This window comes from Opisthocomus hoazin, chromosome 2, assembly GCF_030867145.1.
Source record: "Opisthocomus hoazin isolate bOpiHoa1 chromosome 2, bOpiHoa1.hap1, whole genome shotgun sequence".
In the NCBI taxonomy this organism is placed as follows: Eukaryota; Metazoa; Chordata; class Aves; order Opisthocomiformes; family Opisthocomidae; genus Opisthocomus; species Opisthocomus hoazin.
In genome coordinates, this window is record NC_134415.1 from 120,042,819 (window position 1) to 120,114,907 (window position 72,089).

Here is a 72,089-nt window from a genome sequence, read left to right on the forward strand (position 1 = left end):
TATCCAGATGAAAAAAGATATGTACTCATGAGATGAGCTAAGTTATGAACGCAATTAAAAGACTCTGTCCTTCAGAAGAGTCCATAGAGACAGCACAAACATAGCTCCCGAAAGCAGCCCGTGGACTATCCCAAAGAGCCGGTGGAGACACAAGAACTTGAGCTAAAAAAGGAGAATGATGTCACAGCACCCACTTTATTTCTTCTTCTACACAAATGTGACTGCTTTTTTTCTCGTTACCACTGATGTCTCAAGTGTCAAACACCAGGAACTGAGTCTTCATAAACAGTTCTGCTGAAAGATGAAATATGTGTGGTCAGTTTTGTCTATGAAAAGTTCTTTTGATCTGCAACTAAAGCATGAAACAGGAATCTGCAGCTGCAAGCACGACAGCAGAAAGGGAAGATCCAGATTTTATAGATTTATTTATTTAAATCAAATCATCTACTTTAGAATTGCAGTGAGTTCTGTCAGATGTGCGATTCACACCACATGAGTGAAGGCTGAAGTGCTGATTCTTCCTTGGAGTTATTCTGCAGCCTGCTGTCACTTGTGCCACTTCAGGACACTAGCTTCTCCCAGTAGTCGTACTCCAGCAGTGAGGTAAATCCAACCAGATTCATCCCTTTCAGGGTAAAATGAAAATCGAAGGGACTTCCTTTGTTAAATATTCAGTTATTGCTCATCTTTAGCTATAGTACATAGAATGCAATAAAAACATTTAATAACAAAGCCTGTGGAAGCTCCACCTCAGGATACCACCTAACACAATGAGCACTAATTATTTAGTTTAAACACTCAGATAGCTGGAGATCTGCCTGTAAAACTCATCTCCAAAACTGGCAGAATCTCAGTCTTAATCATCTAAGCATTTTGGTATCATAAGGGGTTATACTTTTTCAGGTTTTTACACCCAAGGCTGTCCTGGTTTAGACATCTAACTCCAAGAAATAGACAACAGTCATTAAAACAGCATGTGGGATGGCCTCAGTTCTGTGCGGGGCAGCTGAGAGACAGCTCAGCCTCTTCAGCATTTCCGTCTGACTATTGCTGGTGGCTTTCCACTCTGATAGTTGATCTCCGAGATCTCACTCTTTGATGTTCAAGTCTTTCTATCAATTGTGCAGGCAGACTGGACAGATCATTTTTGTCTTCTGATTTTTGTAGCCTGGGACATATCTGAACGTAAAGCTTTGCAACACCGAAAGTTTGTCCATGCAGCTAAGAGCAGCACCCTAATATGCACTTCAGCCATGAGTGATCAGTCTACGAGGCATCTAGTGTGAGGTCAAACAGAAATATACCCTTCTATGCCAGAGGATTGGCACGGGCTCTTCTCCTGTGACTAGCCATGCATTCCTAATGACACATGGCCTCCACGGAGAGCACAGCTCCCATCAGCACAGTGTCTAGTAGGTGTGAAGGGCAGTTTTTCAAACTGTCTCTTACCTGGTGTGCTTTCTGTGCAATGGCTGGAAAAGTAAGGTTAATTCACAGCTGAAAGTACTTAAAGAATGATTAGACGTATCGGTAACTTCATCAAGTTTCTTACCACCACTCAACAATCAGTTAGTGGTTCTCGAATGAGAACAGAAGCCTGCCCTGTAACCATTTCTAATCCACCTCTGAGCATTCATTTAAGGTCCCTTGTTTGCCTTTGCCCTGGTTGTGGAGTGCCCAGGCAGCTGGTCACAGATCAAAGGCAATTTAAAGAACCATCAGCTCCAAGTCAGGCAGGTCTCTGGCTGTAGCAGCATCCTTGGCATCAGCACACACCATCTCACTGAATGTGCCAAGTCAGAAATGGAAGCGTGATTGAGCTAGTGCCAGGACATGTACACACCTCACCTTGTTAGTCCACAAGTTCGATGCTCAAATACCTCTCGAGATATAGCTCTGATGGCTTCTCTGTTGGGTTGTATTAATTTTTTCTTCATGACTGGCATGCAGACCATGGGATGTGTGTGGCTATCAGGACAAATCATTCACTCGTTGACCTTGCCTTGATGACCTTTTCTTGACACTAAATAAATATGAAATAGGCAGACATTCACCTATATACATATATTATATTCCTAGCATTTCAAGGAAACATTACATTACTGCATACACACTGCTAAACTTTCTTTATTCTAATGAATAAGGAAAACAATATTCCACAATGTGGCCTACTTAGCGGGAAGGTCTATGCTCAGCCAGTGTAGTTGAATTATACTTGACTAGTAAAAGTGTAAAGCACCAAACTAAACAAAAGTTTTTTCTAAATAATGGCACCACAATTAACACAAGTGTTTCTCCACTCCTCTGCAATGTAGCTGCTTGTGAAGTCCACTTATAAGAATGACATCTGATGACTTGCAGGCCAAACACCAAACAGCTACTCCAATGTTTTACATGAATTAGAGGATAATTATTTTTGAAATTTTTATTAACAGACCTAGAATCTGCAGTAGGTTGTGCTTCCACTGAGTCAGTTATATCTGAGGCATTAAAATGGTGGATAAAGAAGCAGTTTATATTTTCTTTCCACTTTGCTACTGCACAGAGCTGGAGAGAGCTGAGTCCCACTGTTCCTACAAAGTGATATTATCCTTACAGCTACTTGTGTCAGCCAAGCCATATGGACCATGCATTTGAAGACCGACCCCTGTTCGGGTTATATTTTCACAAAATTATAAAAATAACAGGATCATTTCCTTTTGTTTATCTATTCCCTTGTTCAAATAAAAGAAGTTGAAATAATATGAAACATGTCGAGTTTTGCTATCAGTTGGACTAACTTACATAGGCATAGAACTATTCTAAGTATTTAGAGCCTTTAATTAGTATGTTTTCATAAACGGACATTTCTAATCTCTTTGGACTTTCAAGCAGATGTTTCTGAATTAAAATCATTTCATTTCAAAAGACATCACTGGGCTTATTACAATATTTAAATAATACAGTCCTTTTGATCACAGCATTGTGACATACCTCAGACATCCTCATTGTTTGTCCTATTTCTACACAGCACCAACGCAAGACGATATTGTGTTGGCACTGTATCAACTGGTTATGCTGGGCACTGCTCTATGTTATGCAGTGTTTACTAAAACCAACCCTATAAACAATTTAAAGCTATTATTACTACTACACAGGAGACCTTTAAATTAATTTGTGCTGACAGAAAAACCACAAACTCTGACCTGCTTCAACAGTTTTCCTGAGAAAGTAAGAGCAATTTTTTCCAATATCACACACAGAAGAAAAGATTCTACATTTTATAGTCCCTGTTCTAGAAAAGACATTTTCTTGGGGACTGGAGCATCTCTCTTACGAGGAAAGGCTGAGGGAGCTGGGCTTGTTTAGCATGGAGCAGGCTGAGAGGGGACCTTAGAAATGCTTATCAATATCTTAAGGGAGGGTTTCAGAGGATGGGGCCAGACTCTTTTCAGTGGTGCCCAGTGACTGGACAAGGGGCAATGGGCACAAACTGAAGCATAGGAAGTTCTGTCTGAACATGAGGAAGAACTTCTTCACTTTGAGGGTGACGGAGCCCTGGAACAGGCTGCCCAGGGAGGCTGTGGAGTCTCCTTCTCTGGAGATATTCAAAACCCACCCGGACAAGGTCCTGTGCAGCCTGTTGTAGGTGTCCCTGCTTTAGCAGGGGTTGGACTAGACGATCCACAGAGGTCCCTTCCAACCCCTACCATTCTGTGATTCTGAGATTGTGTAGTTTGACTGAAGAAAATATCCAGCCAGAATAGCAAGTGTGACCAGCAAGAAGGTACCAGATACATTTCAAAGGGACTGGCCAGTTCACTTTGGCTCACATCTACCCTATGCATAACATGTAGCACACTACTATAGATGTGAGAGTCCTCATCACTGCTGCAATACAATATTTGATAGAAACATTGGCATAACTGGGCTAAAAAGGAAGTGCCATTCCTGAACTGCCATTTGGATGTCTCCATTTTGCAGGGGAAGAAAATCTGTTTTCCAAGGAAGAGGAGAAGAAACTTTTTTAAAAGAAAAATGTTTTATGTTTATTAGCTACTGTCTCTTGATATGAGTCAAAATTCTTATGTGGTAACAAATTCATGAAAGGATAATTTTCACCTGAAATAAGTTTAACCCTGTCCCAAGTAATCTGAACCTTAATTCAATAAACACTTATGTGTTTGTTCAACTTCAGAGGAAATTAGATGTGTGTCAGTAACCTGCTGAAAAAGGTTGCTGTCCTGAATCTCTAGATACTTTTTTTTTCTTGTCTTGTTTAGCAGCACTGCCAAAGCTTTAGGTTTCAGATCTCAAGGACAGAATAGGCAGAATATGCACACAGTAAAGTTAGTCAAAGGGGGGTATTTCACTGCAATAGTCCAGACATCAGCTTGCAAATTGAGCAATGTCTTCTCAAATGTGAAGGCACCAGTGGTATCTGGCCTCTGTCACATGTATTTCTGTTTGTCAACGTATTATACACAAAATGTAAAATTAACCCTTCAAGGCAAACAGGACGTTACACTTTCAATTTCTCCCTGCCTTTTAAAAATGTAAAATTAAGGTCTGACCATACTCATTTTTCCTGCCTTTTCTAAACTTTAGAATATCATAAACAGACCATTTTACTGGAAAATAAGTTGTTTGTTTATTTAACAAACAAAAAACTTCCTTTACTCAAAATCTTAATTTCTTCAGTCTTTGATAACAATACATTTTAAGCAGTCTGATTACTATCATTTACTTTGAAAACCTCTCAGCCTCCAGTTATTCCTCAAGCCCTCATTTCATTGCCTCTCCATTCATTTATCAAGTTTTCTAGACAACAGAAGACCCGAATTTCTTACCAGTGAAAAGGTTGTAGAAAAAAACCCGAACATATTTTGTGCAACACATTTGGCAAAAAACCCCACGGATAACTCTGCAGGGTGAGTTTTTTTGGTGGTTACCGTCAGAGGCTGATTATCATTACCAAAGAGTTCAGCAGTCATGGTAAATAGATAAGAAATTATTTCATTTCTTCCTTGAAATCTTACTGAATCCCAAACTAACATCAAACTCCGGATGAATTCATAGGGAGTAATGGAAAGCAATTTAGTAATTTATGAACAGAGCGCAGATCCATCCTTGAAGTGTATGTACAAACACATGGCCATGCCCCAGTGCAAATTTCAAACAAACAGTGCTTTTCATAAGAAACAGTCAGTTTGCTCATTTCTAGAGAACTGGCAGTCACTTTGACTCGCTGAAAGATCCAAAAAACGTAATTTAAGTACTGTGTTTAAAGTTAATCTAGCTAACATAAAACAGGGATAAACTTTCTTAGACTAAAATTGTAAATTAGATGCAAATTGACAATAGGAGTGGAACTTTAATGAAGCACGGTATTCCCCACTGCTGAGGAAGTTAATTTGATGGTTAATGCCATTCATTTACACACGGGTTCATTTGCTGACTTCCTCCAGCGCAATGGCACTAGCTACCCTGTTGGTAGTTAGCAATCAGGAAGGAGTTTTAAAAAAAAAAAAACTCATCTAACAGAATTAGGAACAAATGAAAAAAAGGAAATCAATGGGACTGACACTTCTGAATCTCCCTCAGTGAGCAGTGGAAAGTTTTAAGCAGAAAGACGGAAGTTTGAGGAAGTATTTCTCTAAGGCAGATGGAAGTGAAACTATGATGTTCCTAAGGCTACACAGTGGCCTGTCTAGTGCCATGCCACATGGGCTCATGGGGTCTATTTGTGAAGTACACATTGGAGTAAGTCTAGCACTATTTGGATGAGTTAAGGAACAAAGAGGAGTCTGACTTTTACAGTCACAAATTCCCAGGCTTTTTCCAAGCCAGCCCAACCATGACGTGCCCATTACCATTTTCTTCCAACCATTCTATATAAGCCCTTACAACGCATTCAGCAAAGCTGTGACCAAGCCCTTAGCTCTCTCTTGGCAGGGATCAACCCAATAGCACAGCAAAAAAATTACTGAGTCAACAATTGTCCTGGGTTTGGCCAGGACAGGGTTAATTTTCACCGGAATCCAGGAAGGGGCACAGCCGGGGGGTGGGGGCTGACCCCACCTGGCCAGACAGAGCCCGGTATTCCATACCATGTGACGTCACGCTGGGTTCCGGTGGGGGGGGGCGGCGCGGCGGGAACGCTCTCGTGGCTTGGGGGGGCGCGGCCCTGGTCCTGTTCGGGAGAGCGGCTGTCTGGGTCGTGCGGTTCGTTGTGTTTTCTCCTTATCTGTACCGTTGTTGTTGCTGTTCCCTCTGTTGCTGTTCTGTTAAACTGCCCTTATCCTGACCCACCGGTTTCTGCCTGTTTCTTTCCATTCTCCTCCGCACGCCGGCGGGGGGAGGGGCGGCCGCGTGGCGCTTTTGTTACCGGCGGCAGCCGAAACCAAGACATTAATTTTTATCCACCCCTTATTCCATACCATCTACGTCATGCCCAGGTCCCCCATTGTCCAGTTGATCACCACCACTTCTCCTGTCTCCAGATATCATTCCCTTAGTCTATGGATCATCACTCTAAAGTGTCCATTGAGTTCATTTAATCCATGACTTCAGGCTCCATCTGTCGTTATGGTCTTCCGTGGCAGGAGAGGTGATGTGTGGTGATGGGCGGTCACTTGCTGCATCCGGAGCTCATGGCTGATGTATCTGGTGCGGCCCGTGCCCACAGTCTGCAGGACATGTTGATCTTGATGAAGTTGCTGGATGCCAGTTGTTGAAAACCAGGTCCAGTTCCATCATCGCTGTGCTCTGCTAGGTTTTCATCGAAAAAGTCCATCCTTCTTTAATCTGGACAATTCTTACTATGCTACTACTGGTACAAAATATAACAATTATAACAGTGATAACAGACAGTGACAGGGTTATTTAACAATTGACTTTATACAATTTATTTATCGCCCAAAATTAAATCCCCATGAGGTACACATCGAACTTCCCCATCCTTCCGCATTACCCACCAGGTACACCCAGGTCCTTGAGCAAAAGCAATCCCCCGGACAGGCTTGCCTTTGCCCGAGGCAGGACTAACCCAAACCGTCTTCCCTAACATGTTCCGCATGTGCACTACAGGGACTTTATCCCCTTCCACGGGGCGCTGAGGTTTTGACTGGGCAGGACCAGCCCGGTTGGTGGACCCTCTGGTGTTAACCAACTAGGTGGCCTTTGCTAAATGGGTATCCCAACTTTTGAAAGTCCCACCCCCCATTGCCCTCAAAGTGGTTTTTAGCAGCCCATTGTAACGTTCAATCTTTCCCGAGGCTGGTGCATGGTAGGGGATGTGATACACCCACTCAATACCGTGTTCTTTGGCCCAGGTGTCTATGAGGCTGTTGCGAAAGTGAGTCCCATTGTCCGACTCGATTCTTTCGGGAGTGCCATGTCGCCACAGGACTTGTTTTTCCAGGCCCAGGATGGTATTCCGGGCGGTGGCATGGGGCACAGGGTAGGTTTCCAGCCATCCGGTGGTGGCCTCCACCATTGTGAGCACATAGCGTTTGCCTTGGCGGGTTTGTGGCAGTGTGATGTAGTCAATCTGCCAAGCCTCCCCATATTTATATTTTAGCCATCGTCCTCCATACCACTGAGGCTTTACCCGCTTGGCTTGCTTGATTGCAGCGCATGTTTCACATTCATGGATAACCTGTGCAATGGTATCCATGGTCAAGTCCACCCCTCGGTCACGAGCCCATCGGTATGTCGCGTCTCTTCCTTGGTGGCCCGAGGTGTCATGGGCCCACCGAGCTATAAACAGTTCACCCTTATGTTGCCAGTCCAGATCCACCTGAGCCACTTCAATCTTAGCAGCCTGATCTACCTGGTGGTTGTTTTGATGTTCTTCAGTGGCCCGACTCTTAGGGACGTGGGCGTCCACATGACGGACTTTTACAGCCAACTGCTCCAGCCGGGCAGCAATATCTTGCCACAATGGGGCAGCCCAGATAGGTTTGCCTCTGCGCTGCCAGTTGTTCTTCTTCCTTTGCTGCAGCCACCCCCACAAGGCATTGGTCACCATCCAAGAGTCGGTGTAAAGATAGAGCACTGGCCACTTCTCTCGACTGGCAATGTCTAAAGCCAGCTGGATGGCTTTCACCTCTGCAAACTGGCTGGACTCACCTTCTCCCTCGGCAGTTTCCGCGACTTGTCGTGTAGGGCTCCATACAGCAGCCTTCCACCTCCACTGCTTCCCCACAATGCGACAGGACCCATCCGTGAACAGGGCATACTGTTTCTTATCTTCTGGCAGCTGGTTATACAGTGGGGCCTCTTCAGCACGTGTCACCTCCTCCTCTGGCGATGCTCAAAAATCTTTGCCTTCTGGTCAGTCCACGATTACCTCCAGAATTCCTGGGCGACTGGGGTTTCCCATTCGGGCGCGCTGGGTGATCAGAGCGACCCACTTACTCCACGTAGCATCGGTGGCATGATGCGTAGAGGGGACTCTTTCTTTGAACATCCAGCCCAGGACCGGCAATCGTGGTGCTAGGAGGAGGTGTGCTTCAGTGCCAACCACTTCTGAAGCAGCTCGAACGCCTTCATATGCTGCCAGAATCTCTTTTTCAGTGGGAGTATAGCGGGCCTCGGATCCTTTGTATCCCCGGCTCCAGAACCCCAGGGGTCGACCTCGAGTCTCCCCTGGTGCTTTCTGCCAGAGACTCCAGGTTGGGCCATTCTCCCCGGCTGCGGTGTAGAGCACGTTTTTAACATCTTGCCCTGACCGGACTGGAACAAGGGTTACGGCATGAACTATCTCCCGTTTAATTTGTTCAAATGCCTGTCGTTGCTCAGGGCCCCATTCAAAATCGTTCTTCTTCCGGGTCACGTGGTACAGAGAACTTACAATCTGGCTGTAATTTGGGATGTGCATCCTCCAAAAACCCACAACACCCAGGAAGGCCTGTGCTTCCTTTTTGCTGGTGGGTGGAGACATAGCTGCAATTTTGTTGATGACATCCATTGGGATTTGAAGGCGCCCATCCTGCCATTTTATTCCCAAAAACTGGATCTCTTGCGCAGGTCCCTTTACTTTGCTTCGCTTAATGGCGAAACCGGCTTTCAGAAGGTTCTGAACTATTTTCTCCCCTTTCTCAAAAACCTCCTCCGCTGTGTCGCCCCATATAATGACGTCGTCGATGTACTGCAGATGGTCTGGAGCTTCACCTTTTTCCAGTGCAGTCTGGATTAGTCCATGACAAATGGTGGGACTGTGTTTCCACCCCTGGGGCAGTCGATTCCAGGTGTACTGGATGCCCCTCCAGGTGAAAGCAAACTGTGGCCTGCACTCTGCTGCCAAAGGGATGGAGAAGAATGCATTAGTGATGTCATTTGTAGCATACCACTTGGCTGCCTTTGACTCCAGCTGATATTGAAGTTCTAGCATGTCTGGCACGGCAGCACTCAGCGGTGCTGTGACTTCATTCAGGCCACGGTAGTCTATTGTCAGTCTCCACTCCCCAGTAGATTTTTCTCACTGGTCATATGGGACTATTAAAGGGTGAGTGAGTTTTGGTGATCACTCCTTGACTCTCCAGCTGGCAGATCAGCTGATGAATGGGGACAAGGGAGTCTCGGTTAGTACGATACTGTCGCCGGTGCACCGTTGTGGTCGCAATTGGCACCTGTTGTTCTTCAACCCTCAGCAACCCCACAACGGAAGGATCCTCCGAGAGACCAGGCAAAATGGACAGCTGTTTAATTTCTTCCGTCTCCACAGCAGCTATGCTAAAAGCCCACCGATACCCCTTTGGGTCCTTGAAATAGCCTCTCCTAAGATAGTCTATCCCAAGGATGCACGGAGCCTCGGGGCCAGTTACAATGGGGTGCTTCTGCCACTCCTGCCCAGTGAGGCTCACTTCAGCCTCCAGTACACTCAGCTCTTGGGACCCCCCTGTCACTCCCGAAATGCAAATGGACTCTGACCCTTTGAACTCTGATGGCATTAAAGTACACTGTGCACCAGTGTCCACTAGAGCTTGATACTTTTGCGGATCTGACGTGCCAGGCCACCGAATCCACACCGTCCAATAAACACGGTTGTCCCTTTCCTCCACCTGGCTGGAGGCAGGGCCCCTCTAATCCTCGTCAGAGAATTTGCTGCTCACCTCCTGTAAAAATGACTTGGAGGTCCCCTCCAGAGGATCGGAATCAAGGTCAAACTGTCTACCTGGTCTGGAGAGCTGGCTTCTGGAAACTGGAGTGGCATTTTTCCTAACAGAATCCCCTTTTGTGATTGTTTTACCTCGCAACTCACGGACTCGTGCCTCTAGACTTGAGGTGGGTTTTCCATCCCACTTCCTCATGTCCTCTCCGTGGTCACGCAGGTAAAACCACAGGGTGCCCCGGGCTGTAGCCTCTGTATTCCCTCTCCTGAGCAGAGAAACGCCTGCCCCTAATAGCTGAGACACTGGCCCGTACAGGTGGGGAGTAGGACATGTTCTCTTTGATTTGCCGCACCTCCCGGGCCAGTTTCTCCACAGCTGAGACAAGGGAGGAAGAGAGACTTTCCTCATATTGCCGGAGTCTGACAGCCACCTCATCCACTGTTGGTGCCTCCTTACCCTTCCAGTTTACAACTGCCAGTGAGTTGGCATATGAGGAGGGTGCGCTCCGCACAAACTTCCTCCACATAGATGTTGTACACTGGACTTCATCTGGGTCTGTGGGTAACTGGTCATCATCTGGTTCATTATAAACCAGCTCCCGCACAGCTAATTCCCTCAAGTACTGAATACCCTTTTCCATATTGGTCCACTTGCCAGGATAACATACAAAATCGTCACTGAAGGGGTATCTCTCCCTCACCCCTGAGAGAAGTCTCCTCCAGAGGCTGAGGACTTGTTCCTTTTTCCCAATGGCCTTGTCAATGCCCCCGTCCCTGGCCAGGGATCCCAGCTGCTTGGCTTCCTTGCCCTCTAATTCCAAGCTGCTGGCCCCATTATCCCAGCACCGCAGCAGCCAGGTGACGATATGCTCGCCAGGGTGGCGGCTGAAATCTTTCCGCATGTCTCGCAGCTCGCCCAGGGACAGGGACCAGGTGATGATCTCTGTCTCTATCTCCTGCAATGACCCTGGCTCATCGTCATCCCTCCCGGAGCGATCTGCTCTCTTTGCATCTTTCTATTAGTTTTACGGGGGCGACTGCTACCGGCACAGGTTGGTCATTGGGCTCAGCCGCGCTGCCTGCAGCTGGAGCTGGGGCTGGAGCAGCTGCTGTGCCCTCCGGGGAAACCGAGGCAGACCCTGCAGCTGTGGCAGCGGCAGTGCCAGTCTGGGGGGCTGTGACTGCCTGCTGGGCTGGAGGGGCTGCAGGGCCGGCTGGGGGGGCAGCGCCAGTCGCAGTGCCCGCCACTTCGCTTCCCCCCCTTTCCCCTTTAAGGCACTGAACAGTGTTGAACATGGCTCGGTAGGCATGGGCCAGACCCCAGCACATTGTGGTGATCTGTGTCTCTCTGGAGTTCCCAGGGTGGCAGCACACTCTTTGCAGATATTTTACCGGATTGTCCGGATTCTGTATTTGTTCAGGGGTGAGTTTAAAACACACCGCAGGTGCCCACTGCTCTAGACATCTGCCCATGCTGTCCCACACACCCAGCCACTCACAGCTATCCGGCCCCGGGGCAGGTCTCTGCACGATGTTCTTAACGACTTGTTTAGCCCTAAACAAAACCTGCAACCCATTCAGGAGGCATAACAAAAGGAGAGTGCTGCCCTGAGCATCCCAGGGGTACTCGAAATTCTCAAAAGCAGTTAGGACCAGCCTGAGGGAGAGAGGGGGGGAAGGTATCCCCTTCGGCTTTCCCTACAGACTGGGTCTGATTATTAACAAAATCTAAGACATAGGATCCGAGGTACGGAAATGCCCGCAGTGCCGCATGCAAATACAAGCCTAATTTCATGCACAGTGATGTTATCATAAGTCGATATCGTACAGTACAGCAAAATCATCATCTTAATCCTTTTTCCAGTGATGATGAACAGCATGGCAGTAAACACATACTGCAAATAAGGGTTCAAAAACCACAGCCATCTGAACAAAGTCAGCAACATTTTTACCGGCGACTATTTAACTAACACAGAAAAATGCCTATAACAAAATTTAACAAAATCTAAGAAAGCAGTTTTAACACCCGCTGCTCAGCCCTGCCGTTATCCCTGCCCCACGCTTGGGCGCCAAATTAATGTCTTGGTTTCGGCTGCTGCCGGCAACAAAAGCGCCACGCGGCTGCCCCTCCCCCTGCCGGCGTGCGGAGGAGAATGTAAAAGAAAACAGGCAGAAACCGGTGGGTCGGGATAAGGGCAGTTTAACAGAACAGCAAACAGAGGGAACAGCAACAACAACGGTACAGATAAGGAGAAAACACAACGAACCGCACGACCCAGACAGCCGCTCTCCCGAACAGGACCAGCGCCGCGCCCCCCCAGGCCGCGAGAGCGTTCCCGCCGCGCCGCTCCCCCCCACCGGAACCCAGCAGGACGTCACATGGTATGGAATACCGGGCTCTGTCTGGCCAGGTAGGGTCAGCCCCCACCCCCCGGCTGTGCCCCTTCCTGGAGTCCGGTGAAAATTAACCCTGTCCTGGCCAAACCCAGGACAACAATGTAAATGGATTTCTCACTATATTAACTGCCTGACCATTGACTGTGCCCTACTCTATGCTAGTTCAATCATCTTCAGGCAATGAAGCTCCAATTTGCTTAGGTGCTCAGTTTCCCTAACAAAAAAAAAAGCATAGAGTTTATTAATATCTCTGTGAATTACATTGGATTTTGGACTGTTTTCCATGCTATACTATTTATTTTGCACAGGGTGAAGAGGAATCTGCTGGGATGGAGTTTCAGCATTTTAACAGCAGCAGCTGAGAAGAGTTTAGTTTTTTTTACAGATGGTAAAATACATGTTTTCTATTTTTTTTCCTTAACAAAACAAAGGCAAGTTTGAGAGAAAGGAAAAACGAAAAATGAGAAAGAGAAAGACTTTTATTAGAGTCTTATGAAAACAGTTTTCCATGCATATTTTGTTTCAAAATATATTAACTGTAGTCTACCAAGATCAGATCAAACTACAGCATAAAGACAGTGCATTTGTTTTCCCTGTACTCGGCAGGATTAGTCATATTTGTTGTTTCATCAGACATTGTTAACATAATAAATTGCACATGTTACACTAATGGGCCTTTGCCAACATTCCTAAATTAGTCTTCAAAGAAATGTCTAAATGATCTTCCACTATAAAGGGAAGAAAATGCTGAATGTACAATGCATTAAAAATAACAGAGTGGCATAATAAATGTCTGCATACACATTCGTTTTTGGTAGCCCAGTCTGCCCAGGGGCCTTTCATTGCCAGGGCACTGTAGAGCCAAACCAGACCAATGGTTATGTATTTGCCCAGGAAGTCCTTGTTTTAAGTAATCTCACCACTTTGATCAGCTGCAAAAGTGCCAATCTAAACTCAACAGTGGCAGAACAAACTTTAGAGAACAAAAGCTTGCCAGATGGACAGGTGCTGAGAAATATTGGACTGCTGCTGTAATGTTTAACCCCCTTACACGGTGATGAAAGAAACACTGCATGTGTCACTAAAGGCGATGATAATAAAACCTAATGAAAGTAATAATGAATACTCACTGTATGTCCACAACAGGCTTTGTTCCAGCTCAGACCAAACGAGCTACCATTTCAAATTATTCCTGAACACAGGTGCTTTTTGAGGTAAGAAGGAATAGCAGTTTATGCTTTTTCTAGGTTCACACAATTTAATATTAAAGCTGGTTTATAAGTGAGAAGAAACTCAAGGCTCCTATTCATGTTTGCCAGTAGATTTAGCTTGGGTGACTGAAAGAGTTACTATACCTGTCACCCCTTCACTCTTCCTGAAGAGTTACTGTCCTGTAGCAAGGACAGCTGAACAGAGCAGGAATTTGGTACAAAACTACCAGAACTCACAGCCTAGTTTACAGTCGAAACCAGTGACAGTCTCTGAATGTGAGACTCTCACATTCACAACTTGAATATGCTGTGCTCAGCACTACTTGCTTCACAAGCACCTGTCTCTTGGAAGAAGAACGTGAAGATCAGTTGCAAGAATCACCTATAGCTCTTGCCTAACCAGACACATGCACGAATATTGACTACTGTCTCCATTTGACAAGACATTAATGCAAGCTGTATTTCAAAAGGCATGTCTACAGTGTTGAATGTTAGCCTTGGTCTCAAGACCAAACAGTGCAGTCTAACCTGCCTCTATACTGCATATGCTTAGCTCTTTCTAGACTGGATATAGAGAGTGCGATTTTATAGCATTAGACATAGCTGTAAACTCTAAGATGCAGAACGGGAACACACAGAAACATTTAAGGAGGCACAGCTTGCTGGAATAATGTTGGAACACTGCATCAGCCAGCCTCTATGTCTTGTCCACACATACCATTTGGAGACAACTCACCCCACCTCACAGCATGGATGGAAGATCCAACACAGAGTCAAGGTACATGCTAGAAGTAAGCCAGGGTGGACAATTAGTGAGACAAGATTATGCTTTTTCTCATCATTTAGTAGTGTTGCTGCAGCGTTTGTACCATTTTAAATACACTTCTTTAGTACAAGATCTCTAAATTAGTATAACTGAATACAAACAAAACAGTGACAAAATAAATGCCCAAGATATACTTTTGATGAAAAAACCCATACAAAGTAAAAACAGATACAAAGTAAAAACCCGTATAAGCAAGGAGTTTACTAATGAAAATGCACTTAGGTGTATACTAAAAATAATTTGCTGCATGTGATCTTAACCTCGCATAAGTAAGAAAACAGATTTTTGCATTCCATACACCAGAACAACTGGATCTTTTCAAGCTATTCTGGGAGCTCTGAGGTTGGGAACTCAAACCACTGAAGTGGTGAAATCCTTCAACTAATTTCAAGTGTTTTTATAATTTTAGATCAGAAGAGAAAATAATTAGCACACAACCCTCCCATGTTGTATGAGGTTTAAGGACATGGGCACAGACTATCCTCCTCACTCAGCGCTCCTTGTAACCTTTTCTGGGAGGAAGGAGGTGGGAGCAAAGAGTCTCAGTCAGCAAAACATCTACACGACGAAGACACAGGTTAGTCTTGGGACCAGCCAATGTAGGATCTGTTGATTATTTCTTGTATTGCTGCATCATGGGAAGCACATTAAAAGAAGAGTCAAAACCAGCGTCTGAATTTTGTAAATTCAGGATAAGAGGTTTTATTTTGTGTTCAATTCCTACAGTAGAAGTCAGAGCAAATGAACTAGAAGTCTGTTTATCACATCAATGGAAATATATTACATTTGTGGGTAATATTTTTACAAAAAATACTTCTGTGATTTAGATGTATGAGTGTCACAGATAGGAGTCATCCCAATAGGAGTAGAAGTCATTGCACAAAAAAGCAGCTGAGCAGGAGTCATTTCACCTAAGTCTTGTCGTTAAAAGTCAGATTGGGCTCTTAATCATCCAAGTACCCTTTATCACCAGTGGTGATGTTGAGGTGGGGAGAGAGAAATCCTCCCAGAGAATCTGTTCAGAAATAGACATCTAAGAGAAATGGGGTGAACAAAAATCAGGAGATGATTGTCTCTAACTTGATTATGTCTTCAACAAGCCAAGGTGGCCAGCTGAGCCCACATATCTGACTCCTAGGTTCTTAAACAAATAAGAGAAACCTGTCTTTTTTTGATACTTTCACTGAAGCTAAAAATTTCACTGATACTTTGAGCATAACTGGGAACTCTTAGACTACACTACTGAATTAAAAAGGGCCGGGAAATATTCCTAGGCTTTAGTCATTGAACATCTTTACCATGGGGCGGTTATTTATTTTCATCCCTGGCACGATTTTGGCCCCTGCCAGCATTTTCCCAGATAATTCCCAAACACAGTCGAAGTGTCAGGAATTGCCAGGAAGCATTCCTGTAAAATTGGTTTGGATGCAGACACCCTGTCATGGAAGATAAAGAGCATTCAAGAGTACAGATGCAGACTGTGATATTCCAGATGGCTTCAGTGCCAGGGAGCAGCCCAAGGCACATTTAAATTAGTGATTGCCTAAGAGTAACAGGGGGAAAGCACTGAAAAGTACTAGGATTGCCTATAAATGGACACATGCTGGAGTATTACATCCAGTTCTTGTTTCTTCATTTCACAAAAGAAGTAAAAAATTGGATACGATGTGGAAGAAAGCCACACAAATTATCGGAAACCTTGGAAAAGGGCCTTGCAGTAAGAGATTAAAGGGGTTTGGTCTGTTGAGTTTAATAAAAACATCTAGCAATGATTTCAGCGATTACAATGGGTGAGTATCACCACAGGGAGAAAACACTGAGCAGCAACAGCAGCACTCTCATCTCAGAAAGAAAGGCATAATGAGAGGTGATAGCTGGAAGTGAAAGCCAGACAAATCCAGGCAAGAATCAAAACACACATTTTTAAGACTGAGGGTGATAACCATTGGACTGCATTGCCAAAGGAAGTGATGGATTCTCCAACTACCGATGGCTTCACATCTAGACTGGACGTCTTTCTAGAAGATAACTCTTAGCCAAACACAAATTACTGGACTTGACACAACTCTAACTGGGTTAAATTAAATGGCTTGTGTCTTTCATGAAGTCAGACTAAATAATCTAAGGGCCTTTTCTGGCGTTAAAAAATCTATGGATCTATAAAGTGCAACTGCATAACTGTGAATTCTAGTCCAAGAATAACACATTTTGATAAAATAAGATTTCCATAGTCCAGTGCTACGTTAGCAAACACAATTCCAAGACATCAGACTATAGTCATAAAATAGAAAATGAATAAAGCATGACGACATGGTAGTATTAATAACAATACCGATTCTCCATGTGTTTACAGGGTCAGTCAATAGAAAAGTCAGCAAAGTCAGTGGAATTTTAGCGCTATAAAATTAGTAAGAGAAAATATGTTCAGTTTTCCAGAATGAACGTCATGGAAGTAAATTGAAAAATCACATCTATTCTGTTAACACTTGAGGAAGGAAAGGGGCATTTTTTGGCTATGCATATGCAACTCAATTAAGGAGTGACAGGGCGCCAGCCCGGGCACTGAAATTCAATCATCTGCACTGTTTAATAGTTAGGGCAGTTCTTGGCATAGTTTTGGCTCCGGCCAACCAACGCTTTGCGAAACAACTCCTTGTAACTTTCAGGAGTCAGTACGGGCCAAGGACACTCCTAGCAAGGAGTTTGGATGTATCCATGCCTCTTCTGAGGGAGAAGAGAATATGGGAACATGAACACTGCCCCACTATCCCGTTTAGCTTGCGATGCAGGAAACAGGTCCTGGTATTAAATCCTTAGCAACACAGATACACCCAGTGTCAGCTGCTCTGCAGGAAAATGGCTGAGTTCTCTATTCCCTCCCTATCTCTGCTACAAAATTATCTACACTGTGTATATTTTAATTTCACATATTAATTATACTGTTATGTTTAAAGAAAATCAGCACTTTCAAAACTGTTCAATTGTCCTTAAAATCAAAACGGCAGCTTCCAAAAAGGACAATTGTAAACAGGGTCATAGCATTAACTTTTTGAAGTGACCTATCAAGGTCAGATTCAATTAAAAAAACAGAAGTGACTAAAATCAGGCACAGCCAACACTTAAATTTTAGGTCTTTTGACCTGAGTGGAATCTGAAACCAAAATTAGACGCCTATTAGGCACACTGAGTTAGGCACTGTAGAAAAGTCACTCAAAAACCCCACATATTGAGAACGGAGAAATTATACTGTTTTGAGCATAGAAGAGCATCAGAACACCAATCCCTCCCTAGAATTTAAATAAAAGGATGTAAAGTGAGTGCTTCCATCTGCTCATAGCTTGGGATCTGCTCCTCAAGGCATAATCTGCTAATTATTTTGCTTCCCAAAATAACCACTCAAGACTCTTTCATTCATATTACAGCAAAAGGAAACAGCCTTAATTTAATACAGTAATGAAGTAGCTAGATTTCTTGCCTGATAAAGGAGAATATCCTGATCTGGAGACAATTTTGGCTCAGGTTAGGAACTAGGAGAGTCCCTTAACCACAAAGCTACTGGTTACAGCATACAGCTGTCCTGCTGAAGTAGTCTTACTTCCCAGTAGGAATACAAGTTTCATGAGGTTGGGAAGTGACCTTACAGGAGCAAATATCAGGGCAAGGATAGCAGTCTAGGGATGGATGCCCAATGCTCTGGTCCCATCTCAGCTTTGAGGCTACACGTAAACGTTGAATTCAATGGGCTAAAGCCCGGGTAGACTGGAGTGAATAAAACCATGAAGACAATGAAAAGGAGACATCAAGCTCAGTCCGGGTAAAGAAAATGCTTAATAAAGGTAAAGGAATGATGAATCTGGTGTATCCCTTTCCTTAATGCTGTTCTGATTTTAAACGGTCTGTTGTACTGTGCTGTTGATAGCCTTGTGTCAGCCGTCTGAGATTCAGCCAACTCAGCTGCATGATCAGTAAAGAGACAATGCTACCACACACAGGGTTATTTGGATTAGTGCATACCATACACAAGTAAATCATCTGCCAGATGGCATTGGAAGAAAGCTGCAACTCTCTCACTTTCATTTCCACGGCAGCAAACAATGTTCCGTGTTTAAAATAAAGTCTTCCAGATGAGTAAAAGATAAACTTTGTGGTGCTTTTTCTTGGTCCTCTCTTTGACTTCAGCTTTTTTCCTTTAAAAAAACTCAACACAAAACCAAAAAAAATCCCCACCTACTCTGATTGGTTACATTAATGAAAAATCCCAGTTTAGACCACCACAGTACAAAGCTGTCCCTCTAGGCAGCATCAAAATTCCATGCTATTTACCGAATAAAAGACAAAAACGAAATACAATATTTTCACTCATCAACTTCTGTCAACAGAACCCTTAAAAATGAACACCTACCACTTTAAGCCATTTCCTGTCATTTTATGGGTTTTCCACAGTGAAGAACTGTGCTGCTTTGTTGAAACATGGCTGTTCTCACATTTTCTGAAATTTTAAACTTAAAAAAAAGAAATAGCAAATATCTAGAATTAAAGAATAAACCCCCTCAGAAATAGAAACAAAATAAGTCATCAAAGCTGTTTAATTATTCTGAGTTTCCAGGTTGCCTCTCTTGCATCTACAGACGACAGCTCATTATCTCTTATTCTGTTCTATTGACCAGGATCCCAGCCTTAGCTGTGCTTCTGAAATACAATTAGTTCATAATATCATCTGGCTACCATATAAAATATGAAATTATGATTTTTTTAAAGTCACCGCTTATAGCAAAATTTTATGGAAAAATGCCTCCGTAAAGTAGGCTTACATTGTTTTTCAGTATCTGCCGAGATGCATCTGAGACACATTTAGGCCTCTGAAGATTGGCAGGAGGGCAGACTGAATATAAAGAAAATGATGCTCCGATCTCTTCCTCCTTCCTCTTCCAAGTAATTTCAAAGCCAGGTGAAGTCTCAAGCAACCAGAACTACCAGTGATTTCAACTGGACCTGTGGTATCTCAGCCCTTCAGAATACCCCTTCAAATGGGTCATACTGAAGCGCATTTCAATCTACTATGTTCTACCCATGGGCTATATCTATAGTGCTGTATATGCAGGCCTTTGGGGCAGGCTGAAGTCTAAAATACCTGTCTATATACACTGGAGAAGGTGTTCCTGTCTGTGAACGAGTATAGAAAATGATACCAAACATTCTTGTTGCAGTGCATGTAGATTCTAGGCCTCCAGGTGTGTCACTTGTCCTTCTACAGATGCCATTCATGACCTCTTTCTTGAAGAATCTAGAAAGACCCTGACACTGCTTGTCTCAAGGGCAGATGGGGTTTGGAGAGTAGATGGCCAGGCAGTGACTTAGGAGGGGCCCATGACACTGACCTACTGTTGGGGAAGGTTGCAACAGGACTTGGATAAACTCAAATAATACCATTAACCACCAAACTGGAGTCCAGGTGGCAAACTGATAAGCGTCCCCACAACTGCAGAGATGGGCTGACAATTTTGGGGGGAAACTCAAAACACATTTATGGAGAATATTCAAGATATTTAATACATACATGGCACAACCACCCCATCCTTAATTTGTGAAGTATTTTTTGGAAAATGCCTCACATACACAGATGTGCACAAAGCTTCATCCATCAAGCCTGAAAGTATCATCATCCAACTGCCGGTAAGAGTCCTACTGCCCACACCAAAAGCCAGGAGATCAAGATCTGCAAAAATATTGAGGTGCCTGACTGATTCTGTGATTCTGTGACTCCCAAAGCTTTTAGTGGGACCAGGATTTCAGACTGCTTGCTTTGGCCATGAAGCAGATGGCAAGACATGCTCAGTACCTTGCTAAGGTGAATATTACAGATTTCAAGCGTGTGATGCCCTCATCACAGAATCACAGAATCACAGAATGGTAGGGGTTGGAAGGGACCTCTGTGGGTCATCTAGTCCAACCCTCCTGCCGAAGCAGGGTCACCTACAGCAGGCTTCAGAGGACCTTGTCCAGGCGGGTCTTGAATATCTCCAGAGAAGGAGACTCCACAGCCTCCCTGGGCAGCCTGTTCCAGTGCTCCGTCACCCTCAGAGGGAAGAAGCTCTTCCTCATGTTCAGACGGAACTTCCTATGCTTCGGTTTGTGCCCATTGCCCCATGTCCTATCTCACTGGGCACCACTGAAAAGAGCTTGGCCCCATCTTCCTGACACCCACCCTGAAGATATTTGTAAATATATCTTAGGTCCCCTCGCAGCCTTCTCTTCTTCAGGCTGCACAAGCCCAACTCCCTCAACCTCTCCTCGTAGGGCAGATGTTCCAGTCCCCTCACCATCCTTGTAGCCCTCCGCTGGACTCTCTCCAGTAGCTCTTCATCTTTCTTGAAGTGGGGAGCCCAGAACTGGACACAGTGCTCCAGATGAGGCCTCACTAGGGCAGTGTAGAGGGGAAGGAGAACCTCCCTCGACCTGCTGGCCACACTCTTCTTGATGCATCCCAGGATGCCATTAGCTTTCTTGGCAGCCAGGGCACACTGCTGGCTCATGGTTAACCTGTCGTCCACCAGGACACCCAGGTCCCTCTCCGCAGAGCTGCTCTCCAGCAGGTCCGCCCCAAGACTGTACTGATGCATGGGGTTGTTCCTCCCCAGGTACAGGACCCTGCATTTGCCTTTGTTGAACCATGAACCTCATGAATCTTTCATGGCAAACAAGCTATCGATTCCTTCCCTACCTAGATCAATTCAGTTTCTTTCACGTTACCTGCAAGGAAGTGATCATTCTTAAATGTAGAAAGAAAGGGCTATCAAACTTGTTAGGTGGTCACTGTGCCAGCCTTCCCCCCAAAAAAGAATTTAGGAAAGAACTCCTTTATCCATGTTACATTGGACATTTGGAATCAATTAAATATTCAAATTAATTTCTCTGATCTGAATCCAATTGCGACAGGTGTGAGGCTGCTAGTGGTAGCTAAAGCAGTAAGTAAAAAGTCTCAAGGGAGGTCGTAATATTCTGTTATGAGAAATAGCAGCACCATTCTGCGGCAGATCAAAAATAATAATTGAACTGTAGAGGCCTCCTGGATTGTTTTGCAAGTCAATTAGCCGGTAAGTGATTAGTTTGGAAAAAGTTATGTGAAAAAGGGAACAGGCTTCCCATTTTAAAATTATTTGTATGACTCTTGCAAGTTGTTTATTTTCTTTATAGCCTTAGGTGGAATGAAATTAAGTGTTCTTGAAGTAGCAATTATCCACATTTTTCAGCAAAAGCATAATCACACAGCACATTCACAGGGCTCAGGCTTTGAAGCCTGTGAAGCATACACTCAGTAAGAAGCTTAGGCAAACCAGGCAACCACTGAAGAAAGAGAGGAGAGTTTAAATACTTCTGTTTCTACTGCATCATGGAAAAACAGATCATTTATCTCATTAAGATGGAGAATTTTTACTGGAGAACCCCTGCTGGGTTTATAAGCTTGCCTGCTGCTTTGGCTGTAGTAACTGAAAGAGCAGCGTTGTCCCTTTGCCTGGGGATAGACGCTGGCCTTTGTGGCAAGGTAAGGAAGGTAAACTGGTGACAGAGTATTTTTTTCAAAAATGTACATAATTCTTCCTTGACTTAAACAGATGTGGCATATAAAACAAATAAATGCAACTGCAATTGATTTCACTTGCAGAAACCTCAGCTATAACAGCTACATGTGTGCAGGGAGGACTGGCTTATAGCTAGGGCCTGGGACTGAGAACTGAAAGAAAGAAAGAAAGAAAGAAATTTTAAAAAAAGGAAATGATTTCTTTCTTAAACTCTTGGCTTATCCATGAGGGAAGCCGGTTACAGGGCCACTTCCAAAAACATGAATAAATTATACTGAAGCAGTTAAAAAATATTCTCCTTAAGACACTTGAAGCCCATTTCTCTCGAACGACATGGAGACGTTTCCTGCCCTCAGCGCTGCCTGTGTGCTCTCCGGCTGCAAAAGTAGGCAGTGGGTCCGTCTACCAGCGTAAAACTTTAAGCAACTGAGCTCAGCACGGACCCACAGCCCAACAGATTTGCCCCCAAGCCCAGCGTCTCATCACATACCGAACCGGCGCAGGTGGCAGGTGACGCTCTCGTGCTGGCAACCCACTCTCCTCTCCCCTCAGTCCCTCGGTAAATCCTCGATGGCTCTTCCTGTCCATCCTTTAAAATTAGGGATTAAACTGCATCTCCACAACATGTCTGCACACACACGCTCATACACCGATTTTAAAACAACCCTTTTAGAGTACATTTAGCCTGCGATGTTATTGCCATACTGTTTTGGTTTCGGCTGCCGCCGGCAACAAAAGCGCCACGTGGCCGCCCCTCCCCCCGCCGGCGTGCGGAGGAGAATGAAAAGAAAGAGGCAGAAACTGGTGGGTCGGATAAGGGCAGTTTAACAGAACAGCAAACAGAGGGAAAACAGGAACAACAACGATACAAATAGGGAGAAAACACAACAACGAACCGTACAGACAGCCGCTCTCCCGAAACAGGACCGACGCTGCGCCCCCCTAAACCGCGAGTGCCTTCCCGCCGCACCGCCCCCCCCACCGGAACCCAGCAGGACGTCACATGGTATGGAATACCGGGCTCTGTTTGGCCAGGTGGGGTCAGCCCCCACCCCCCGGCTGTGCCCCTTCCTGGATTCCGGTGAAAATTAACCCTGTTCTGGCCAAACCCAGGACATTATCCACCCCTTATTCCATACCATCTACGTCATGCACAGGTCCCCCATTGTCCAGTTGATCACCACCACTTCTCCTGTCTCCAGATATCATTCCTTTAGTCTATGGATCATCACTCTAAAGTGTCCATTGAGTTCATTTAATCCATGACTTCAGGCTCCATCTGTCGTTATGGTCTTCCGTGGCAGGGGAGGTGATGTGTGGTGATGGGCGGTCACTTGGTGCATCCGGAGCTCATGGCTGATGTATCTGGTGCGGCCCGTGCCCACAGTCTGCAGGACATGTTGATCTTGATGAAGTTGCTGGATGCCAGTTGTTGAAAACCAGGTCCAGTTCCATCATCACTGTGCTCTGCTAGGTTTTCATCGAAAAAGTCCATCCTTCTTTAATCTGGACAATTCTTACTATGCTACTACTGGTACAAAATATAACAATTATAACAGTGATAACAGACAGTGACAGGGTTATTTAACAATTGACTTTATACAATTTATTTATGGACTATTCTCGCCCAAAATTAAATCCCCATGAGGTACATATCGGACTTCCCCATCCTTCCGCATTACCCACCAGGTACACCCAGGTCCTTGAGCAAAGGCAATCCCGTGGACGGGCTTGCCTTTGCCCGAGGCAGGACTAACCCAAACCGTCTTCCCTAACATGTTCCGCATGTGCACTACAGGGACTTTATCCCCTTCTACAGGGCGCTGAGGTTTTGACTGGGCAGGACCAGCCCGGTTGGTGGACCCTCTGGTGTTAACCAACCAGGTGGCTTTTGCTAAATCGGTATCCCAATTTTTGAAAGTCCCACCCCCCATTGCCCTCAAAGTGGTTTTTAGCAGCCCATTGTAACGTTCGATCTTTCCCGAGGCTGGTGCATGGTAGGGGATGTGATACACCCACTCAATACCGTGTTCTTTGGCCCAGGTGTCTATAAGGCTGTTGCGAAAGTGAGTCCCATTGTCCGACTCGATTCTTTCGGGAGTGCCATGTCGCCACAGGACTTGTTTTTCCAGGCCCAGGATGGTATTCCGGGCGGTGGCATGGGGCACAGGGTAGGTTTCCAGCCATCCGGTGGTGGCCTCCACCATTGTGAGTACATAGCGTTTGCCTTGGCGGGTTTGTGGCAGTGTGATGTAGTCAATCTGCCAAGCCTCCCCATATTTATATTTTAGCCATCGTCCTCCATACCACTGAGGCTTTACCCGCTTGGCTTGCTTGATTGCAGCGCATGTTTCACATTCATGGATAACCTGTGCAATGGTATCCATGGTCAAGTCCACCCCTCGGTCACGAGCCCATCGGTATGTCGCGTCTCTTCCTTGGTGGCCCGAGGTGTCATGGGCCCACCGAGCTATAAACAGTTCACCCTTATGTTGCCAGTCCAGATCCACCTGAGCCACTTCAATCTTAGCAGCCTGATCTACCTGGTGGTTGTTTTGATGTTCTTCAGTGGCCCGACTCTTAGGGACGTGGGCGTCCACATGACGGACTTTTACAACCAACTGCTCCAGCCGGGCAGCTATATCTTGCCACAATGGGGCAGCCCAGATAGGTTTGCCTCTGCGCTGCCAGTTGTTCTTCTTCCATTGCTGCAGCCACCCCCACAAGGCATTGGCCACCATCCAAGAGTCGGTGTAAAGATAGAGCACTGGCCACTTCTCTCGACTGGCAATGTCTAAAGCCAGCTGGATGGCTTTCACCTCTGCAAACTGGCTGGACTCACCTTCTCCCTCGGCAGTTTCTGCGACTCGTCGTGTAGGGCTCCATACAGCAGCCTTCCACCTCCACTGCTTCCCCACAATGCGACAGGACCCATCCGTGAACAGGGCATACTGTTTCTTATCTTCTGCAGCTGGTTATACAGTGGGGCCTCTTCAGCACGTGTCACCTCCTCCTCTGGCGATGCTCCAAAATCTTTGCCTTCTGGTCAGTCCACGATTACCTCCAGAATTCCTGGGCGACTGGGGTTTCCCATTCGGGCGCGCTGGGTGATCAGAGCGACCCACTTACTCCACGTAGCATCGGTGGCATGATGCGTAGAGGGGACCCTCTCTTTGAACATCCAGCCCAGGACCGGCAATCGTGGTGCTAGGAGGAGCTGTGCTTCAGTGCCGACCACTTCTGAAGCAGCTCGAACGCCTTCATATGCTGCCAGAATCTCTTTTTCAGTGGGAGTATAGCGGGCCTCGGATCCTTTGTATCCCCGGCTCCAGAACCCCAGGGGTCGACCTCGAGTCTCCCCTGGTGCTTTCTGCCAGAGACTCCAGGTTGGGCCATTCTCCCCGGCTGCGGTGTAGAGCACGTTTTTAACATCTTGCCCTGACCGGACTGGACCAAGGGCTACGGCATGAACTATCTCCCGTTTAATTTGTTCAAATGCCTGTTGTTGCTCAGGGCCCCATTCAAAATCATTCTTCTTCCGGGTCACGTGGTACAGAGGACTTACAATCTGGCTGTAATTTGGGATGTGCATCCTCCAAAAACCCACAACACCCAGGAAGGCCTGTGCTTCCTTTGTGCTGGTGGGTGGAGACATAGCTGCAATTTTGTTGATGACATCCATTGGGATTTGACGGCGCCCATCCTGCCATTTTATTCCCAAAAACTGGATCTCTTGCGCAGGTCCCTTTACTTTGCTTCGCTTAATGGCGAAACCGGCTTTCAGAAGGATCTGAACTATTTTCTCCCCTTTCTCAAAAACCTCTACCGCTGTGTCGCCCCATATAATGATGTCGTCGATGTACTGCAGATGTTCTGGAGCTTCACCCTTTTCCAGTGCAGTCTGGATTAGTCCATGGCAAATGGTGGGACTGTGTTTCCACCCCTGGGGCAGTCGATTCCAGGTGTACTGGATGCCCCTCCAGGTGAAAGCAAACTGTGGCCTGCACTCTGCTGCCAAAGGGATGGAGAAGAATGCATTAGCGATGTCAATTGTAGCGTACCACTTGGCTGCCTTTGACTCCAGCTGATATTGAAGTTCTAGCATGTCTGGCACGGCAGCACTCAGCGGTGCTGTGACTTCATTCAGGCCACGGTAGTCTATTGTCAGTCTCCACTCTCCAGTAGATTTTCTTACTGGCCATATGGGACTATTAAAGGGTGAGCGAGTTTTGGTGATCACTCCTTGACTCTCCAGCTGGCGGATCAGCTGATGAATGGGGAGAAGGGAGTCTCGGTTGGTACGATACTGTCGCCGGTGCACCGTTGTGGTCGCAATTGGCACCTGTTGTTCTTCAACCCTCAGCAACCCCACAACGGAAGGATCCTCCGAGAGACCAGGCAAAATGGACAGCTGTTTAATTTCTTCCGTCTCCACAGCAGCTATGCTAAAAGCCCACCGATACCCCTTTGGGTCCTTGAAATAGTCTCTCCTAAGATAGTCTATCCCAAGGATGCACGGAGCCTCGGGGCCAGTTACAATGGGGTGCTTCTGCCACTCCTGCCCAGTGAGGCTCACTTCAGCCTCCAGTACACTCAGCTCTTGGGACCCCCCTGTCACTCCCGAAATGCAAATGGACTCTGACCCTTTGAACTCTGATGGCATTAAAGTACACTGTGCACCAGTGTCCACTAGAGCTTGATACTCTTGTGGATCTGACGTGCCAGGCCACCGAATCCACACCGTCCAATAAACACGGTTGTCCCTTTCCTCCTCCTGGCTGGAGGCAGGGCCCCTCTAATCCTCGTCAGAGAATTTGCTGCTCACCTCCTGTAAAAATGACTTGGAGGTCCCCTCCAGAGGATCGGAATCAAGGTCAAACTGTCTACCTGGTCTGGAGAGCTGGCTTCTGGAAACTGGAGCGGCACTTTTCCTAGCAGAATCCCCTTTGGTGATTGTTTTACCTCGCAACTCACGGACTCGTGCCTCTAGACTTGAGGTGGGTTTTCCATCCCACTTCCTCATGTCCTCTCCGTGGTCACGCAGGTAGAACCACAGGGTGCCCCGGGGTGTATAGCCTCTGTATTCCCTCTCCTGAGCAGAGAAACGCCTGCCCCTAATAGCTGAGACACTGGCCCGTACAGGTGGGGAGTAGGACGTATTCCTGTCTAGTCGCTTGACCAGTTTCTCCACAGCTGAGACAAGGGAGGAAGAGAGACTTTCCTCGTATTGGCGGAGTCTGACAGCCACCTCATCCACTGTTGGTGCGTCTTTACCTTTCCAGTTTACAACTGCCAGTGAGTTGGCATGCGAGGAGGGTGCGCTCCGCACAAACTTCCTCCACATGGATTGTGAGCACTGGAGTTCATCTGGGTCTGTGGGTACCTGCTCATCGTCTGTGTCACAGTAAACCAGCTCCCGCACAGCTAATTCCCTCAAGTACTGAATACCCTTTTCCATATTGGTCCACTTGCCAGGATAGCATACAAAATCGTCACTGAAGGGGTACCTCTCCCTCACACCTGACAGAAGTCTCCTCCAGAGGCTGAGGATTTGTTCCTTTTTCCCAATGGCCTTGTCAATGCCCCCATCCCTGGCCAGGGATCCCAGCTGCTTGGCTTCCTTGCCCTCTAATTCCAAGCTGCTGGCCCCGTTATCCCAGCACCGCAGCAGCCAGGTGGCAATGTGCTCGCCTGGGTGGCGGCTGAAATCTTTCCGCATGTCTCGCAGCTCGCCCAGGGACAGGGACCGGGTGATGATCTCTGTCTCTATCTCCCGTGATGACCCTGGCTCATCATCATCCCTCCCGGAGCGATCTGCTCTCTTTGCGTCTTTCTTTAGTTTTACGGGGGCGACTGCTACCGGCACAGGTTGGTCATTGGGCTCAGTCACTGTGCCTGTGGCTGGAGCTGGGGCTGGAGCAGCTGCTGTGCCCGCTGGGGAAACCGAGGCAGACCCTGCAGCTGTGGCAGCGGTGGTGCTGGTCGGGGGGGATGTGACTGCCTGCTGGGCTGGAGGGGCTGCAGGGCCGGCTGGGGGGGCAGCGTCAGTCACAGTGCCCGCCACTTCGCTTCCCCCCCTTTCCCCTTTAGGGCACTGAACAGTGTTGAACAGGGCAGCTCGGTAGGCATGGGCCAGACCCCAGCACGTTGCTGTGATCTGTGTCTCTCTGGAGTTCCCAGGGTGGCAGCACACTCTTTGCAGATATTTTACTAGTTTTTCCAGATTCTGTACTTGCTCAGGGGTGAGTTTAAAAAACATCGGGGGTGTCCACTGCCCTAGGTACTTGCCCATGCTGTCCCACACACCCAGCCACTCACAGCTATCCGGCCCCGGGGCAGGTCTCTGCACGATGTTCTTAACGACTTGTTTAGCCCTAAACAAAACCTGCAACCCATTCAGGAGGCATAACAAAAGGAGAGTGCTGCCCTGAGCATCCCAGGGGTACTCGAAATTCTCAAAAGCAGTTAGGACCAGCCTGAGGGAGAGAGGGGGGGGCGAAAGAGCGGGGGAAGGTATCCCCTTCGGCTTTCCCCACAGACTGGGTTTGATTATTAACAAAATCTAAGACATAGGATCCGAGGTACGAAAATGCCCGCAGTGCCGCATGCAAATACAAGCCTAATTTCATGCACAGTGATGTTATCATATCATAAGTCGATATCATACAGTACAGCAAAATCATCATCCTGATCTTTTTTCCCGAGGTAACAAACAGCACGGCAGCAAACACATACAGCAAGTAAGGATTTACGTAGCACAGATATTTGATCAAAGTCAGAAACATTTTTACCGGCTACTTTAACTAACACACTAAATGCGTATGATAAATTTTAACAAAATCTATGAAAGCAGTTTTAACACCAGCTGCTCAGCCCTGCCGTTATCCCCGCTCCACGTCTGGGCGCCAATTTAATGTTTTGGTTTCGGCTGCCGCCGGCAACAAAAGCGCCACGCGGCCGCCCCTCCCCCCGCCGGCGTGCGGAGGAGAATGGAAAGAAACAGGCAGAAACTGGTGGGTCGGGATAAGGGCAGTTTAACAGAACAGCAAACAGAGGGAAAACAGGAACAACAACGATACAAATAGGGAGAAAACACAACAACGAACCGTACAGACAGCCGCTCTCCCGAAACAGGACCGACGCTGCGCCCCCCTAAACCGCGAGTGCCTTCCCGCCGCACCGCCCCCCCCACCGGAACCCAGCAGGACGTCACATGGTATGGAATACCGGGCTCTGTTTGGCCAGGTGGGGTCAGCCCCCACCCCCTGGCTGTGCCCCTTCCTGGATTCCGGTGAAAATTAACCCTGTTCTGGCCAAACCCAGGACACATACAAAAGTGATCACTGAGAAATGGGGCCACTTGGAAGCATTTCCGCCCATTGCTGAGAGTGGCAGAAGGCTCCAGTGGGAAAAGTTTGCAAAAAGCCAAATTTAATCGCTGCTGTGGCGCTCCACCTCCCAGCTACGGCAGGGCAGAGGCATTAGCCCTGCGAAAAGCAAACGGGAGGGGCCACGTTCCCAGCAGTCACCATGCCCTGGACACATCCCAATCAGTTTTTGAATCCCCAGGGCACAGGTGCAGAGCGCTGGCCCAACGTTGCTGGCGGACCCGAAATCAAGCGCTCAAATACTAACAACTTCTGTAAGACAGCTGAAGGTACATTTTGGCTTTGGAAAGAGCTGCTTCCTAACATTTATGTTTTCCACAGACCTCAACAAGACCTTAACATCAGCTGTGGCTTCCATGCATATCTGTAACGTGCTCGCTAGCAATGTGCTCAGTGTCTGTACCTGCCGATGAAAGCTGCATGTCCATGGGCTTTACATGCTACTCCTGGTCACTGTCTGCCTCCTTCAGCCCATATTTTTAACAAGTTTAATCCTTCACGAGAAATAAGTTTAATTTGAGGGTGGTGGTATTCACATGGTGGTGACGGTGGAGAGAGGTATCAGGAACATGTCCTGGTTTTGGCTGCACACTCTTGATACAAATTGTTTACACAGTAGTAACATACAGAGCTGGCCACATCTTTCTGGGGGCACTGCAATACTGGGGTGAAGCGTGACGGTGCTGACCTCCTTTTGGAACATCCTCTACCAGCTCCCAGAGGACACATTCAGCAAACAATTCTCAAATTGCACACACATACTTGAGCTTACTAAGATCTTCTAGAAGAGAGACACTTCCTTAGCCAAAATGCTTGGTTCTAACCTATATTGAGTGAGCACTGCTGCTTGTTCAAATAAGGGCTCTTCTTCAGGTTTGCACTTGCATTTTGCAAGATCTGTTGATCTATAAGGTCACCAGTTCCTAGATACTACTAGAATAACAAAGGCATCACATAAACTTTATCAGCAGTCTCAAGAAAGTAATCAAAGCTTTCTGGTCCACATAAGCTTAATTACATTCAGCCTCGAAAGTGACAAATTCCACTTCTTTCAGACGTGGAAGAAAGCTTACCTTTTGATAAGTTCCTAACAATCCATCCTTTCAAACTATTTTCAGGCAATATTCATTCAGGCACATAACATTCCATAAAAAGTATCATGTGATCACTCTCCTACTTCTGGAACGAGGGCTGTAATTTAGTTCTGATTGTGGGAATGTAATCCCTTTCTGATCGTGGCTCTTATTTCCACAGTGTTTCAAAAGAAAATAAAAACAAGCACCTGGTAGGTGTATGAAGCGTTACTTGTTACACAGTTGTACTACATAACCGGTACTTCTGATTCCACGTCTCTTATTTCAGCACAAATCCACCTTTGCTGTTTCACAGGCTAGTGCATATCCTACGTTCGTCATTCAGCCTGAAAAATTATATATTCCTCTGCTCTCCAGACAGTTCCAGTGCAGTACAGTATTTTCAGACTAGCCATCTTCTCCATTCTCTGCCCTTGCATCCAAGGCTTTCTTTGCAAGAGGCATATACGTGTTTCAGCAGTGAAACAATACAATAGTGTTCCTCCAGTGTCGCTGCAGGAGTATTGAAAACACAAAATCAAGTTTGGCTCAGCTTCTCTGTATCTCCACACAAAGATGCTCATGTTAATGAACTTTTAATTCTTTAGCTGGCTGTGTCATGGGTGCTGTGTGCAGCTATTTACGAGTATTTAGAATGAAGATGTGAAATACAACACTAAAGATGAAAGCAGAATCGTCTCTAAGCATGTTACACACCTCCCTCCAGCATTACTTAAGAGAACTTTGCTCAACACGCAGAGCTTTGACAACACACCCAGCTCTACACCTTGCCTTACAGTGAGCAGCAGAGTTCAACAGGTTACAAGATCTTTAAAACCTGTTTTGCTTCGTAGCTTGCCGTGTGATTTATTGGAACGCCACCTTCCGCCCCCACCTGAGTCACTCGCCCAGAGCACAATCCTGCTGGTGAAGGGTAAGGATAGACCAGGTCCACTCCACTTTGCAAAAGTTAAAATATGCCAAGAGTCCAAGTAAACAACCAAAGAATCGCAAATATTTGGGTGGTTGCTACCCAAAGTGCAGAACTGGTATGTATTTATTCGTAGGTAATAAGGATCTACTGAACACATAATTTATAATTGATAGTCCTTCCCTTGAGTAGTATTTCTTAAGACAGATCACTCTAAATCATTCTTCTGTATTTATTTTATATATTTTGACCTAACTGCTAAAATATTTTATTGATGTAAAGCAAAACAAGCCGTAAATGTCAGTATGAACCCGTAAGTTACATGAATTAAGCAAGAATAAATCAGTAGAGCTTCATGTAATACCCATGTATTTATGTAGAGCACATTTTATTTCTATCACCCTTCATGACAGGCTCCCTAAACCAGTACAGGTGAATCTTCTGCTCTGAAACAAGGCTACTGCGTCAAGACAGCTGGTTTCTGGTATAACTTTCACAGCGAAAGAATGAATGCTAAGTCTTTGTTTAAAAGATTTTTATTAAAGGATATTCAGTAAGCTCTATTATACAGACTTATCTAATCTCAGTAATGAGTTAAAGTGCCATCAGTCAAGTCAAACACACACTGAGAAGCATATTCTCTTCTGTTTAATCCGGGTGAGGTCTTGTGAACTTTGTATGCACACAGTTCATGACATGCAAAGCCCTATCAAGACCGTAATACAACTGTCAACTACGTTTTTAATGAAACGCAAAGGTGGCTGCATATCAAGAAACAGCAAGTTCAGCACACATGAAAATAAAAATACAGCTTGCACAACCAAGTGTATATACTGACTCAACAGCAGCGACATTATTAAAAGAAGTCAACTTTGTGCTCACAGCTGAACTGTATACGGCTCAACAGTTTTGTTCACTGAACCATGGGGCTAACAACAAGCCTTGGAATGGCACTTGGAGGCCTACACAACAGTGTAAGATATCACTGTTTATTTAATTTTTTATTGTGTTGGCTCAAAAAAGACAATCCGTTATTATTATTATGACCTATTTTCAAAAGCTTTTTGCAGAAGTGTTTCACAATGAGTACCCTGCTTTGTCCAGCCCGAATAAGAGTAGTAGAACATGACAAATATGCATATATACTGCAAAACACAGTTTTGTTTAATTTTTATTTGTAAAACATGAGTTTCCAAGCAGATTTAACCAGAAATCACACCCTCAAACTGTATTTCAGACTTTTCTTGAATGCCTGTGTCATTTAAATAAAGACTGTCCTTTATTTCAAAACAGAGTTCCAGCATAAATCACTCCCTTATTTAATACTTACTGAGCAAAGTAGTCTGCACTCCCACAGTATTTAAAGTGAGAATTACACTGTTGCAAATACGCACTGCATAGTTACCTGCATTCTTTTTTGCAGATACCCCCTGGCACTTATTTCAACAAGCCAACCATCACTTCACTGATATCCCACAACTTTCTTGCAACAGAGTCATCCATGGCTTTGGGCAGGAGTTCTTCTTCTTTGCAGTCCCCAAAATATTTTCCTGACACACCTTCGACATCAGGAGAAGAGGCCAAATAAATAGAAGTCTGGGCTCCTTCCAGAGGTGTTTTGAAGAAGGCCCACGACACCAAGTTGAATAGGGGTTTTGCCAGCAAAGGAATATTCACATACCTGCCTAGATTTGTCCTGACCATCCCAGGATGAAGTGAATTGACAGTGACTCCTGTCCCTTCTAGCCGACGGGCTAGCTCCCTTGCAAATAATACGTTAGCCAGTTTACTCCGACTGTAGCAAAAGCTTTTATTGTAACTTATTTCACTGTTCAAGTCTTCAAAGTTGATCTCTCCATATTTGTAAAGCTTTGAGGATACTACAACAATCCTGCTCGGAGCAGAATTTTTGAGGAGGCCCAGAAGAAGGTTGGTGAGCAAGAAGTGACCCAAGTGGTTTACACCAAATTGCATCTCAAAACCATCCTCTGTCTTCATGTATGGACACTGGAATATCCCTGCATTATTTATCAGAACATCCAGCCTTGGCTCTTCCTTTAAACAGGAAAGAAAAAAATCATTCGGTTTTAGAATCGCCATGCAAAACATACTGTTATGCTCAATATTTCTCATTGGCCATTGTTACAAAGAAATAATTTCATTCCTAGTTTTCTGAACTGTAACTTCCTGATAGTCTCTTAAAGCACTGCTGAAAAAAACCCGTTAAGTTGAACTAGCACTACTGAGTACTTGACCCCAGCAGGATGCACATAAAGAAGCATAGGTCTGTATCTACTTTCAATGCAGGCAGACAACACAATTGCTCCTGCGTCTCCAGGAGCAGCTGTTCTACAGCAATTCAGTGATAATTTACCTTTGTGATGCATTTTGCTTTCCTCTGAAAAGTAACCAGTTTATTGCACTGCAAAAGCACACACATTAATTTACAGCGAACCTCAGCCATAGGCAAGGGGTCTACTGTGCAAAACACACAGAAATGTGGAACAAAAAGTGTTAGCCCAAAGAACTAACCTCAGCATTGAAATGAAACCTACAATTTGTACTGTAGACCCACCATCTCACTGGGGTGCTGTCATGAAAAACTTTGCAAAACAATGTTCTCACGATTTTAAGCACTATCTTCTTTTAAAATCATTATACATCATTGTGCTGCTTGGCAAGAACTATGGAGCAGAACGCATCACAGAAAAGTGGCGTGCACGATCCTACACTGAGCAGGTTTCATACAACAATTTGAGTCAAATAGATCTACTCAAGAACTAAGCTGTGTCTACGGGACTGAGGTTTGAAATATTTATCACATGCTCAGCAGATGCTATTTGATGGATCAGTGTTCTGGTTCAGGTTGGTAGAAAACAAAAACTCCAGGAGGTATATTACACTCTACAGAATCAGGAAACATAAGTAATTAGCAGAGATGGTAGTATGGGTAATTTAAATATATGCATAATACATCGTGCACTTCACGCTCCAGCATCCACTAAAAAATTAAGAGCTCTCCAATTTACTCAAACCAGTAACTTTTTAAAAAAATACAGATTAAATTAAGCTGCCTTAATGAGCCCTAAATTCAACACTTTTACCCATCTCTGACGAAAGACCTAAAGTATCACAGGGAATTTTTGCTTGCATGAATCACAAGCAAATGTATTTGCTTTACAGAAAGAGCATCATGAGGTTTCTTTGCTGCTAATTCTTTCAACCCAGTGCAGGGACTGGAAGGCAAATTCAGATCATTTTGATGATAAAAACAGAGAACCTCAAAATGAATTTTGTACTGTTTGCCTTTTATTTAACTGCCATTAGCAGCAATGATACAAAGAGAGCAAATGCCAAATCTGCACTTGGCATTCAGTTAATGATGCTGGCATCGGATCACACAAAACATCCAGTACTTCAACCTCAGAATGACTTCCATGGGATTTGAGTTTGCTCAGTGTTACATACAATTGGGTCCCTGAGGCATGATCCAAAGAGCATCAAACCCACTTCTCCTCTCCACCCACAGGGACATAATGGGTACCATCACTAAACCAGGACAGGACTGAAGAAGTCATGACTGCAGATCAGCTCACTGTAGCAATACTTCTTTCTTCTTCAGAGAAAAACATTGCTTTAGAAACTTTTTGTAGCCTCTGACTGGAGGATTTATTTTGCCAGACTTAACGCTTTCAAGAAACAAGGCCTCCACATGCTATTTTCTGAGACTCCTACATTTAATAATCTATAGTAATGTGATCAGTGCCAAGCCAGCAGCTACTATGACCAAGCGCAACAGAGTGCACAAAACACTGTTTTGATGGGCAATGCTACTGCTTGTAACTTCTGAGCTCACTTTAATTTCCTCCATTTTTCCATGGAACCTCCCAACATCTCAAAATCTTGTAATTTTTGCAGTGAGACTAAGGAGTGAAAGACATAATCACTTGCAGTTGTGCAGAAGAAAGCTCCCACAAATTAAGTTAGGCGGCGGGAGTGCACTGTTTCCCCATCCTGCCAGTATTTAAGTCTTCATCTCAAATGAAAAACCACAAAACCCCGCAAACAAACCAACCTAACAAAACCCCAAATAAACAGCTCCAAAAAAGTGTTACAGGTTAGAGAGGATAAAATAATATGAACTTAGGTGGAACAGCTCTTGAAAGTATTTCTTGAACTCACATTTCTTGTCATTCAGCTGCTTCTGGAATTATTTTGAAAATGAAAGTTAAAGCCAGGTGTTGGCAGCACTCTGCAGATACATGCATTCTCTTCATCCATTTCTCACTCAAAGTCACTTGTACTGGCTTTACCAATAACGAGATGCAAACAAATTCACACTTTTTGATATTGATAAAAGATATCATTCTTAGAAGTTAGACAGTATGTTTCTATTTTTGTGTTTATTATGCATGTTTTATATCTTTTCATTATATGCATATTTTCCCAGAACACTGAAGCAAGGTTAGACCTTATCACTGGATTCATATGTACAAATGCATATGACTACAAAGAGCCCCATTAAAGAACTTAACATTGAATTTTCTGCAGACATTTAAGTTTTAGAAGAGCTATTTGAAAATTAATGCAGTGAAGTCCCTGGTTTTGTCCCTCTTACAACAGCATCAGAGCATCTTTCAAGTACTTAACAAGCTCTTGTCTGAGCCGCAGCAGAACTTACTAAACCTGGCTTCCCAAGGCTTTGTCTCTCATGGCCTGAATAGCTACATGTGGCGAGATAAGAGTCCCAAACGATGCTTTTTGTGGTAACGGAATAATGCCTCCAACGGTGCCTCCCTCTGCTCTCTCGTGTCTAATAATTCTGCTGAACTCATGTACTGGCATCTCTATCAGGTGAATCAACTGGATGTCCCCGTTCTCCTTAAATTCGGGAAATCTGCAGATGCAGAAACTTTATATATTCAAAAATGTCTGCCTACTAAACTCAGCCAGCTAGCACTGGCCAAGAGATTCACAACGCACGGAGGGGACAGTCTAGAGAGGAGGCACACGGATGGCTGGAGCTGTGAGCAGTGCACTCATGTGAAACTTTAATTTTCTGGAGACAAGGGTGAGCTGTAACACCAATTTAAAGCAACCAAGGCAGGTTAAGGTAGAGTTAACTAAGAGAGAAAGGAAGACAAACCATCTACCTCAGAGAAACAAGCGTTTCCTTTTCAGCACAGAAAAGAACTAGAGTAGTTTGGACTAGAACAGCCCAAACTAGTAAGAACTTTACGCATCCAAGTGCTAATTCACGGCCAGTTTACCCACGCCCTCCTCGCCCTCCCTGCGGTCAGCTCGGCAACACGCCGTACCCCCAAGCCGGGCTCCGGGCAGCAGGAACGAGCTCCCCGCACCCAGGGACCCCAGAGCGCCGGGTCCCACCGCCGCCACGTCCGCACCCGGCTCACCCACCCCGCGCCCTCCGCCCTTTACCCGCCGGCGTCCCCGCGGCCGTGCGGGAGCCGGCAGGCCCCGGTAGGCCTCGGCAGGCCCCGGCAGGCAGAGCCCCGCAGCCGCCCCGGCCGTACCTGGAGGACGCGGTGGCAGAAGGCGCGGACGGAGCGCAGGGAGGCCAGGTCCAACTCGCGGACCACCAGCTCGCCGCCGCCCTCGGCCTCCGCCCGCTCGCCCACCTCGGCCCGGATCTCGCGGGCCGCCCGCTCGGCCCGCGCCCGGTCGCGGCAGCCCATGATGACGCGGGCCCGCATCCGCAGCAGCTCGGCCGCCGCCGCCCGACCCAGCCCGCTGTTGGCCCCCGTGATGATCACCGTCTTGCCCCGCATGGAGGCCCTGTCCCCGGCGGCGGCCCGGGCCGCGCCCCGCAGCCAGCGCCAGGCGACCAGGAGGAGCCCCCCGCCCAGCGCCAGCGCCGCTGCCGCCGAGGCCATCCCGCCAGGCCGAGCGGCGATCCACCCCAAGCGGCCGCCCCGCCACGCCGGCCGGCCGGCGCCGGGGCTGCGTCAGGATTGGCCAGGCGCGCCGCGGGGCATTGTGGGGATTGTAGTCCGCCGGCCGGCTCCGAGAGGCGCTTGATGAGCCTACGGGCTATTGAGCCCGAGGGCAGCCCAAGGCAAGCTGCGGGTCGTGGTCAGAGTTATCTCTGCAGGGATGCTGCCGCCTTCCCCGACTTGCAAATAAAACGCCGCGGGACGCCCCAGCATGAGGATGTCCATCCGTCCATCCGTCCGCAGGGCCTTTCGCTAACAGCAATGTCCCTGCTGGTGAACGAGATGTACCCGGGGCTGCCGTGTGGTGCCGAGGCGAACTGGACCCACACCGGCGCAGAACTGCCCGTGAAACCCCGACATGTCCGAGCCGGTTCTCGGTTTTCATCCCATGCAGACTCCTGAAGCGTGGGAGGGAGAAAGGTGGCAGGCCTGGGCCAAAATCAAACCAGGGACTAACGGTTTTTAACCTTCTAACGATTTTAGGAACAGAAAGCAATGATAGCAATTCAATGACACAGAGAAGGCTGAGTTCTAGGGGCCAGGAGCGTTTCCCTGCTTGCTAGTAGAGATTTTACCAAACTGTTTTATTAACATCTATCCGTCTCACAGAGGTCTCTGTCACAGGGCAGACGGACATTAAGGGCACCTGTCGTATTTCATTACTGGTCTTTGAGTCTCACGGCAGATCAAACGCTGCCGCAAAAGCCACGTTCAATTCTTCCTGCCGTGGGTCAGTAATAGGCCCGAGTTCAGATTTAGGAATAAGATAGGGACAACGAGGATAGACCAACACGGATTAAGAGAAGTTCAGGATCAGGACTAGGGGCCAGCACACAGATGAGTAGAGTCCAGGGAGTCAACAGTCTGTGGGGAACACCAGAAACAAGCTGGGTTGATCATGAGCATGTCTGTCTTGAGTCAAGACCTAGCACGTTTGGGGAAATAACTAAGAAACCCAAGAGGAAACGCATGGACCTTTCTTCAGGTTTCTTGTGGCTGGTCTGCAGGAGATAACCACTTGCAACAGTAACCTCCATTTAACTGCCACATGTTGATGCTGCCCACAGTCTGTTCACATCGCGGCAGTCTGTCCTAAGGCTAACTTCAGCTCGTCTCACAGCCAAAGAGATGCGTCAGATTCTTCTGGACGTATCCTTACCATGCCTCCTCTAACTGTCCGTCACACTTCCCAGGCAGTTTAACAGGCTGTATAGGTGCCACATCTAAACACACTGGATTCACTGAGAGACCTCTTCTGTCTTTGTCTGCACCACAGAAACTCTTTTTCTCTTAATTCTTGGCTCTTCACTCCATTGTGAAACTCATGGCTATAGCACAGTGTATTTTAACCAGGCCACACCACTGCGTCTGCTTATGACAGGGATGGCTTTTGGCATCCTTAACCTGATGTAACAGCAATAACCAGTTTGAGGTGTTCTTCCATATACTCTGCTCAGGGTAAATAATACCTTTGGGAGGTGATGGAGCCACGCTCACCTCTGCTGCATAATGATCTTTCAGCCAAGGACCACAAGAAAGGGACAGTGGCTGCCAATGAGATACCAAAATAAGCGAACCAGGAAGCTCCCTGTTAGAGAACAGATTCATCCTGTAAAGAATCTGCTATTCAGCATCTGGCAGTGGGGACTCTGTCAATCATCTCTGATACGTCTACTACTTCAGAAGACTGTGAATGTGTCAGAGAGGGTGCTGCCTGGGGGTTCCTGCCTGGGTCCATCAGTGGTCAATCCAGCCTTCAGTGCAAGGAGAGCTGTGCACAGGAGCTCACAGCTGACAAGTGATCAGAAGATGCTCATCTACGTGAGGGTGACATATGCATTCAGATGTTGTTGGTCTCATATACTACTGAGCAGTGTAACTGAAAGTTATTTTTTCACCTAAGACATTAACTTGCTTTACTGCTTGCTCTACTCAAGTGCTGCACTGGAGTGGATGGGTGTGTTCCGTTTTGCAATACTATATGTCAGAGCAGGTTACAGGATCTGGCAGAGGAACCCAAGGGAGGTACCTGAGGATCCTCCTCAGGATGTAGGAGCCCTCTGACTCCCGACTCCTTAGAACAGTCCAGGAACACAGGAGGACATGTGTTGGAACACACATGATGATGATCATGTCCAAATCTTCATCCGAACTACTTTGTTTCCTCCATATGGGTGTTTCACTATGCATGACATGCTAGCCTGGAAACTGAAAGGATGTCTTGGAGGTGCAAAGGAACTGAGGAATGCGGGTTTATCGTGTCTTGTTAGGTGGTGATAGGTGTCCAACACGCTCTGAGGACATCTTGTCCTGTAAAAAAAAAAAAGTAAAAAATAATCAAGTCATCTTCTGGGTCTAATTTCCAACAATTTTGTCCATGGAGATTGGTAGCAGTAGGAGACATTCCTATTTGTCTTACCTGGACTCTTCACTGTGATGTTGTGCATGAACCTGGAAGCCAGAGCAACAAGGACTGACTTTGCTTGACGAGGCTCTGTTTCCACACAGAATTCAGGGATTGCCATTAATCCTCTCCCAGGTTTTGGCTTGGATGACAGTTTCTTTTTCATGAGTCTGTCTTCCAGTGTTATAAATAGGCTGACAGACAGGACAGTCCAGAACCATAGGACTCTTCTCTATTTCCCCTATTGAATAATACTATCCATTCATGAGTTGCTAGGGCATCAATTCATGGTATCCTCATGAGCATGAGAAGCAAGGGGGTTTGTTTGTTGTGTTTGTTTGTTTTGTTTTGTAGACTGGAATGCTATTAAGAGACAATTCTGGTCTACGTCTACAAAAATAGAAAACCCTTTCCCTCAGCTCCCATCCCATTTCAGAGGATTTTCTTGAAAATTATTATTATGGTCCACCAGCCAAGCTGTGCCTTGGAGCAGCAGACAATAATTGTAACAGGCAGAGACTACTTGGCAAGCCCGAGTCTCCCCCAACTTAGTCTGGAAAGCACTTGCATAAACGAATGAGACTCCACTCACCCAACATGCTGCCAGCTGCATATGCAGAGCAGCAGCTGCCAAGCCTGGGACCATTGCCTGACAATTAAAAGGCAGCGTACAATCTGAACAAAGATCTAGGGGCATTTTGCTCAATTAACTTAGCAGAAGCGATTGTGGACCTGAACATCAACTTCTGGACTTTAATGACAATTTGAAGTCTATGAATAAGAGTGTAAATACTACTACGTAAATTTAATATATGAACTCTTTATTTCTCTTCACACATGCCTTAGTGCTGTCAGGAATGACACTGAAAGAGGTAGCTCCCTAGTACCATGTGTGTAGAGATCAAAAAAGGTGTAAGAAACTATAGCCTGGCCAGTAGGTGGTTTTTGTTTGCTGTAGGTGGATGGGATAGGTGACGGGAAATAAAGGTAAACATAACAGGTCAGATGATTCGGTTTCCAACTTGTTCACTGATTTACATGCTCACCCTGTCAGGCATGAGACACTCACCTTCGGAGTCCCACAGGGATCACGGATCCCATAAGACCTTTTCAGTATCAGGTCTGAATTGCTATATTCAATGGGAGTCAAGTGGCAGCAATCTTTGACCAGCGTATATCCTTTATGTTTTTTTACACCCAACATCTATAGCTCTAACAGCACATGGATGAAGTATGACTGATCCATGTTCTGCTCCAACAAGGCAGGACCAGTGTTCCTGAAATTTGCAGCCATGCTTTTGTGGTGAAGGTACGCATGCAATTTATATTTCACAGCTGAGGAATATTCTTGTATTCCCTGCTGATTCTGAGCTCTCACATAAAAACATCTGCTAATAAGATTTTTTATAATCTCCATTTGGCAAGGTAACTCTATCCCATCCTGGCAGACAATGACCAGGCCTCAGTTATTCACGTCTTCCTCACCTCCTGGCTGGGCTGGGAAATGTGACACGTTTTGGGCACAAAGCCTTTAGCACTTACGAAATTCCAAGTATACCAGAAATCTGCAGTGCAATCCCATCAACAACACATGGTGGTGTGAAGACATAAAAACCTTTCTAATGGTCTCTGTTCGAGTTCCATGCAAGATCAAGGCTTTCACCTTTGTTTTCAAAGAACTTTGTGGTTTGGACCCAGAGCATTTAAAAGATTGCTTATGTTTCTTACAGGGAGACCACAATTAACACAATGCCGCTTTCTGCGGTAACAGGACAGTTCATCCGGACAGAAGGCACCAAACTTTCTCAGAGACTAACATGAGATTCTGGAGTGAATTCCCCCAGGAACCACACATCATCACAAGACTTCACCAACTTCTACTCCCACTGCAAAGCACATTCTTTTGGTTTTGTCTCTTCTGGTATAAGTGCAGCAACGATAAAAATAAAACAGGACACTTGTTCCACTAGGGAGAGAAAGACAACACCACCTGACAGATGTTAGTTGTGTCATCTGGAAGGCACTCAGATACATGGATGACACTGAGATACAGGAACTTAGCATAAAAGAGGTAGAAGAGACCTATGGTGTAAATTTACACGAATTCATGTTGCAACAGGCATCTGTCCCCTGGAAACTCGTGTGAGGTTGCCAGACTGAGTTCATGCAGTTCACAGAACAGCTGTAAATCCTAAGTGAATCTATTTAAGAAACAAGTAGTTCCATCAACAGCATTATTTCATAGAACTATACAACCATGGAATGGTTTGGGTTGGAAGGGACCTTTAAAGGCCATCTAGTCCAAGCCCCCTGCAACGAGCAGGGACATCTACCACTAGATCAGGTTGCTCAGAGCCCCGTCCAACCTGACCGTGAATGTTTCCAGGGATGGGCTGTGTTTTCAGGGTAGATTCTCTGCTGTTACAAAGGTATGCTCTAAAGCTTCAGTCTTTGTCCCAGTCAAGATACTCACAGCATCTCCGAATTCTGCCCAGGGATACTCAAGTGTCCTTTAGACCTCTAGGTCTCTGTCAAATTTGGCTGAAAGTGGTCACTTCTGGTTCTAAATATTCGGGGGAGGGAAGAGACACAGAAATGCTGATCACATAAACTGTTTGTATAGGGAAGTACACTAAAACCTCTACATGGAAAAATAACTACTTTCCGTAAAGCCAGCTTTATTAGAATAGGAATACAATATACAAAAATAAAGTGTTCCTGTAAACACAAGATCAAATAAGCTAACATTTCACTGGAAGCCGAAACCTTGTAATAACAAACCTACTGAACACATCTTTAACAAGCAAACCACCAACAGATAAACGCTTGCATGTAAACTGTGCTTTTGGTAACTTCTGAAATAACCATCAAGGACCAGCATTGCAGAATGATTTTTGTTATAAATAACCCATCGACAGTTTTTTAGAGAAAATGTAACTGTTCTCTCTGTCTCTCAAAATATGTCTTAAGCTATAAAAACAGTACAAATCTTTTCCTAATATGAAAAACACAGCCTTAGATACAAACATGTAAAAAACCTAAACTGCTTCAGAATGCTACTAAAATAACTCTATTAAAAACTTACCTATACTAAAAATATTTCCTTTAAAGGCTGGTCTAGCCAGAAGTTAAATCTTTAAACACAGTGCTTACAGTATACAAATATAGAGGTTTTTAGACACAACTGTTGGCATATTAGAGGCTGGCTGACTTAAGAATCTTATTATTAATGATGCCATCCAGTCATGCAGATTTGTTGTATTTCTGAGCAATGCCATAGGGCACATGTGCAGCTATGGTGCCTAATTTCTGTGCTCCTTCGATGTGAAACATCTGGTCGTCAAAGAAAATGTGAGGGCGGATTTTCACCAGGACTGGTCCTTTAGGAGCTCCTGCTAGGAAAAGTGCCTCATCAATCTCTAGGCCCCAGCTACGAAGAGTCTTCAGCACTCTGGCTCCAGAGCTCGCCGCGCTTCTGGCTGTGACCAGGAAGGTTCTTATGGGACAATTTAATCGTTCATTTTTTGCATAGAACTTCTTCTGGAGTTTCCCTAGGTCTTCCAGAAAACCTTTCAAAGGACCCTGAGTACAAAAAAACAGAAACACATTTAGTATTTGTCCACAGCTCCCAAAATCATTCTTTTATTTTATTCCAGACTGCCAGTTACAGTGCTAGGCTACTCAACAATTCTCTGTGTAATGTGTCCAAATGGGTCTGCACCCTCAGTAGGAACTCACAAATTGGAAAAAAGTTAAAACCATAATCCTACATGGTATGATCAGCAGGAAACTGATTCTCACTAAAGCTCACAAGATCTCTTAAAAATCTAAAACTATAGTCTTTAATACAATGTTGCTTAAAAACACTTAACTTTTTTTATTGTAAACCATGAGGTGCAAATTTTTTTTCTGTGCAAAAACGAGTAAGAGACCTAATTGCATAGACATCACTGAACTCTTCCCAGATTAATGACAATGTAAGAACTATACTCCAATTAAAAGCAGTAAATGATAGTTTGGGTCAAATTGCCATATGCTGCACTGTCCAGTACTTTCATAAATCAAGCTTTTATTCCGAATTTATACTATTTTTAAGAATGCAGAATTGGTCTTTCAGTTTAAGCTAATGTTAAAATATTTGTGGTTTTTACACAAATGGCATAGTTCTGCTTGGGAATAAGCACAGATATCGCCCTGTTTCAATAACCAGAATATCCCAGTGTTTGAAATTAACATTACCCACACACTCTGATTAAAAAAAAAAAAAAAAAAAAATCAAGGAAATCAGTAGTAGCCTTTCCTTTTTCTAACGATACAATTAAAATACAACTGTACATCACTGTCTTATATCTGCAGTTCTCTCACTGAAGTGGGAGATCTGGTGAAAGGACTGCAGTGGTGGGGTGGGCTCTTTCATGTCAAACATGCACTTTAAAGATTATCCTTGGAAAAGGAAATACACAGGGCAATCAGCTTCCACAAAGAAGAATACATACACACTGGGGAAACTGGAGAAATAGAGCAGCAATGAGAATTAACAGATGTCTTGAAAACTCACTGATTCCAGAAGTACAAACCTGTGCAAGAGGCTTATTTTCATTCAGCTGTTCATGTTCAAAAAATCTATCTAGTCCTTGCTCTTTGACGATCTGTTCTGATTCATCAGAAAAGAGAACCGCATCCCCATCGAATGCCACCCTCAGCTGCGTATCCGAGTAAGCGACGTCTTTGTTGGCAGTGAACATGGTAGCTGATGCGATGCCTGAAAATGGATCAGAGAACCTCAGTTAGCATGTCCTGCAAAGTCCTTCTGTCAGCAGTTCGGTTCCAACGACTTCTCTGTGGTGACCGTTGTATCTGGTGAGCAGAAACGATCACAAAAGCTAATTAGTAATGGCAGTTCTGTAACAGACATGCATGGAAGCTGTCCCACTGACAGAACTCCTTAGAGATGCTTCCTTCCACTTCCATATAGGAACACACAAAATCGCTCCCCAAGGTGTGCTACAAATGAGACAAAGCAGGAAATCGCAAGGAGACTGTTGTGTCAAACTATTTTCTATTTTTTAACAAAACACAAAAGTTGATTTGTAAGTCGTATCAAAGCGATGACTCCATTCAAACAGAAGTTGAATAGAGGCACGTAGATGTGCATGGGAGAAGACAGAAAGGTGTGACAAAGGTACAGGGTGATTAAGTTGTCATTATCAGCAGGCTGAAGGGTTAGAGAAGAACAACACAGAGAAATAACCTGACTTTATTTGACTAAGCAAAAATAAGTGATAAGCTTGTACCATACAAAGTTGTGACTGCATTCAATGAAGCAGCACTACTTTCTGTGAAAGACACACAATATATTCATTTTTTAACAAGCTCAATGGAGGGGTAACAAGAGAAAGTCAAGTCAAACCTGCTTCTATAGCTTCTTGCACTTTTTCAGAGTCTGCTGAGAGGTACAAGTTCGTAAGATATGCAGTCAGGTAACCAACAGGGCTTTTTCCTCCCGTCATACAGAAACGCTCAATTGTCAAGCCTAAAGTAAGAACAGCACAACAAGGTGTGACTCTGCCTCCACACTACAAACCTGTAAAAGGAACCCACAAAAAGCTACACTAGCCTACAGCCGACAGTAAACTTAAAAAAGAAAAATATCTTCACTGTAATTTCAACAAGTTAGACAACTTGAACTGACTACCATGTTTGATCAGCTCTTCCTCCGTGAGAATTAAAAAACAAATCCCTCTAAGACAGCAGAATAACTGCTGTGAAGGTATAAGTATAGGGGGCATAAATACCAAACAACAAAAAGTTTAAGGACTTCTTCTCAGAAATTAAGATTCACACCTGAAAAGTTAAATCTAGAGCTTTTGACTAAAATCTGTTTAACACTATCTCACTTACACTGACACCGAAAAATAAATATCATCCTCTGAGGAATGGGTGTCAGTATCAAAGAAGCTGCTTTTACCAAGGTCAGAATAGGAAAAAAAAAATTAATTCATTTTATTATGTAACAGCAGGCAGTTCTACAAGGTAGTATTTATTTTACTTACCATAGTGATTGATGCTGTTTATCAGTCTCACTCCCACTTGGGCATGGTTATTAGTCATCAGAACAATATCAAATCGTTCTTCATCATCAGGGTACAGCTCAAGAAGCCGGGCATTGACATGCTCCAGTGCCTGCAGGTTACAAATGTGGTAGTCAACAGACAAGTGGAATGTGCCTCAGTTCTTAATCGCTGTGGGCTTAGTGACAGGACTGACTTGAAGGAGAATGTGAAATACCCGATAGTTTAACTCACTGAACTTGTTCTATTCCTTTCTGCTCTGCTGCTCCCAGCAACCATTTGACTGGGTTCATTTGAAGGGAAGCAAGTAAGTTTCTTTTGCAGAGTTACAGAATTTAGTTTTATCATGGAAATCCTTTTTCTTGTGACACCACGATCACAGAATACATCAATGCATCACTGAACATTATGACAATCCCTATTAATCTTTTTTTTTCTTGTCCACTTGAAACTTGGACTTTACTTTCTTGTCTACTTGCAAATTATTCTTGTGAAATCAAGGAGAACATGTAAAGGAATTTATACATGCAACTACTTGTTTTGCATGCACAAATGTAAATTTGGGTGACATACTTACACAAAGATTTACTGACACTGTTCAGGTGGTCAGGTGTCAAAGGCTGTCTTTAAGTAATGATTACAAAATCACACCCCGTCAAACATGATTACCTTCATGATATCTAATTGCAGAACTCAATGAGACAGATTTTGATTCGAGATCTCTTTAAAGATAATGCTCCAACATGTTATATCCACAGTTTGGCATTCTTATTTCCTTGACCTTCCATCGGCTCGTCTCTCTCTGTATCCATCTGTTCTCTCATGTAATTTAGAATCTTATCCCTTTGGAGTAAGACTTGCTTTTTGCTCTGCTTCGGGACCTTGGCCCTTGATTGGAATTCCTTGGGACTATGGCAATAAAGCCAACAATGAATCATGAAATGAATGCAAGATGGGTTGATTTTCATTAAGATGCTTAAAAAAATCAGGCCAGTTGTTAAGAATTAAAAAATAGATTTCATAATTAAATTCTGGGAATCTCACTTTAAAAAGCGTGGCTCTGTCATATGGGGCTATGCTTACAAAAACTGCAAGTGAGAGCCTAGTGTAAGGCCCAGGAAAAAAATCTTGGAATGTGGTCATAACCCCTTTTGCTGTTCCTCAAGAACAATTTCCAGGGTGACAACGAAAGCAAGGAAAAACTAAAGCTGACCAAAATAGAAAAAAAGGTTCATTTCTGAATAAAGTCATTCAAATAATATCGAACCAATGGAGTCTTTAATCACAGTAGTCCTATTATAAGTGAGACATGAAAATGGAATCAGGAACTAAGATGTTTTGGTTTTCTCTTGTTTCTTCTGGGCGGAGGCTGCAACCAACTTTACACAACTCGGGAGCCCACCTCCACTGAAAATGGCCTTTGAAGGGCGGGCGCCTCACGGGCCGCTGCCCGGCAGAAGACGCGGGGTGCTCCTCACCCACCCCCGGGCGCGAAGCAGGGACCCGGGGGGTACAAACCGTGACGCCGGGGGTAAAACTCCGGCCCCTGGCGATGCGAGCGGTACCGGGATCTCCCGCAGGCCTCCGGCATCAGCGCCGGCGGGAGGGGAGGAGGGGAGGGGAGGGGAGGAGAGGGAAGGGGAGGGGCGGCCACAAGGCCGGGCCCCGCGCCGCGATGCGGGGACGCTGCCGGGCTCCCCGCCCGAGGCCAGCCCTCCGCCGGGGGAACAGGTCCCCAGAGGGCTCCCCTGGGCAGGAGGCTTCGGGCTCCTCCTCTTCCCCAAATTCGGGGTTGCGGCATCCTCCGCGCCGGCCCGGCCCGGGTACCTTGACGAAGTAGAAAGCCGGTCCGGGTTTGAGGGTGACGTTCTCGTTGTTCTGCTGATGCTCCACGTACTTCTCCAGCCCCTGCTCTTCGTAGATCCGCCGCTCCGCCACCATGTCGAAGAGGGCTCGGGAGGAGACGGCCACCGTGATGGCGTGCTGGGGCTTGGGCTGCGGAGGGAGCGGAGGGTAGCGCCGGCCGGCAGCCCCCCCAGCCCTCAGCCTCCCCTCCCGGCCCGCCCGCACTCACCGGCCGGGGTCTCTTGGAGACCAGGTTGTCGTAGGCAGCCTTGGCCGCCGCCCAGTCCCGCTCGGCCTCCTGCAGCCGGGCCTCCGCCGCGTCGCCGGGCTGGGCCTCCTCCGGGCCGGAGCCGGAGCCGCTCATGGTTCCGGGCGCGGCGGGGAGCGGGCGCGGCCGGAGCCGGCGCTGGCGACCGGGAAGCGGTGGCGGCGGCCGCTGCCCCGCCCCGCCCCACCCGGGCTGGGGGAAGTCATCCGGGAGCGGGCTTTCCGTTTCGCTCCGCCGCGCCCGGGGCCGCCCGGCCCTCCCCAGGCACGGCACGGCCCGGCCCGGCCCGGCCCGGAGCAGCAGCGGGGGCCTCTCGCACCCCGGGGGTGCGCAGGAGCCGGAGCCGCGGCCCTTCCCGCGGCCGGGGGGGGACGGCGGGGCGGCAGGGGCCCCGGCCGCGCTCCGCCCTGACACCCGCTGCCCCTTCCCGTAGCGCTAGTTAATGCCGGGCTGCAGCCTCCAGCGCTGGGTTCATCTACAGCGTTAGAGATTTGTTATTAGATGCGGTGGCTTAATTGATTTCCCGTTAACTGCAGCAGATTTCCAGGAGGTTTCTTACGTAACACAGCAATAACGTTTCTAGCGATAAAGATGGAGCGGCCGTCGTTGACCTGGGGTCATTTGTTCCACCCTGCAACGCTGAAAGTGCCTTTTAGAAACGGTAATTTGGGCCGCAGTGTCGCGGGCGTGTGCAGAACGTGCAATGAACTGCTATTCTGGCATCTGGTTTGAGCGGTCCTAAACCCCAGAGTCCCACACGGGGCTGCCGTCCTGCCGCTCCGCTTATCGCTGCCCTGCTCTGAGCCGTGGCGGCTGCTTGACTCCTACACACACCTCTGAAACACTGCCGCTGCGGTCTCGCTTGTCTGAACTGTGCCAAAGGTCCCCAAACTGGCGAGCTGGAGGAGAGAGTGGGGAGCGAGGAAGGACGCGGATTTTCTCCTGAGCTAGGATGGGGTCTGGCACAGTGGACCCACGGCCTTGGCAGTGGTCAGTAGCCGGCGACTCAGGGGTATCTGTGCGTCACAGCACACGTAAGCACCATCCAAAGGAGCCTCAGCATCTGAACATTGCTTCTGACCATGATCACTGCATAATCTTTGTCAAATTGTCAGGCTTTTCTGCCTCCATCCAGTCTCCAAAAAGAAGCGTAATTATTTTTGCTATTTTTGCCTGTTTTGTTCGCTTTTTTTTTTTAATGTGGCTTCCCAGTGAAAGAAGGCTTATGTGATTACACCATCTGTCCCTAGTGATGTTCAGCTGCAAACAAATTTGACAGAAGGATAAAGATCTCTAAGAGATTTAAATTCTTAAAATGTTTAATGAGAATCAGCAGCAGCATGCAATTTGTTGCCCTGCTGGACAAAGCATTGTAGTGCAAATGCAGCATATTTATCTGCTTGTTTTTCTGCTATGTGATAGCAAATGAAAACTCTCTGGCTGATCTGCCGTCTGCAAATCTGCCACGTTGCCTGTTGCCCAGCTAACCTGGGAGGGATCTGGAAGCAGGAAAGTGGTGGGAACTGGGAGGTTAGACTAGCTGAAAAATGGGAGTTGACTGTACTGGGGAAGGGGAAATGGAAGAAGGAGGTAGAAGGAGACCATACTGGGGAAGGGGTACTGGAAATATGAGGTAAAAGGGGGGGAACTGGAAATGAGAGTAGTGTATTAGGAAGACAGATGTGAAAAGACAAGTTAGGATCGTTGTAGGGGGCTGTTGTCATGGGAAGATGCACAAGGCATAACACAAATCTGAACAAATCTGGTTTTAGTAGTTCTGCTGCTGATAGATGTGCTGCTTTTCCCTGAATTTTGATCCTGAATACTTCATTCCAGTGTCTGTACTCAGAGCTGTAGTGTGACACGTGCCACTGAAGACACCTGCTCGCCTTCCTGCAGTCAGGTCAGGCACATCCCCACTTTCCAACCCTCTTTTTTGTGAGCGGCTGCAAGCCTGGCACCAGGCTGAGCAGCCAGGACTGGGAGAGGCTGGAAAAATGATTCCTGGTCCCAGTCGTGATTGCTGTCCTTCTCAGAGTCTTCAGCATCAGTCTGAGAGGTGATCTCTAAGAAGAGGCTATCCATGCATCTGTTCCTGGATGCTGTGGAGCATTAAATACTGCAGGTGGGTCCATTGCACTTGGAGAAGAGGGGAAAAGAACAGGAGGAATCAGGAACCATTTCTCTGGTGATTGCAAAGCTGAACTGTCATCTCCTATGGCAATACATTTCCCAGAGCTGTGCCCAGGTTGAATGTTTGTCATGCTGTGTTCGCCACCACCCTGCATCTACCCAGAAGAAAAATCAGAGCTCCTCACCTATATTCTTTGTTTTTATTTTTGTTCTCCCCTCGCTGTCTGCCCAGAAAAAGACTCATCACTCAGGTGATGAAGACTCCTTTTAACCCTTGCAAGACACCTGAAAACTGAATGGATGGTAACTTGGTACTGGGCTCCAGCAGCGCTGTGGAAGTGCTGCTGCTGAAAGCAGTGCTATCCTAACATAAATATTTTGCTCTCCAGACCCACATGGTATGTCTACACAGCCCTCAGCTGTGTGAACATATGCACTGAACTGAAATGTCTCTGTTCTGTGCTCGGTTGCTTGCTGCTGACATACTCTCCATTTCCTCTTTTGCTGGAGATTGTGAACTGAGGCCCTAACATGAAAGCTTTCCAGCTTCAGCACCTTATAAATGAAATCTTGACTTTCCAAATGCAAAGCGTAGCAGCCTTATCTACATCTAAAAAATGTAGTAATGCCCATGGGGTTCCAGGAAAGAGCTTTGTCTTGCTTTTACTAAATCTCCCGGGGAGTCTGAGAAATAGGAATGGATCCAAAATTGAATGACTTTGTGGTTTCCAAGCTAAGCTAGAAAGGAAAGGAATTTTCTACTGCCACCTATTAATTTGTAGGGAATTTGCATTTAAAAAAACAGAAAAGAATGTGTGTTGCTATCTTTGTATATAGAGGGTTTTTTTATAGTAAATGTGCAGCAAAAGTTAGTCATGCACATACTCTGAAGTCTGTTATAAGTAGCGGAATAAAAAGAAAGTTCCTCTGTCTGAGCTGTCAATATTTTTCCTATGTTAAGAACAACGACTAAGTAAGATTTATACGTTCTTGCTCAAGAAGGAGTTCAAAGTGTATTTCTAACAAAAAAAAAAAAGTGTTTTTTTCTTCTTCTTTTGCTACCTACTTCTTCTTCACATCTGGAAAGATGTGAAATATTTCCAAACATTTAAAATAGTGAGAGGCAAGGAAAAGGCTCTCCAGGGAAGGATTTTTTCTCCCTTTAGATATATAGATCCTAGTAAGTATTGTTCATGATTACATCAGAAATATGTAGACTCCAGGGCCTAACCCTCCCAGAGTCATGTCAGGGTCACTTCAGAGTGTGATTGCACTGACTTTTACTTTGTATATGCATTGTGATTATCTGTGCTGAGACCCCAAGGCTCGTAGCATAAGTGTGTGTTCCCAGAAGGAAGGAACCCAAGAAGAGCTTTGATCTAGGTCAGTCTGCTATGGCAAAATGTGTGGCAACACTGTCACATTATAGCTGACCTGCCAGATAAATACTTTGGAAAACCCTCCTGTTCGTAGATGACATAAATACTTTTAGTGCAATCCTAGAATTCAAGACTTGATTCATTAAAACAGTTAACAACTGTTTTCTATATGTTTCTTACAAATCCTCAGTATGGATCTGAGACAGTCTATATTCCTTTGGTTGCCTGCCTCCTGTTGATCAAACTTAGTCTAACATGGGCAGAAATGAGAAAAACGCAGTTGATTTGGGCCAAAGATGTGCATGGTGAAGCTGCATCATGCCTTGAAGGCATATGTATGTACACTGATGAAATCCTCCTGTTGCGTCAAAGTATTCACTTTCCCTTTTCCTCTCACGATGCTTTCTAGTTCATCTGACAGTCGTTCAGGTTGTTTTGGTCCATCCTCAGCAGTGTTTTTCATTCTCTCTCTCTTCTTCCCTCTCCTTTACTCCCTCTGAGTTTGTGCAGGGAACAAGAAAACATAAAACTGTGACATCATGTTGTAATCTCTGGCCACCGCCTTGTGTTTTTCCCTGGCTTTGCTTTGCTGCTGGTCTTTCTTTAATAATATATTCCTTTGCAACAGCCACATAAATTACCTAATGGCATAGATCTTATGTTGTTCTGTGGTGATCTATTCCATCTCCATCACTTTGAGCATGACTCTTTCCAGTGTTCATGTGACAAGTTAGGTGACAAACGACACTGAACCCAGCACAAGTACAGAGGATTGCTACAGAGGAAGCATGAGGTTCGCTGACCTGTGATTTCTTTTCCCTGAGCACTCCTGTTTAACTATTGCAATGCAAGTTTCATTTCTCGTATTATTGAAGTTTTCTCATCCTTAATGTTGTCAGTCAACAGTCAAGTTGTGTCTTTCGCTTTTTGGAGATTTCTTCTCTCTAGAGGGCTTAATATAGTTTTTCCTAGGAAAATATAATCTATCACATATGTTTGTGGAACAGAATTGTCTTCCTAACTCTTCTGAGCTGAGCAACAAATTATGAGCCTATTCTACCTCAAGGAAGGTTCATCACGTAGTTGCAAGATTTCAGAACAAATCAAGTAGAATTCTGAAATTTAGAAAAAATAGCATTTTTACCTAGATGCTAACTAAAAAGGTAGGAAGTCAGCACCTTAGCTCCAGCACTGAATATGGCTGCCCCACCTAGTAGCTTGCCATAAGAAGAACTAAGAAGCATTCAGTGACTTCTCTTACAATAGAGCAGGAGTCCAGTTTCAAACAATCCTGACCATCTCGCCAAGAAGAATGTGGAATATGACAAAGACGACAAGAGTACGGTCTTGTTGATGGTCAGAAAAGGCTGAACAAAAGGCACATATGCTATCACAAAATAATTACATTGGTGTTTTTTGAGTGAGAAAAGAATCAGTAACCAAGTCATACCTTCTGTATTAAAGAAAAAAAAGGAAACCCAAAACAGTAACAATAGCAATAATAATAGGTTTGGCTGGTCAGTATTTGACTTTGCAGTACTGGAATTACTCTGTAGGCACTTACAGAACACAGTAAAAAAAAAAAAAAGAAAAAAAAAGATGAGCTGCAGGAAGGTTTGTCCCTGTTCCAAGCTTAAACAGAAGAATATTTGCATTACAAAACAACTACACGTGAGAGTGAAGGTGGATAAACTATGCACGCAAACCCTATGGGGTTCTTAGCTCCTACTGAATAAAAAGTACAATGTCATGAAAAATTTTAAGTTCTGCTCTCTATAATAGAGACAGTTGTTTAAGTATTTTTCATTATGCACTAATTATCTCTTTAATAATAGAAATAAATGGAGGCTTCAGTCATGCAAACAACTCCACACAGGGATGTGTCTGTGCAAGACCAAGACCTAAATGTTGAAACGCTATTGATTCGTTTCACCATAACAAAGGAAGTTGAACTATTCTAAGATTCACTCTGGTAATTACATGTTCTATTCTGCATTAAATATCCATGATTTAGCTGTTAGGTTGTACCAGCTTCCACTAGGGTTCAAGTTAAGTATTAAATTAGGTTAACATTTTTAATGAGAAAATCATATTGAAAAAGATTCTTAGATCATATTTTTGTGTGCTAGTTCAAAAATACCATAGATATATCACTTAATCCCTGCTGCACTCTGCTAGTTATGGTTTTAAAATAATGAGAGAACAAGCAAGACTGTTAGATGTGTTTCTACCCCCCACTCCCCACCTTGTCGCATACATCGAAAACCCATTTGAGCAAAGTGTGGTTTCCCACCCGTTTCCTGAATGGAAGAAGGTATCAAACGATGTGCGCGCTGGAGTGACACTGATGGGGACTGCTGCACGGCCCCTGGTGCAACGGCCGAGCAGTCCCATGGGCAGCGGGCAGCACGAGCAATGGCAAAGCAGAACCATCAGAGCAAAAATATCCACTGATTGTGTTATGTCACTGACTGTCTTTCACAAGTGTGTTGGGAAAACCAGATCCACTGTTTTGCTAAAACAGAACAACTGCCTTTCCTCTTTACATACATAGCAAGTCTCATTGTGGCCTTACGCCATGGTGTAACTCACAAATAATGGGACCTACACAGCAGACTATGCTCTTTGTATAGCCAGCCCTCCTGCTACCATCCTTGAGGACAAAGCCTTTTTGTTTGTTTCTTATGAGTATGTGAAAAAAATACACTTTCTACACAGTCCTAGGCAATGAAGGACGGGGATATAGTCAGAAAAAGTACAAATAGCTCCAAGGAAGGGGTGTGGAACGGGGTGATTATACCTATTAATAAAGGAGACAAGCTTTAATTGCAGCGAGAGTGCTTTTGACTGTGTAGAGTTACTAAAGAGGATCGTAAGTGATTAGTGCAGCACTCCTGAGGGCGAAAGAGGGGCCAGAAGTGTAAATACAAGACGAGATTTAGGGCTTCTCTAAGCTATGGCTTCAAACCTGTCAGCAACCTGCACACGACATCTCTGTTATTGAAGTTACGAAGTGATTCTGTTTTGCAGGGAATGTGTATCCCGTTTCTGGTTCAGTTCCCCCCCTGCGCCTCTGGTGAGAAAAGAAATAAGGACTAAAAGTGATGAGAATGTATTATTGTTTGTGTTACGTTAGTTTCCAAGGGCCTCAAAAAGCATTGGGGAGCTGTTGTGTTTGATGCTGTAGGAACACACAGGAAGGCGCTCCCCGCACATCCCTCATCTGCTCTCGAGTCCTCTCAGTAGAAGGAAGATTATTTTTGCAGACCTCTCCAAGCTCAAGCATTAAGTGTGAGGCTTGCACATTTGCCCTTCTCCATGAGCTTTCCCACAGCCGGGCTGCTGTCTCCTGCATTTGCAAAACAGTGCTTCAGTCCCTCTCCGGCACTTGGCCCCCACACGGCCACGAAAACGGGGCTGACTGAGTCGGTGTGACCGCTAACGGGAATTGCCTGGTGCAGAGGGTCATGAGAAGAGGTTGTGGGACTCAACTGCAGCCAAAGGTGAGACCCACACTCAAAAGCTCCTTGCGCTACGGCTTCCCCTTTCGTTGTGTAACTTAAACATTCCTCAAACACGTTGATCAGTTCACACTATGCATGCATTGGGGTAGAAAACACTCTAGCAGTCTGCTTTTAGTTCCCTTGAAAGCAACTTTGAAGTTCTATTATTTACATCAAAGCAGTATTTACATCTCTCTGTTTTCAATATTTTTCTTGAGGTCATGGAAAGATAACAATATGAGCAGCAACGGCAAGAGTAATAACATAAAAGCACTATTTCCAGTAGGAGGCGTTTACAATATACAGCTCCATAAGTGTCTACATCACAAATTCCAACTCTTATTTTACTTGGTGCTATAAAACTACAGAACAAAAAGATAAACTCAATGGGATTTCGGTAGGCCACGGATCATATAACTTAGTGATCTGAGTTATATTATCAGCTTCACCTTCTGACTTTGAACAAAACACAGAAACTGTCCTGCTTTCATCCTATGTTCCTTCCTGTACAGAAATTTCTAGGCTAGATGTAGTCATTATGGTCTTCCTCTGTAGAGAAAAAGTACCCAGGGAACTACAGGCCAGTCAGCCTCACCTCCATCCCGGGAAAGGTGATGGAGCAGCTTATCCTGGAGGCCATCATCAAACAAGTGGAAGAAAAAAAGGTTATCAGGAGTAGTCAGCATGGATTCACCAAGGGGAAATCATGCCTGACCAATCTAATAGCTTTCTACGATGACATGACTAGCTGGGTAGACGAAGGGAGAGCCGCGGATGTTGTCTACCTTGACTTCAGCAAGGCTTTCGACACAGTCTCCCATGATATCCTCCTAGGGAAGCTGAGGAAGTGTGGGCTGGATGAGTGGTTGGTGAAGTGGACAGAGAACTGGCTCAATGGCAGAACTCAGAGGGTCGTCATCAGCGGCGCTGAGTCTAGTTGGAGGCTGGTAACAAGTGGTGTCCCTCAGGGGTCAGTACTGGGCCCAGTCTTGTTTAACTTCTTCATCAGTGACCTGGATGAAGAGTTAGAATGTACCCTCAGCAAGTTTGCTGACGACACCAAACTGGGAGGTGTGGTAGATAAACCAGAAGGCTGTGCTGCCATTCAGCATGACCTGGATAAGCTGGAAAGCTGGGCAGAGAGGAACCTGATGAGGTTCAACAAGGGCAAGTGCAGGGTCCTGCACCTGGGGAGGAACAACCTCATGCACCAGTACAGGCTTGGGGTGGACCTGCTGGAGAGCAGCTCTGCGGAGAGGGACCTGGGCGTCCTGGTGGATGACAGGTTAACCATGAGCCAGCAGTGTGCCCTGGCTGCCAAGAAAGCTAATGGGATCCTGCGGTGCATTAAGAAGAGTGTGGCCAGCAGGACGAGGGAGGTTCTCCTTCCCCTCTACACTGCCCTAGTGAGGCCTCATCTGGAGTACTGTGGCCAGTTCTGGGCTCCCCACTTCAAGAAAGATGAAGAGCTACTGGAGAGAGTCCAGCGGAGGGCTACAAGGATGATGAGGGGACTGGAACATCTCCCCTACAAGGAGAGGCTGAGGGAGCTGGGCTTGTTCAGCCTGAAGAAGAGAAGGCTGCGAGGGGACCTAATAAATGCTTATAAATATCTGAAGGGTGAGTGTCAGGAGGATGGGGCCAAGCTCTTTTCAGTGGTGCCCAGTGACAGGACAAGGGGCAATGGGCACAAACTGAAGCACAGGAAGTTCCACCTGAACATGAGGAGAAACTTCTTCCCTCTGAGGGTGACGGAGCACTGGAACAGGCTGCCCAGGGAGGTTGTGGAGTCTCCTTCTCTGGAGATATTCAAGACCCGCCTGAACGAGGTCCTGTGCAGCCTGCTGTAGGTGACCCTGCTTCGGCAGGAGGGTTGGACTAGATGACCCACAGAGGTCCCTTCCAACCCCTACTACTATTCTGTGATTTACTGTTCTGTGTGTGTAGAAGACAGTTCACTCCACTGAAGGTTTAACTTGCACCGTGGGTGCTCTGCTTTTTCATATTGAGAGCCTAAGCTGACTGTATTGCTGAGGTCAATGCCTTGTGTGTGTAAAGCTGGCACAGTGCCGGGGAATAAATCTGGACATCTCATTCCAAGACATTTAAACAAGATTAATGTTCAGTCTCATCCTGGTTTCGGCTAGGATAGGGTTAATTTTCTTCTCAGTAGCTGCTGTGTTTTGAACTCAGTATAAGAACGTTGATGACACAGATGGTTTTAGTTGTTGCTATGAAATCGAGGACTTTTTCCAGTTTCTCATATGCAGCTAATGAGCGGGTGTGCAGGAACTGGGAGGGAGCATAGCCAGTGGAAATATTGCATGTCATAGATGTTATGCTCAGTTTGTGAATGAGAGTTGGCCAGGGGGAAGGAATTGGTTTTCTCTTCTCCATGTATTCGGATCCTCTCTTGTCCAGGAGTTTGAACTTTTCCAGGAGTTTGGTCTTGTTTGGGAGTTTTGCACAATCCACAAGTTCAGGGTTGTGCAATCACTGCTCAGGGACTGACTGTGAGTTGGTCATTGGGTGGTGAGAAAAATTGTATTGTATATAGTTTGTTTTACATTTTCATTATTATCCTCTCTGGATTTGACAACATCACAGCCACTGCACCCACTCAAATCCCCAAAACAGGCATTGCAGCTGAACCAGAGAACCAACCCATGCCAGTACCAGTCACCCCTGTACAGAAGAAGCAATACATAAAAAATTCTGACTGCAAGGGTGAAGATGAAGCAGGATTGTCACAAGAACAGGGGGAAGAACCAGAGGTCACCACCCAATCCTTACCTCTGGGTGAACTGCGAGATACATGACAACATTTCAGCCATCATCCAGGCAAGAACATTGCCACCTGTCTGATCTGGTGCTGGGATAACGGGGCCAGTACCTTGGAATTAGAGGGCAGGGAAGTCAAGCAGCTGAGATCCCTGTCTAGTGCTTCGTTGCTGGCTGCCGGGTTAAACCATGACAAGTCTCTTCAGAGGTAGTGCAGGCCTTTTAACCGGCATGGTGAGCCCTGTGTAGGCTCAAAAGCTAGAAGATACAGGGCTTCCAAAAGATGGAGAGTCAGTGAGAACTGCAGTCAAAGGTAACCCAAGGATCTTCACCTAAGAGTCTTCAAAGTAGCCATGTTGGGTACTGATGTGTCAATGTGGCAGCAGTAAAGAGCACAGCATAACTAGCAAGTGTTCTTGCAACCTAGGCTGGCCCAATGCTGCTGTGCCTGTTCCTAAGCACTATTGGACAACTCGAGTTTGTCCCCATGGGCTGTAGTCACAACCTTGACAACCTCCTGCTGCATCAGCATATCTCAGAAAGTAGTTTCTGTTCTTCTGAAATACATATCCTGTGGTTTTGTTGGGCTTGTATGTATATTACTATGTGAAATTTAGTGGTCTGTGGCATGAGGCAGGCAATACAAGTTGACATGAAGGGTTGTTCATAGTTTAAACTTGGTGAATCACTGTCAGATGCGATGGAGTGGAGTGTTTGGAGAAACTCGGACTGAGCGACTGTGAATGTGCAGGGAGCAGGGCTCTGACAGTTCCCAATGGCCGGTTCAGATTTGCTGGTTTTCTGGTGGCAGTGCCTGCCATGGCCTGTGTTTGGTTTTAATTAAATTACATGGAGTGTTTTTGTGACCTGCAGCCATGTCCTTTTATACTGCTGTCTGCTCGCAGAGGCTGAAAACATTATTGTGAGTCAGGACTTGTGTGATGCTGGGGTGCAACTGTTGAGTCAGCAGACTGAGGTGGTCCTGAACTCAGCCCCTAACAATGTTACTGCAATACCCGTTGCTAGGCACTAGTCGCAAAATGAAGGCTGAAAATCTGGTGCCTGGCTAAATTTCAATTTGGGTAGCTAAATATTATCATATACTGCACAGAAGGTAGAAAAAGCAATGTAGTCAGCATGGATTCACCAAGGGGAAATCATGCCTGACCAATCTGATAGCTTTCTACGATGACATGATTGGCTGGGTAGATGAGGGGAGAGCCGTGGATGTTGTCTATCTCGACTTCAGCAAGGCTTTCAACACGGTCTCCCATAACATCCTCCTAGGGAAGCTCAGGAAGTGTGGGCTGGATGAGTGGTCGGTGAAGTGGACTGAGAACTGGCTCAATGACAGAACTCAGAGGGTTGTCATCAGCGGCGCTGAGTCTAGTTGGAGGCTGGTAACTAGTGGTGTCCCCCAGGGGTCAGTACTGGGCCCAGTCTTGTTTAACTTCTTCATCAGTGACCTGGATGAAGAGTTAGAATGTACCCTCAGCAAGATTGCTGATGACACCAAACTGGGAGGTGTGGTGGATACACCAGAAGTCTGTGCTGCCATTCAGTGTGACCTGGACAGGCCGGAAAGCTGGGCAGAGAGGAACCTGATGAGGTTCAACAAGGGCAAGTGCAGAGTCCTGTACCTGGGGAGGAACAAACCCATGCACCAGTACAGGCTTGGGGTGGACCTGCTGGAGAGCAGCTCTGCGGAGAGGGACCTGGGTGTCCTGGTGGATGACAGGGTGACCATGAGCCAGCAGTGTGCCCTGGCTGCCAAGAAAGCTAATGCAATCCTGGGATGCATTAGGAGGAGTGTGACCAGCAGGTCGAGGGATGTTCTCCTCCCCGTCTACACTGCCCTGGTGAGGCCTCATCTGGAGTACTCTGTCCAGTTCTGGACTCCCCGGTTCAAGAAAGATGAGGAGCTACTGGAGAGAGTCCAGCAGAGGGCTATGAGGATGATGAAGGGACTGGAGCATCTCTCCTATGAGGAGAGGCTGAGGGAGGTGTGCTTGTTCAGCCTGAAGAAGAGAAGGCTGAGAGGAGACCTTATAAATGCTTACAAATATCTGAAGGGTGGGTGTCAGGAGGATGGGGCCAAACTCTTTTCAGTGGTGCCCAGTGACAGGACAAGGGGCAGTGGGCACAAACTGAAGCCTAGGAAGTTCCACTTGAACATGAGGAGAAACTTCTTCCCTCTGAGGGTGACGGAGCACTGGAACAGGCTGCCCAGGGAGGTTGTGGAGTCTCCTTCTCTGGAGATATTCAAGACCCGCCTGGACGAGGTCCTGTGCAGCCTGCTGTAGGTGACCCTGCTTCGGCGGGAGGTTTGGACTAGATGACCCACAGAGGTCCCTTCCAACCCCGAACATTCTGTGATTCTGTGAGTCTGTGAGATATTCAAGACCTGCCTGGACAAGGTCCTGTGCAGCCTGCTGTAGGTGACTCTGCTTTGGCAGGAGAGTTGGACTAGATGACCCACAGAGGTCCCTTCCAACCCCTACCAACCATTCTGTGATTCTGTGTGATTGCCCGAGTCTGTTTTATTGAATTCACGATAATGTGAATGTGTACATCATTGTACATAGATTTCTTTTGTGCCCTGTTGAAATCTGAACACTGTTACAGAGGCTTACTCAGACGTCTCTGCTTTCCAGACTGAAGCTAATGAATGTGTCTGTCGTACCAGAGGATGTTTTCAGAATGTTACCCTTGCCTCCATGGTGGTGTATCTTTACAGCCTTTATTTTGGTGAGGTGTTTTCCCCACTGACTCCAGCTGTCCTTCTCTGCATCTGTTCCAATTGCAGTAAGCCTTCCACGAACCAAGAAACCCCAAATTTCATGGAGTACACCAACGCTTACCAGGACTTCTTGGAATTACATTCACCAGAATACTGAACATATTGTATGGAATGCTGCAGGTGGTCATGAACCAGCCATTCTTCAAGGCTCTGTACAAACAGACGTAAGCCAAATGCTGTGCCTCAGAAACATGCCAGTGAGCAATTGAACAGGAATAAGAAATTTTGGCTTCTTCTAAGCCTTAACTCATGTGTCTCTCAGTATATACTAATTGTATTTTAGCCATGTTTATTAATGATCATAATTTCTTTACACACAGCTTTTGTGAACCACTGAGATGCTAGATTTCTTGTTCTTTTTCTTATGCTCACGTTCTTGTATCTAGTACCACTACATTTCATCTCATCTCATTTTTAATCTGCTAGTTTTCAAGGTCATTCAACATTACTGAGCAAATAAAAGTGAACCTGATAAAATTTGCTGACTTCACAAACTTGGGACAGATTTTGACTAACAACTAAGGTCATTAGCAAAAATTAGGTAATATCAGATCAATGAATGACTCGGGAGTAATTAGCAACAGCCAATGAGTTTCCATGTGTCCCATTTAGTAATTCCTTTCCCACCCTAAAATTCTTTTAATAACATCCACTTTTATACATAATATGAAAATTATTCAGTAACAATTCATAAAATATGGTGTCATATCACATAACTAAAATCAGCTTTTCTACAGACCTTCAAGATTGGTTCTGAAGTACTTCCTCTGTATAAAAATCAGATATTAATGAAAAAATGTTTATTCATGCATGACCTGCCTTTGTTACCTAAGTGAAAGTAATTTTCTTTTTAGTTTTGACTTAAAGCTTCAAATACTATTTAGTATTTATTCTCAGCTGACTAAATTAATAGTTGTTTGATAAAAAGCTATCTATAGCTATCTTTGTAGATACTGCTTCTCATATCCTCACCATTTATACTGATCAAGTAAAAATAACTACTTATCTAGCCAGGAGATGTGTGATGAAATCTATTGTTTATCAAATCCAGAAGTAATTAGTACTTATCGTTACTGGTACCATTTGTTGTCCAGCCCGTATCCATTCATTCCTACCAAAATGACACAGTTCCTGGTGATACTTATATCTCTAATTAACTGTCACAGATATTTGGATATAGCATTTCTCACTGTCTTCTCTAATCAGTTTTCCTCCTGATGCATGACCCTCTTCCACATGACATCTTTCAGTTAAGGTCTATGGTAAAAATCCCGTCTTGCCTGCTGGTAGCGAGATATTTTCATTGGAGGAATTTCCGTCTTCCAGAAACTGGCTTCTCTGTCCTGGAAGAGGCTCAGATGATCCACAGCAGACCTCTGGTGACAAGGGTTGCATACAGCTCACCCAGAAGTCAAATCCTTAACTCTTAATAGACCACCTCAGAAATGGAAAGTGGCACAGGAGTAACAGGGTTTGTTCTGTTGTCTGCAAATTCTTTTGAAACAGAAAAGTTCCATTATATCTAGGCAACAGATGTTTTCTGGTCCTGTAAGAACTCTCTGAGTTAGAAAGGCTGTGCATAAGTCCCTCAGATCTCCAGTTCAGCTACAGTTCATCAAATTATTAATCCTTGCCAGACATGAATGTCAAAAAAGTACCACTGAGGGCAGGGGAAAAAAAAATCCTGCATTTTGTTGTTGTTTCCCTCACCATAATAGCTTCTGAGTGGTACAAAGCCATTGGTCAAACAGATCTTGATACTCTAGAATAGAGGTTTTTGGTTTTTTTTTTCCTGTGAGTTACAGCATGTTGACAGGAGGGTTTTGGGCATCCGGGTGAGAATGGAATATGCTCAGTGCAGACTACTCATCTTCAGTGAATTCTTGATAACTTAAGTATATCTCTCCTGAGCACGTGTAAACGGATTTTCCAAAGTCTCAGAACGTGGCAAATTTAAGTCGATTTTCAGAAGTACAGCAAAAGTTACTTTAAAATATTAATGTGAGGCAAACAATATATTGGTCCCAAACTGCATTCTAGGAGGCAGATGAACAAATTTTGCTGAAATAACTTTTCTCAGTTGAGACTGAATTTAGGATAATAACAATAATAATAATAATAATAAATTTGCAAAGAATTAAAGTTTGGCAAAGTGGAAAATATTAGTCAGCTTAAACTATAGCTCTGAATACATATTCTGCCAACAATGCATTTATTCCAAAATGGGAGAAGAACTCTTTGCAGCTGAATAAAAAGCTGTGAAATAACTGATAGCCACATGCTTGGGTTTTATTTAGTGCCAAGAAAAAAACTCTGAAGAGCAGACCATGCACTGCATATGATTCTGGTGAAATGCAAAAGAAGGTAAAAGTAGTCAATTAAATTATAGTACAAAAACGTAGATAAAATGAATCTTTCAGAGGATCTGGACACCAGTTTCATAATATGTCCTAATGAAGATAGGTGGTATTGCAGCAACCATAAAGTTAGTCATGCTAACCATTCTGGTATCTTACAAAAAAATAATAAGCTATAATTGGCACTTGTTTTCCCATAAGTCACTGAGGCAGTTTTTGTGAGATGATCTCATGGCACATTGCAACAGAAGAGAGTTCAAATCCTGTTACCATTTCAAAACACTTCTTATTTCAATCTATATAAGTGTACTGATGTCATCAAAATTCCTCATAGATTCAGCTATTAAAAAAAAAAAAAAGAGGATATATCACTCTGTATTCCAAACAGGCTTTTTCCAGTTTGCACTAAAAGTCCTTTTTTTAAAAAATCAAACAAACCAACAAACCCATCCTCCATTCCACTCCCCCCCCCCCCCCCCGAAAAAAACCCCACAACACAGACTAGTCCAGATGCACCTGAAATGACACAACTACAGGTCTGATTCTTGACAAAGGGTTTCAGGGCAGCATCAAATGGTATTTTCCCCAGGAAATAAGCTACCCTATTCAGTTCATAATTCTAGTGAGGGTCTACAAATGAAGTCATTTGTCCAGTTAGCGCAGAACAGTAATTATTTGCTTGCATAGGATCCTCTCCGTCTTGCACTAAAATCAGAGAGGTGCTCAAGTCTCCATTTCTCCCTCTGCAGCTGCCAGAGGCACTCCAACTCCGAAGCACCCATATTGTGCTGGGATAGCAGCTCATCATCCCGTGGTGCCACCGAGAGGAGCTTGGCATCAGGACCTGCTGGACACCTGATTCCAGCTTTTGCAACTGTTTGCAATGCAGTGGCCACTCTCAGTTTTTGAGGATGCATGTTGAGTGCCAGGTAATGTGTATGTAATGGGTAAGAACACCAGAAAGTTCTTGGCATTCCATCTCCTTTCCAGTACGGGTGAGAGTGAAGTTCCTCTTCACTCTTGCCATTGGATTTTAGAGTCTTCATGCATGATCTTATGGAGAATGAATGAAAAAGACATCTAAGACCTTTTAAGGTATGTTTTTCTACACACGGCCCCTGCTGAAATAGTAATTATATCATGTTTTTAGTTTCAAATTTCCTGCCAGTGACTTTCCTATGATTCTAGGACTGGTTTAGCCTTTTACTTTGTATTTATTTTGAAAGGTTGCAACATATTTAAGGAAAAAGAAAAAAAAAGCAAAAATATTTAAATTATAAAGTAATAAATGTGTAAAATGTGATATAAATCATGAAGATGAGATGAATGATTACTGTTTCTCCACAAAAAAAATGCAGGGTTAGAAAATACAAGCAAATCTATTACGGAAGACATATCTGTTAAAATGGCTTGCTCACATTCAGAAGAAAAGAATGCACACATTGGATCACTAATGTGGAATTCTGTCTTTGGGTGCTTTGTTTTTCCATTGATTTTTAAATGTATGTGTATGAAATAGCTGGAATATAACTGTGGAAGAAAGGTAAACTGATGAAACGAGTCCAAGCGCAGAGCTGGATGCAAGCCTGCAAGGTCATGTTCAATATATTGAGAGAATGATCTTGCAGCTGGTGCTAATGAGAAGAGAGAGGCAAGTAAGGCCTTCATATATCTCTCCATTAAGAAACACTCTTGTAGCACAAGAGAAACTATACAAGCCATGCTACTTCTGCTTACGTTGCCTGGGTGGTAAAACCCGAGCTGAACAGTTTGGAGGCGCTCCATTTTCTGTTGTTATATATTTTACTGCTGATGGCTACAGGAATACTCATTTAATGCTATTTGCTAAAAAACTAAATTTGAATAGTCTACTCATGCTAGGATCAATGGTTTTGGGCAGAAAATTTCTGCATTCAGGTCTCTGAAGACACCTCTGCCTATGAGGCCTTAGTAGTTGTACCATCAGGGTGGATATGGAGCAGGAGCAATATGGAGCAATATTAATTTATTGTCAGTGATATCTCCATCATTTAGCAAAGACTCAGACTCTTTGACATATCTCCCCTTTCCCGACATGTCCAGCAACATCTAGTCAGTATTTACTCCTGGAAAAAATTATGGAGATAACAAGGTGATTTTATGTGACTTTTGTCTATATTTCTTCCTAATCTCCTGACAATGAAATATATCATCTGAGTTTTCCACTTCAACAGAAACATTTTTTCCAACAGGGTGTTTTACTCCTCCATAATACTGAGATGATCAGAGTCCTGGCAGGGCAGTGGTCTGTCCAAGTGCCAGCAGAGAAGCTCCAGCCTGATAGCAGACTCAAAACTTGTGGTCTAATGGATGATGGTGGTGCCAGCACGTGTGTCTTCTGGGAGATAGGAATGTCGATCTCACGCTGCGGCAGGATTTCTTTCACTTTGCAACGACTGTGAGGAGCAGCAGCAGTGGCATTGATTCCAGCTGCTGCCGCCCAGCTGAACGCCAAGACAGATAAACTGTGGGATGTTCTTAGCAGCTCCTCCACGAGGTAGTAAGATAAACATGAGAAACATAAGGAGATATTAAAGAGTAGATGATAATCCATTTTCAGGAAACAGCAAAAGAGTCTGAACTTTATCAGTGGGAAAACTTCTCCTGGAGGACTTGCCAAAGTAAATCTCTGATGCAAATGGTTTAAGCAAAGACATTCACCTTAATCTACTGTGCAGTGACCTGGTCTTCTGATACAGAGAATAATTAAGGGTGTTTTCAGAATTGCTGTGGTCCGCAAATCCTCCGAACCTAAAATAAGTACTTATAGTGTTCCCAATTCACCGCTCTGATCTTACAGTCACCTACATTTCTCTTGAATTTAATAATACCTAATGGCTTTAGACTTTGCTGCTTGAAAGGATTTCACTGCCTTGTGAAGGATAGATTAAAAAAATGCAAGTCCTCATTAACAAGTTTCTTTCAGCCTTACAGTTTTATTATTATGCCCGTGCTAAAAGAAATAACATCTAACAAAATGAATGACCCACAAAGAACTTGCCCGAAGGGTAGTGCCAAATAGAGAGGAAAAGATGAGTGTTTAGCTATTCAAAGAATTATTTTCATGCGGATTGATTTTTGTGCCAGTTTGCCACCCTGGACATTTCCAGTTTAGTTTATTTGTGTTACAGTAGTAGTGACAATGTAGTTAAATATAGCCTCTGAAAACAGGATCTCTGCCTGTTTCATTTGTATTCTACTGTTCTTTCATTAAACATTTCTTCATCTTTGCAGAGCCAAATTCTTACAATAATAAATCAGAGACACCTAAGTTTCTTGCCAAGTCAAATATCTACAGTTTCTGGCAATTATGTAATTTCCAGATTTGCTACAATGGCTCTTGCTGATAAGTCAATTGTCATAAAAAGAAATGTTCCAGACCAATCTTTATTAGGGTGTCCTTCACTGATCTGTGTAAAATAATCCCCCTCCTGCCCCACTCTCTTTTAGAAAAGAGAAACATAATTACAGCTTTTTCCCTTGCTTTGAATGACTCTTCATCATAACAATTTATATCTGGAAAATGTCACAAGAAAATGTGAAAAAGGTAAGTTTAAACCAAAGAAATCAGGCACTGCTGTTATTAATAGAACAGCTCAAAAATGTTTCCCATGATGTGTTATAATGGCTCTGTCTTATAATAAAATTTAACAGTGATGTATTTCCCTTGTTCTCGAGTTGATTTTGTATTAGAAGTCCAGACAAAAGTAATTTGTAGCAAAGGTCCCTGATCCAATGTCTGTATATGGAAAAGACTCAAAGGACTTCGTGCCCATTTAAAAGCCCTTTAAAATGATTAATGGCTAAATGCATTACAAATTATCAAATATTCCACACTGACAAAGCAGAGGACTTGTTACGAGTTTTGGCTAAATTTTCCTTCCTTGGTACTTAGAGTGTAAAATCACATAAACAGTAATTGTGAGCACCCATTCAGAGTGCTGATGAAGTATGGGCAGGTTAAATAAAGCGCTGCATTTTTGCCCATTTTTGCTTTTTTTAATGTAGTTGTTTTATATTTAAAAGGGTGCTTGCAATCCTTATTGTCACCTCTACTGCAAAGCATTCTTGGAGTCCTTCATAATTTTTATGGCAAATGAGGAAGAACGAAATGAAATCCCAGGACTTAACTGCAAGTTCCCAATTTCTGGTCATACCTGGAAGTGATTCTGGCCCCAACTCAGAAAAAGAAGCCTGTCCCTTTCTGCATTTAAAACCTAATGATTTATTTTCCAGCTCTCGTCATAGTTTTTTCTTGAGTAAAAAGGCATAGCTGGGATACATAGAAATGGGGCCTATCCTGGCCAGTGGAGTTGGCCAATCTCATTCCCCATGGTTCACTTTGAAATAAAGTCCTAAAGTATTATTGTTCATTTTGCACAAGCAGAATTGTGTAGTATTAACACAAAAACAGGCAAACACAAACTCCATGTCTTTCAGCACTAGTCAAAAAAGAAAACGCTTCTTACAATTTGCATTCCTTGAAACTACCGTGTTTGCCTCTGACGGCATTTTGGACTCCTCGGTGCTGGTGATGGTCACACAGCCAAGCAGAGCTGTCCCTTGCAGCGAGCCCAGACACAGCGGTTCATTCATTTGCACGGCTACGCTGGCATCCACAGAAGGCATGCTCAGGGCATCACTCACTTCACCTCTGAAAAGCTCCCTCTTCCATCAGCAGCCAGCACTCAGAGCGCTGGCAGCACGCCTTCCAGGGATCTGCTGGCCACCACCTCCACTTGAACTGCCACGTAGAAACACCCAGGGCCCAGTCCAAAGCCTGCTGACAGCTAAGAATATATTGAATTATAATAGCTATTACATATATTTAATGACAGTATGTTTACACAACTTTATTAGGTCATACGCTTACTTTATGCAGAGAGCTGCTAGCTGTTAACAAGTGTGTGAAACTGCTGATCTGGTATGTAAGATCACCAGTATCTTTTTTACAGTTGCAAGAGGTTTGAAACAAACACGGGAAAAGCAAATAGAACGGAATTGTCTACCATCTCAGAAACATTGTGGGGGTCATAACATGGAGGAGACTAATTAATCAAGGACAAGACACAGCCTGTGAAATATCACAGAACGAAAAAATGGACCTCTGTATGTCTGTTTATCCATTAACATATTATTTTCCAGTTTCTGTCTCTTTCTAGAAAATGTTTTTTCGTCCATGTGTGTCATGCCTTGATACTGTGCGTATAACTCAATAACTGTTCTGAAGTTTGGCAGGTTTCCAGCTGCCCTCATGTCATCTTTATGAAATTTGAAAACATTAGGATTGTACATATTATCTTTTGGAGTGATGACGTGATTCATTATCCTGCAGCTCTCATTAGCCACAAGGGGCTAAGAAATTTATATCATGTGCACACTCAACTGTTTAGTGCCTTGTTCAGGGGCAAAATTAAAAATGCTGAACCTCACTCTGCCATCTTTCATGCTTTCTGTCGTCTCTTTATTAGCAAGTTCACTGTAAGAAATAAATAAATCAAACATTTTTGCTCTTAGGTATTTATAGACTTAAGTAAAAGTCTCAGACAGTAGAAGAAAATCCCAGTATTCATTCAAGCAGTCTGAAATACCTTACAGTGCTAATATTTTAAGTATGTGAAATAATTCCATTCAAGTCTTCTGTGATACCAATGCTAACAAAATAACACATCACCATCAAGCTTTGCTATATGTTGTAAACAAGGTCTTTGTGAGCTTTCAGGGGGGCTGCTGATAAGGGTGGTGAGGGTTTCTCCACTGACTGATCCCCCACCCTCCAGTTGGTCAGGGACTTGTCTCTGGGGCTTAAACCCCAGGGTGGCATCTGCTATACCCATGTCAGTAAGTCTTTCTCTGCTGTCTGGGGGTCCTGGAAGCCTTTTCTAGCAAAATTTTCTTTCTTCCCACTCTTGCTAGAATGCTGGGCTGGGTAGGTAGCTCCACACTGATAAATAATACCAGGCTGGGGAAGGACTTAGGCACCATCCCATGGTTGCCTGTAGTGCTTTGCCATCAGTAATGGAGCTGTGCCAGGCAGGGCTCTTCCCAACCGTACCCAGACCTGCTATGGGGATTTCATGTGTCAGATGCAGCTTCCAGCAAACTATTTCAACACAGCCACTCTGCTTTTGAAGAGAAGAAATTTAACCCTGGAGGACATGAGTTGTACCATGCCAGCTGGCCTCAGAATACAAGAATAGACCCCAAACTGTTTTTTGTTGTAGATATGTCATGAAATTCCACTGAAGGCTGCTCTCCTCTGCTGTAGCATTGTGCTTGGGAAAGAGAGGAGCACACCCAGCTGGGGGAAAGGAATACAGTACACGGTCCCTCTTCAGCTCTTCCCACATTCAAGTGCTGGAGCAGAGAAGGAATTCAAACAGTCTTATCTGTGCTCTGAAACAGCAACCGGGGCAGGAACAAAGAGGTCACGACGGGACTAGGAATAGGACACAAATTTAGCAGAGTGAATACAGCAAGTCTATTAACATCTAATAATTCTGGCATTGTTTGGAATGGGGGATATTTAAGACCATTTCCATGGTATTAGTGCATCTCCCATCACTATATTCAAGTACTAAAATATGGATTATAGTTAACACTAAAATTGCCCACATGGGACCCAAGAGACCCTTTGCACTTTGGTAAATTACAGAAATGCTTTCAGTGAAGTAGATTCATTGATGCAAATAGGGGGAAATCTACTCTTAAATTTATGGCTAACACCGCAATACAAGCTAGATCTGCAGGATTTGTGTGTGTGTGTGTAAAACTATATATCTACAGTTATCCTAGCAAGTAAAAACATTGGTTTTGCAGGACAGTTATCTTTTGGGTCTGTGGAACTAACATAAAGTATCTCAGCAAAAGCAATCTTACAGTTGTAGTAAAGCCAATATCTTACAGCTGTGCCTGTGCTAGCAGAACTGCCATCAGTGTGGTAGTAAAAAAGAAACAGGCAGGAAATAGGTTTCACATTCTGGCCAAATGTAACAGTATGGAAAAATGTTTATGTCCTGAATCAGGACAAAAAGTCAAAATCTAAAAACGTCATGGGGCCGTAAATCCAGAAGATACAGTTTTGGTTCAGATCAGCTGTAACATTTTCTTTTGGCAATTTGGAAACATTTTGGTTGTTTTCAATATATACTTTGCGATTGAGGTTGCTTATCTTTCTGTATGAAAAGTAATTTTCAGCCATCGAATGTTCATTTCTGGAGACAATGTCTCAGTTACATCAAAAACTTTTGAAAATGTTTTTCAAGCCTTTTCCCAAAACCAACATTTCCCCTTGAAAAAATGTTGTATGAAGTAATCAATATGTTCTAATTTGAAAAGTAGAACAAAACTGTTCCTGACCAACTCACTGATGTGTCTGTAATGACAGCAATTTTCCTTGGTAAATGAGGCTTGGAATGATGTATATAAATTAGACTCATGTATGTGGGTGCTGCGGGACTGGCAGTGATAGTTTTATGTGTTTTGATAGTTTTATAAGCTCTTTCTTCATTTGTTGGAGTTGATTATTATTTTTTATTTTCTGACAGTATTGGGGATTCTCTCTGCCACACTCACAGATGTCAATGAGCAGAGCTATTCCCACTATTTAAAAATGATATTGGATTGGCTTTAGGTTTAAACTGGACAACTATGGCATCCTAAATACTAAGAGAAGGAATTTAATGGAATGGGAACTGCAAACATTTTTGCAAAGTTCTGTCCCTTTTCTGGGGGTTGCAATATTTAAGAAAACACATCTGAGGAGGCATTTTGGCAGAACTTTCTGATGTATATTCATTTTGCTCTGGAGGATGACATGTTCTCTCATTAATACATGTGCAGAACACCCACAAGTCTGCACGCAAGACGTTTGCTGATGTTCACAGCAGAATTAATATTAGCTGAACAAAGTGCCATGTAACTAACAGAGGATAAATGATGAACAAATGTGATAACAAAAGCTAACTCTGGGCACAGCAAGCTGGTCTTATGAGGTTTCCTGCATGGTTGGAGGAAAGCAGTGGATTCTTCCAGAGGATGATTCAAAGCAGAAACTTCCCACAGGGGCTCTCTGGCCGAGCCGATGCAATGGGACGGACAGGTCCTACAGCGAAACCTTGCAGGCTCAGCTGACGCAGTACCATGGCCTCATTCCAGCTCTGTGAGGGGAGTAGACGGGGTTGTGTTCCATTTGCTTGTGCATCAGGATTTCCTTCCAAAGGAAACGCAGGTCCACATGTAGAGAGAATATCACATATCGTTCCAGTTTCTTCCCTGAAAGGAAAAATTGTGGGGCCAACTGCAGAGCATATGTTCCCACTGTACAGATGCAACTGGTGTGCACATCCTGGGATCAGGATTGCCAGGGGCACCTAGAGTGCCATCATGGTATTGCAGAGTAGCCTCTTGCTCTCCGAGACCTCTAACTCCCTCAGTCAACTACAGATGATGTGTAGGGTGAATAAGTACTTCTGAAGTTATGCTCTGGAACATCTCTCCCTCCAAAATCTGAAAAACATAAGCTGTGAACCAGTTATTGTTTCTTTATCATCTGGACTGAAATCCAAGTACCATCAAGCAAAGTCCTGCCTCTTAATTTTGATAATACATATCCTTTAAAATATGTTATGTCCTGAAAATGAACTATGGAATTGTTTGCTGATGCTTTTTAAATACCAGCTTTAATGATGACTGTGTTAAAATAAACCTTCTCTGGAGACTGCAGACATTTAAAACCACAACCAAATCAGTGCTGATCAAACTGTTTTTCTTGATCTGGAAATATTAGACCTCCCCCTTTGTAGCTATATGTGAAATACTGATTTTTATACACACATTAGTATAGTTTCTGGAGTATTACTTAAACAGTGTTATTATTCAACTTAGTTTACCCCATCATAATTTTCACTGCATGGTCCTTTGCTGCTGTGCTCTAACAGCTAGAAGCAAATGACTTTGCAAAAATGGAGAGAGAATCTTGAGGCCATTACGCTTTCGTATTCCAAATGTTATTTTATATACCTATAGAAATTATATGTTAGCTAAACCATCTG

The 72,089-nt window shown here is 44.8% G+C and overlaps 2 protein-coding genes across 2 annotated transcripts; both read right to left on the bottom strand.

Moving 5' to 3' along the window:
- Positions 1-32,022: 32,022 nt before the first annotated feature.
- Positions 32,023-37,498, bottom strand: RDH14 (retinol dehydrogenase 14). Its single transcript, XM_075414881.1, is given in 2 exon segments — positions 32,023-33,557; positions 37,037-37,498. Coding segments are annotated over 2 exon segments (1,080 nt in total). The 3' UTR covers positions 32,023-32,939.
- A 5,039-nt stretch (positions 37,499-42,537) lies between these two features.
- On the bottom strand, positions 42,538-48,173 carry NT5C1B (5'-nucleotidase, cytosolic IB). The gene is made up of 6 exons (XM_075414880.1): positions 48,006-48,173; positions 47,759-47,926; positions 45,914-46,043; positions 45,271-45,393; positions 44,438-44,622; positions 42,538-43,442 (listed from the first exon to the last, which is right to left on the bottom strand). Exons 1-6 carry the CDS (start codon positions 48,138-48,140, stop codon positions 43,104-43,106), a joined length of 1,080 nt encoding a protein of 359 aa, XP_075270995.1. The 5' UTR covers positions 48,141-48,173; the 3' UTR covers positions 42,538-43,103.
- Between the last annotated feature and the right edge of the window lie 23,916 nt (positions 48,174-72,089).

Coding starts and splice junctions, on each gene's coding strand:
- NT5C1B (XM_075414880.1), bottom strand. CDS start 48,140: ATGAGCGGCTCCGGCTCCGGCCCGGAGGAGGCCCAGCCCGGCGACGCG. Junction 45,394..45,913: donor AAACAGCATCAATCACTATG/GTAAGTAAAATA, acceptor TTCTTACTTTAG/GCTTGACAATTGAGCGTTTC. Junction 43,443..44,437: donor AAAATAAGCCTCTTGCACAG/GTTTGTACTTCT, acceptor TTTTGTACTCAG/GGTCCTTTGAAAGGTTTTCT.